Raw genomic sequence first — 72,089 nt, 5'->3', positions numbered from 1 at the left:
CATATTTGGTCCTGCTCCTTGGTTCCTTAAAGTTGGGAAATTGGAACTGGGACTAGTAATCCCCTAGGTAGGTAAATGGGAAGCTTAATGATAGAATATGTGAAATTTCAGATAAGGCAGAGCATTTTAGACTTCCAATATGGTAATTTCTTCCAAGAAATTAGACTTGTTCTCCAGAGAAGCACTCCTTGAATGGAAAACCAACATCACAGACTGTGCCAAATTTCCGAGATCTGTCTAGGAGAAAGTTCAGCCCCACAAGAGTGGGGGCAGAATACTCTGTGAGAAGCCAATAAATTTAGGCTGACTCTAATCCAATCCTGAGTAGAGATGGGCACGAACCGCATTACGAACTTTAAAAACCAACGAAATTGGCGATCACACAATCGCACAATCGCGATCCAGCAGTTCGTGATTGTCCTCATCCAATGAATCAGCGTTCGGAAGAAGCCTAGTTCAGTGCGTTCGGCCGTGGTTCAGGAAGTCAGACAGTCAGGCGCCAGCAATCAATTCCCCTGGAAACGGAGCCGGGGGAATGCCTGAACTCTGTCTGTGCTCCTTCTGTTGCCCTGGAAACCCGAATGGAAGCCCAGCTTACCTTGATCTTCCTTCCAACCACAGAGCTGCAAAGCAGTTACAAGTTGGGAGAAGACACCCAGGGGAGGGAGGGGAAAGGGGGTGTTCTGTAGCCATGGGCATTCCAATATCATCCCTGCAAACCCTGATAGGCAGCCCTGACAGCTAAACACAGACCTCCTGTGTTGCTCAATGGGACCTGTGCTTATAAATAGCCATGGGCTCCCAGGCTGGGTTTCACTTTCAGCGAGCAGTGGAGTGGGACAGAGCTCTTGCTTGCCATTTGCTAGCCTTTGAGGAGAGAGACTGAGAGTATAATTCAGCTTGGATTTGGGGGATAGGGATCTATCTCCTCTGGTTCCAGGGCTGCTGCCAGGCCCTGGGGCCAAGCTTAGTGGGCACCTTGACTGAGGGCTCACAGTATTATCACTGCCTGATCTGGCGGTCAGGCTTCTGGGTGTGCTGCTGGACTAGGGCTCTAGCCTCAGCCTCTGGTCCCAGGGCTGCTGCCAGGCCCTGGGGCTAAGCTCAGTGGGCACCTCGGCTGAGGGCTCACATTAGTGCCTGACCTGTTCAGGTCTGTGGGAGTGGTGGGCTAGGGCTCTAGTCCCTCCCTCCCTCTGGTGCCAGGGCTGCTGCCAGGCCCTGGGGCCAAGCTCAGTGGGCAGCTGGCCTGAGGGCTCAGCAAATGATTGTTATTATTATCACAATCATTATCATTTTAATTCTTATTATTACCATTATTATTCTTAGTCTCTGTGCCTGTTCTGTCCAGGCAGCTTGGTGTGCTGGGCTACAGCTGTAGCCCCAGCCTCTGGTTCCAGTGCTGCTGCCAGGCCCTGGGGCCAAGCTCAGTGGGCACCTCAGCTGAGGGCTCACACAGTATTATTAGTGCCTGATCTGGTCAGGTTTGTGGGAGTGGTGGGCTAAGGCTCTAGTCCCTCCCTCCCTCTGGTGCCAGGGCTGCTGCCAGGCCCTGGGGCCAAGCTCAGTGGGCACCTGCCCTGAGGGCTCAGTGCCTGATCTGGTGGTCAGGCATCTTGGTGTGCTGGGCTAGGGATCTAGCCTCAGCCTCTGGTTCCAGGGCTGCTACCAGGCACTGGGGCCAAGCTCAGTGGGCACTGCGGTGGAGGGCACACAGAGTCATCTCCTTTCCTGTCCTCCTTAATTCTAGTTTGGTGGCACAATGAGTCTTCCTGTTGTGTTGGCTGCCAAGGGTGATTGTGGGGTGAAGTCCTCCTGGTTCAGTTGTGGAAAGCAGTGTTGGGTGTGGCTTGGGGGGCCCAGAGAGTCCTCACGCTCCCCCCAAGTCACATGTGTGGGCTGTGGAGGAGGCCAAAGAGGTCTTTCCTCAGGGGGGAGAGAATCTCTCTCAACATTTTGAGGAGGGGTGGGTGGGCGATGGATCCCTGGAGGAATGGTATGTGTGTTATGAAAGATCCCTCCCATCCCCACCCCAAACTCTCAGTGGTGTCCCCGCATGCAGTCCACCCCTCACCCCGTCATCCGTATCCAGCCCCACAGTGCAGCCTGTAACCGTTCATCCTCCTTCCCCTGGGACAGTTAGCAGTCGAAGTTTCAATGACTCCATAGAGAGGCACGTCCAACCCCTTCCTGATGACCCGCGTGTGGTGCAGTGCCGTTCCTGTGATGTCCTGGTGTGCAGGGGCAAAACCCCAAAGCACCTGTCTTTGACAGCCCTGAAGAAGCACCTGAAGAAGTACCACTCGAGCCTGTCTCCCTTCTCACCCAGTGAAACATTCATTGGGGGGAGAAAGGGGGCAACCAGCTCTTCTGAGCAGGGGTCAGTAGGAGGGTCACTTTGCCTTGAGGGTGATGCTGGTGGGAGCAGAGCGCTCTGGCAGGCCACGCTCGCGGAGTTTGTCCCCTTGGGGTCTGTGACAGCACCACTTAGAACCTTGAGGCTGAGGAGGCGGGCCTTTGCGTCTTGGCAGAGACAATTGCCCTACATGGCTTGCCCCTATCCAGCGTGGACTATGTGGGCTTCTGCAGGCTACTAAAATGTTTCGGCCCTTGGTTCTCCATGCTGTCGCCACGCACCCTTACCTGTCGAATCATGTGGGTATCTTGAATGAGGGCTGGCACGTTTGGGTCAGGTTTAGCCAGGTCCAGTTCCACTGCTAACAGGCTTCTGAGACCTTGATAGGCCTTCCTGGCACAGTCAGATCATCATGACACCTCCTTTCTGCGAAGGCAGGAAAGTGGGTGATGCTGGAGGCAGCCTCCTTTGGGCACTTGCGCAGCAGCTCAGGAACTGTTTCACATATAGTTTAGCTGCATGGTGCCCACATCCGTCGCAAATGCTGAGCCCTCTGAGCAGGGGGGAATGGGCCACTAGACTCATGTCCTTCCTGCAAAGGCAGGAAGATGGTCGATGTCAGCTGCTGCTGTCAGACTGTGGCTAAATAATATCCTTCCTACAGGTTCTCCTCTACAAGCAAACAAGAGTCCATTGTTTGAATAAGGAAACTTTACTGTAGAAATGACCCATTATAGTCCACTGTCCTGAATAGGAGATCCAGGATGGTACAAGAGCATTGTTACCAACGAAGAGCAAAGCATGAGGTACAAAGTAACAGTTCCCAGCTGAGCCAGCCTCCCCCCACAGTTCTCAAAACAACATCTTTCAGTCTTGGGAAGCTGGATTCTGTCAAGGCCAATCTGGGATGGAACGTTGTTAGACAAAACAATCTCGTTCAGTGAGAAGTCTGCTTGGGAACTTGTGCACCTGTGGGGAAAGCACTTAAACACTAGAAGCATTAGAAAATGGAGACAGTACAGCTCATATACCCACTGAACCTGACATTCTGCCCCCCTTAAAATAAATCCCCCCCAGGTTTATATGGATAGCGAGTATGAAAAGCTTTGGTTAATCTAGGAGCATGAACATGTACAGAATTCACCCACTCATCGAACCCAGAGTCAAAGTCCTTCCACCTGATGAGGTAAAACAACTGATTGCGTTTGATTTTAGAGTCCAGAATTTGTTGTACCTCATAGTGTATTTGATCATCTATCAACGTTGGAATGGGTGGAGCTTTGATGTGCCATTTATCATCTGTTGGAGCCTTCTTCAACAGGCTGACATGGAATTTATCATGTACATGGCTCAGTTTTTTGGGTAAATTTACAGCAACAGTCACTTTGTTGATCACTTTGCGCACTGTAAAAGGTCCGAGGAATTTTAAGGCTAGTTTGCGGCTGACTTGTGCTAGTTTTAGATTTTTGGTGGATATATAAACATGATCTCCAGGTTGCAAATCCCATTCGGCCGCACGGTGGCGATCGGCGTATTTTTTGTAATCCTGTTTGGCTTTCTCGAGGTGTTTTTTAATGAGAGTCCATTGTTGGGCTGCCTCCCCCCACCAGGAAGATACATCTGGCGAAGTCGGAGAAAAGGAAGGGGGAGCGTCCAGCGGAAAAGGGTTAAAGTGGGTCCCATACACAACTTTGAAAGGGGCTTCTCCTGTAGAGGCATGTACACTGTTGTTGTATGAAAACTCTGCTAGAGGGAGGAGATCCACCCAATTATCTTGTTGGAAGTTGATGTAGCAATGAAGGAATTGCTCTAAGATCTGATTAGTTTTTTCCGACTGCCCGTCGGTTTGTGGGTGATGACTTGAACTGATTCCTTGTTCAATATTTAACATCTGTAAAAGCTCCCGCCAGAAGTTGGCAACGAATTGTCCGCCGCGATCCGAAATTACCTTGGACGGAAAAGAATGTAATTTTACAACGTGTTTTAAAAATAGATCTGCCAGTTTTCGAGCGGTGGGTATAGTGGTACATGGAATGAAGTGGGCTTGCTTGGAAAACAGATCCACTACCACTAAAATGCAGTTATGTCCCTTGGATATTGGTAAATCAGTGATGAAGTCCATGGATATCATTTCCCACGGTTTGCTGGGCGTTTCCAAGGGTTGCAATAGACCCGGAGGTTTTCCCTTGCGGGTTTTGGCGCTGAGGCAAATGGGGCAGGAGGCGACGTATTGGGAAATGTCTTTGTGCATGCCCGGCCACCAGAACTGCCGTTGTATTAAATGTAGCATTTTCAAGTACCCATAGTGTCCTGCGGTGGGGGCATCATGACACCGCTGTAAGACCTCTTTTCGTAGACTGTCGGGTACATAGAATCTATTTCCCGATAACCAATCCCCCTGCGGGGATTGTTTTAGCTTGGATTTGGGCATCTTATCCCCCTCCTTTTCCACCTCAGCCTTAAGTTTCGATTTCCATTCTTGGCCGTGCTGAAGGGGTTGGATTGCGCGGCTGCGTGTAGTTACCATGCCTCCCAATTGCATAGGTGAGAAGACTGTATCTATAGTCTCCTCCCGTTTACTTCTATGTTGGGGCATGCGCGATAGGGCGTCTGCAAGAAAGTTGGTTTTGCCCGGGAGGTAGTTCAAAGTGAAATTGAATTTGGAGAAAAATTCCGCCCACCGTAATTGCTTGGCATTTAACCGGCGGGGACTTCGGAGGGCCTCCAAGCTTTTATGATCTGTCCAAACCTCGAAGGGGTGGCGTGCCCCCTCCAACCAATGCCGCCAGTTCGTAAGGGCCGCTTTCACTGCAAAGGCTTCCTTCTCCCACACATTCCAATTTCTTTCTGCCTCAGAAAACTTTCTTGATAGGAATGCACAAGGTCGAAGCGTCCCGTCCTCCCCCTTCTGCAATAACACTCCTCCAATTGCAGTATCGCTGGCGTCGACCTGCACTATGAAGGGGTGATTTTCATCGGGGTGGCGGAGAATGGGTTCTGTTACAAATTGCATTTTTAAGCATTCAAAGGCTGTTTGGCAATCAGGTGTCCACAGCAATTTGGAGGAGGGTTTTTTCGCTTGGTCCCCTTTATCTTTGGTTTTTAACAGTTCGGTTAGGGGAAGCGTGATCTGTGCGAAATTTGCAATGAATTCCCTGTAAAAGTTGGCAAATCCCAAGAAAGACTGCAGTTCTCTATGGGTAGTGGGAGTTTGCCATTCTTGGATCGCTTGTATTTTGGTTGGATCCATTTTTAAACCCTGTTGGGATATACAGTAACCCAGGTAAGTGAGTTCAGTTTTATGGAATTCACATTTAGATAGCTTGATGGGCAACTTATTGCTCATTAGAGTGGCTAGAACCTTTTGAACCAGTTGAATGTGGTCCTCCTCTGAGTCTGAGTAGATTAACACATCATCAAGATACACCACCACTCCTTTATATAGAAACTCATGTAGTACTTCATTTATCATGGACATGAATACAGACGGGGCTCCCGTCAATCCAAAAGGCATAACTAAGTATTCATATTGTCCGAGGGGTGTATTAAACGCGGTTTTCCACTCATCTCCCTCCTTGATACGAACGTGGAAGTAAGCATCTTTTAAATCTAATTTTGTAAAGATCTTACCTTGCGCCACGACGTTGAGAAGGTCCCGGACAAGCGGGATGGGATAGGCGTTGTTGGTCGACACAGCATTAAGTCCCCTGAAGTCCGTGCACAGTCGGAGTCCCCCGTCTTTTTTCTTCACGAAGAGTACCGGGGCTGCATGGGGACTATTGGCTGGACGGATGAACCCTCTCTGAAGATTAGTGTCAATGAATTTACGGAGTTCTTCCCGTTCATGGAGACTCATAGGATAGAGTCGGCCTTTGGGTAGTGAGGCTCCTGTTAAGATCTCGACGGCGCAATCAGTTCGTCTGTGCGGGGGTAGAGTATCAGCTTCTTCCTCGGAGAAAGCCTTCAAATAGGGCCAGTAGTATTCGGGTATTTGATTTATTTCTTCTTGGGTGAGAAGAGCCTTTTCGGTGTGAGTTGGATCACTACCCCAATTCTGGTTCCAACGATGGTTTTCACAGTTGGCGTGGGTGAAGGCGATACTTCCTTCTGCCCAATTTATGTAGGGGTTGTGATCGCATAGCCACTTGCTGCCCAGAATTAACGGGTATTTGGCTGTTGTACTGATGACAAACGACCTTTTTTCCCAGTGTTGTCCCATGCCCGTCACCACTGGGACTGTTTCTGTAGTGACGGGGTTCATGTTGGTGCCATCCATTTGTTCGAAAATGACTGGGTTTTGTAATTCCCGGATTGGCAATACTAGTCCATTGACTAGGGCTGGGGCGATGATGTCTCTTGAACAGCCTGAGTCAATGAGGGCTTGTACACGGAGGTGCATCTTTCTTTCGGGGTTTAGCAAAATCACTGGCATGAATAATATGGACCCATGCGGCCGGTCCCTGGTTGGGACGGGTCGGGGGTGGATCTGTCGTTTGGGCCCTTTTATGACAGATCCATTTCATTTCCCGACTGGGGGCTTTCTGGATTCCCCTCTACATTTGGGGTAGCGGGGTCATATTCCATAAGTTCTTCTGCCTCCAATCCCCTGTCTGGGGCAGGTCGCTGGGAGATGCCGCGGCCTCTACCCGATCTGGGAGTTGGTGTTGGGCGTTGCAACGTGGGGAATGGAGCAGGGGTTGGACGCCGTAGTTGGAGCGGAGGTGTTTGCACAGGCCGATATGGGCATTGTGCCGCAAAGTGGCCGGCTTGTCCGCATTGCAAACACAAACCCTGTTGCCATCTAGCATCCCTCGCTCCGCGGGTAGCGTATCCAGCACCTCGTCCTCCCTTCTGCAAAGTTAAGGAGCGTTTTTGTCCCGTTTGTTGTTGTTGTTCAACTAAACGGACTTCCAATATGCGATTTTCAACTTCACATGTGAGTTGAATCCATCCCAACAGAGTAGGAGGATTATCTTGCATGAGGGCTCTATCCAGAAGTCTCGGGTTCAGCCCTTGTTTGAACAGAATTATTTTAGTGGATTCTTCACATCTAGGGCATTTAGCGGCTAGCTGTTGGAACTTTGTAACATAGTCTCTCGCCAACATGCTGCCTTGTCTAATAGCTTGCAATTCTGTTCGGGCTCTGGTTTCTTCTAAGGGGTCTTCGTATTGTGCCTGGATAGCATCCACCAACCCTTGTAAGGTATTGAGTTCTGGGGCCCCAATATTGTATAGTCCTACATACCAGTCTGCCGCTTTGCCTTGTAATCGTGAACCGAGATGTTCAATCTGGCTGGCCTCACTCCCAAAAAGATGTCCCCATCGGTTGAAGAACTGTACTACTTGTACCAGGAAAAATCCCAGTTTCAAGGGATCTCCGTCAAAAGTAGCTTCCAGTTTCACCCAGCCCATTGGAAGGTCTTGCCTTGGGGCTGGTGCGGGGTAATAGTCCATCGGAATAGTTAATGGCGCCTGCGGCGCGGGAGGGGGCTGTTGGGGCCATGGCTGTTGCGGCAGTAATGGTTGCCCGGGGGCCCCCGGCTGCGGTGGTAGATACGGGATGGGGTGTATCGGAGGGGGCCTTACCGGTTGGGCTGGTGGTGGCATCACCGGCTGAGCGGGCGGTGTTGGCAGCGGTTGGGCCGGCGGCGGCAGCACCGGTTGTGCTGGTGGCGGTATCACCGGTAGGGCTGGCGGCGGCAGCACCTGTTGTGCTGGCGGTGGCAGCACCGGTTGTGCTGGTCCTAACGGTTGGGCTGGAGGTGGCCGAACAGGTTGGGCCATGATTGGTCGCTGCGGTGCGGGTCGGTGGGGTCGAAGTGGCATAGGCCATAGTGGTTGATCGGGAGGTGGTAATACCAGTTGCGTTGGAGGTAATCTTACCGGCTGCTGTAGTGGTATTAGCTGTGGTCGAAGCGGGAGGGGCTGCTGCGGCGAAGGCCTGATGGGTGCTGGGCCGCGCGGGCTTGCCCCTCCCGGCGTCGTTGATCTGGGACCTGGAGGTTGTTTTCGTGGTACGACCTGCACTGGTTGATCCTCCCCTGGGATTTGTTGTATGGGGATGATTACTGGAGTTTGGTGTGGCGTTCCCTCCCTTGGGGGAGCTGGAGGCTCTTCTAACTGGTCCAGCCGGACCGTTATAGGGGAAGTTGGAGGGGGTATCACCGGCGACTCTGTCGGGCGGGTTGGTTCCTCTCCACTCCCTCCTGGAACTTCCAGTGGAGTATCCCCGGAATGCGGAACCTCGTCCGGTCTAGGGGTTTCCGTTGGAGTCTCTCCCGTTTCTCCAGGGCAGGGTTCCCCCTCTTCTTCCAATTCGGAAGGCTCGTCAGGGCACTGGCTAGTGGTGCAGGACCCCTCTTCATCTTCCTTCCCTGGGTTATTCGAGGGCGGCGGCTGCATCGGGGCAGGTTCCCTCGGATTGGAAATTACGCTTTGTAGGGTGGCTATTTGTATAGCCCTCTCTTCTGGTGATGGTCTCTCTCCCGCCACCATCAATGAGAGTAGATGTATGGCATGAGCTAGGCTTTCTTCCATATCGACCAACCTAGCTTCCAGCAATTGAATTCTACTGGGACCCGGTTGGTCCGTCGTGGAGCCCCCTGCGACTGCTACCACCGGGGAAATTGGCCCCCAAGGTGGAGGGTCTCCCTGATCGCCTTGCGATCTCGCTGCTAGAATTCCTTTGGCTAGTCCCGTAACTGCCGAAATGCCGGAATCCACAGCAAGGGTGCAATTTTGCATCTGCACCCAACTTTGTTCGGAAGCCTCTGGTTGCTCCGACCACAGAGTGAGTTCCGAATAATCCCAACTTAGGATGCCGCGGCGGGACGTGTCCCATTCTGTTTGCTCGGTCGTCCTATTCCAAAACAGCCATGGTTGGCTACTGTCCAATTCAGGGACTGTCTCTAGGCTTCGACGCCTGTCCATGGGTACTCGCTGGTGCACCCCACTGGTCCTGCGCTCTCTCGTTTCTCGGGGTCTGGGTCCCCACTCCGAAGGTGTAGGTAACGAGAACAAGGGGATGGTGGTGGCCGTCGGCTTGGAGGCCGTCGGCTTTTCCTCCCCACTGCCGAGATTGATGAGAGGCGGGGTAGTAGTTGAAGCTCCGTTCCCTGCTGGTGCAGGTGTTTGAAGTTCTTGGGGTTGCACTTGTGGATTGTCGGGAGACGCATACGGATCAAACAAAGGATCCCTGTCTGGGACTGCTTTGGATTCCGCTGGGCCCGACTGAGACATGATTGGTAACAAAATGTCAGACTGTGGCTAAATAATATCCTTCCTACAGGTTCTCCTCTACAAGCAAACAAGAGTCCATTGTTTGAATAAGGAAACTTTACTGTAGAAATGACCCATTATAGTCCACTGTCCTGAATAGGAGATCCAGGATGGTACAAGAGCATTGTTACCAATGAAGAGCAAAGCATGAGGTACAAAGTAACAGTTCCCAGCTGAGCCAGCCTCCCCCCACAGTTCTCAAAACAACATCTTTCAGTCTTGGGAAGCTGGATTCTGTCAAGGCCAATCTGGGATGGAACGTTGTTAGACAAAACAATCTCGTTCGGTGAGAAGTCTGCTTGGGAACTTGTGCACCTGTGGGGAAAGCACTTAAACACTAGAAGCATTAGAAAATGGAGACAGTACAGCTCATATACCCACTGAACCTGACACTGCTGCTGCTGTCCCGTTTCTGTCTCCCCCTCTCAGGAACCACTCTGACCCATCCAAGCAATGTCTCCTGTCCTTTCCATCCCCTACTTTCTGCAAAGACAGGATGGTGGGTCATGTCAGCCAGTGCTTCATGAGGGACTATCCTGTTACTGCTCTTTCCTTGGTTACACAGCTCAGTTGCTATCACGCAGCTAATTTTATTGTATAGCTATACAGTTGGTTGCACAGTGTGGCGGCTCCCCTGTCAATGGGACTGACTGGACCCCTTTCAGCTGGGTGGGAATGTGTCCTGCAACTCCCGTCCTTTCCATCAAGGCAGGAAGGTGCGTACTGTTGGCTGCCGCCGCACTGTTCCTCAGTGGGACCCTTGGGTGAGGACCCGCAGCTGTTGGGGGATCTTCCCCCTCCCCCTCCTCATGTCGGACAGAACAAGACAGAGAAACAGATAGCAAGATGTATTGAAAAACTAAAACAAAACCATTGGGAAAAGATGGACACACAAGCCTACATATGGATGATGATAGAGAAAGGAATGGAGAAAACAATATAGTTATAGAAAGAGGGGGAAAAGACAGCTAGAGATGGAAAGAAATAATAAAGGGCAGGTATAAGTAGAAAGAGATAGATTCAGATAAATAGCAGTGGAAGCACATAGGAAGAGACGGATTGAGATAGAAAGTTGCAAATAGACAGTGAGAGGGAGAAACAGAGAGATAGAAAGGGGCACACAGATATCAACCATTCTAGAAGTAGAAATAGAATGTGAATGGATCAAGGAGATATAGAATCGAACAGAACACGCCACATCCATGGAGAAAAGGACTGAAAATCAAAAACAGAGAGAGACAAACAGTACAGAATGTATCAGTATAATGAAAAAGAGACTAGAATGTATGCACAAACATTAGATCATGTATGTTAACAGTTAGAGAATGGCATATGGTTGGAGAACTGTATGTAGTGACAGATAGAGATTAAAATAGAAAGAGAGGGGATATCACCCACCCTCTGCACCGGGAATACCAGCATGCTCCTCTTTGGCGGTTACGGGGGGAACTTCCCACTTACCCCCCACGACAGGTCCTCTCCCTTTCCGGCAAGGCAGGAAGGTGGGTACTGTTGGCTGCTGTCGAAATTTTCCTTAGTGGGACCCTGAGGTGAGGACCCGCAGTTGCTGGGGGATCAGGCCCCCATCCGAATGTCATGTCCTCTCCCACATGGGGGGTGCCACCGGCGAGCAGCCAGACCCCCCACCCCCTGAGGGGAGGTGGCTCGCCGCCACCTCCCAGTGCCCACCAGGCCCAGTGGCCACCGGCAGCACCCACCGTTCCTACATTGCTGGGAATACCAGCACGCTCCTCCTTGGCCTGGCGGGCGGGCACATGGGTGGTGCTTCCAGCAAGCGGCCAGACCCCTGATGGGAAGTGGCTCACCGCCACCTCCTCATGCCCGCCAGGCCCGGTGGCTGCCGGCAATACTCACCATTCCTACATTGGCAGGGAATACCAGCGCGCTCCTCTTTGGCCTGGTGGGCAGGCACATGGGGGGTGCCACCAGCGAGTGACCAGACCCCCCGCCCCCTGAGGGGAGGCAGTTCACCACCGCCTCCCCGTGCCTGCCAGGCCTGGCGGCCACCATCCTCACCCACGTTCCTGCCCTCGCTGGGAATACCAGCGCGCTCCTATTTGGCCTGGCGGGCGGGCACATGGGGGGTGCCGCTGGTGAGCAGCCAGACCACCCGCCCCCTGAGGGGAGGCAGCTTGTCACTGCCTCCCCATGCCCTTCAGGCCCAGCGGCCACCGTCAACACCCACCTTCTGTACACTGGGCCAACGTCAACCGGTGGCTCTAATTTTATCGAGTGGGAGTTTCCTGGGGGCCTTGGATTGGAGAGGGTATAACTCCAAGATCCCTTTTGCAATCTTGTCCAAACTTGGGTGATGGCTGTAGGAAAGCCTGCAAAACACTCCCTGGGAATATGTGCTCTCTAAGAGCAGAACCACAAGTGACAAAAGGCACAGATTGGACACTTGTCTGCTTCCGTTGAGTTTTGATGGGAAATGTAGGCGTCCTGGTCTCGCAGCTTCGCTCTCTGATTGCTGTCCAATGGACTTTTCAACTGTCACTTGTCCAACATTCCGCCAAGCTGCCTACATTTCCCATCAAAACTTGAGGGAAGCAGACAAGTGTCCAATCTGTGCCTTTTGTCACTTGTGGTTCTGCTCTAAGTGCCACAGGGGCCATTCCGTGCCCCACAAACCACGAACCAGTTCAGCAACGGAAAATGTTCATTGCGGTTTGCAACCTTGGGAACATTGTGGACACCGAACCACGAACTTTTTTTGGTTCGTGCTCATGTCTAATCCTGAGTAGCTAGTGGTAGTAGACATGGTACTATTTCTGGCCTACCTACTTTCTGCATCAAGGCAAGACTGGGGAATCTTTCTGAGGCCTCACTATCTTGCAGTTATAACTTTTCCCCTGTGAACTGGGATTCATCTTGTTAATGAGACTTTAGTGGCTGAACCTGGAACCAAACTTTATCACAGATGAACTCCATTACAGCCAGGAAGGGCAAAGAATCAACTCACTACTTTTACCAAAGGAATAACAAGTGCCTACCAAAGACATCACATATTGAGACAACTAAAGAAAAAATGTAAATTGCCTGCCATTTTGCTGTTTTCCCTATTATAATCTGAATCAGAACAAATTCAGTAGCATTTTAATCCACATTCAATGGACTGAACATATGCCAAGAAAAGGAAGCTTTTAAAGAGATGTGGGAATTAAGCCAGACCCCACAGGTAAATAATACCTTAGCAATAGCCAATTAGACCAAAGACAACAGCTGAAGTGTGTGCTCTTATTCAGCTGGCAGGAGTTCTTCAGTGCAAGTCTTCAGGAGATAAAGAGAACTACTGACATGCTTGAGGAAAACAACAAAAATTACATAGTCATTCCAGACTCTTTATATATGTGTCACTGTAAACTTACCTTATTTGGCTAGTTTAAAACATTAGTCCAATTTGAGGGTCCCTGTCTGAGTGTGTAGTGTTTCAGTCTGAGGCAATACTTTATCAAAGCTACAGTATCTCCAGGGGCTGCACATGAAAAATGTGCAACTATCTTCATTCTACAGGTATTTCATATCTCACAAAACACAGTGGGTCGACATTAAACGCCAATGGTTTTGATTTGATGAAGTGTCCCTAACATGAAAAAGATTCTTAAAATATTTAAAGCACTGTATCAAAATTAAAGAATGTGAATGCTGAATCAGAGTTCTATAGATCACCTATCTAGTGAAGCTAGCTCCAAATGCAGGGACTTCAATCTAGCTCTATTGTTCACAACTAATCTGATTCCTGAGCAACTAGTACTGGAGATGAGGGTACCCATTGCTACATGCATCCATTCAATTCAGTTGTGCTCAGGTAAATTTTGCAACATGGATGGAGATCCTGGCTTCTGAGAACTATCCTTCTTGCTAGATCAGTATGATCGACACATTGTGTTTTCCTGAACCTTTGTGCCCAGGGTTGCCAATTCTATCATGCTCGATAAGAAATGTTAACTTGTGAAGGTAATCTCTCTAGCACACACTTTCATATTCTGTCACTACAACAATAATATTTAAAAAACTAAGCATATAAACTATCAATACTAAAAACAGCAATAAACAAATAATGAGCTCACCCGGCACATAACAACAGCATAAAGACAAAACTTACCAACATGAAGAAACAAATTTAGCATGCATTATATAATACTATTCATAAAATAGTCCTCAAACTAGAAAACGACCATAAAAGACCATAAAAATCAAAACTAAAAAAGTTAGATAACTCATCAATTAAAAGTCTGGGGAAAAGCAAAGACAGTAAAGTAGGCGCTAGGTGAGCAACATGGGAGAAGGCACCCTTCCCCATCTTGACTGCTAAAATCATGTAAACACCTCATAAATAAGCCCTTGATATCTGTCATAAATCAGTCACTAATTCAGTGCAACTTCTCTCTGCCCTCTAAAAGAAGCAGTTTCCACCTGCTACTAAAAAAAAAACCCTAGATAAAAAAAGATATGGCTAATTATTGCCCAGTCTCTAATCTGCCCTTTCTAGGCACAGTGATTGAGAGAGCTATAGCTGAGTGGTCATCTCCAGGTCTTCTTGGATAACTCTTATCGTCTGAACCCTTTTCAGTCTCTGTTCAGGCCAGGCTATGGGATGGTGCTGGTGGCTTTAGTTGATGACCTCCACCTGAGTATAGACAAAGGCCATGTTTTTGATACAATAAATCATACCGTCCTATTGAGGTATTTGGAGCAGAAGTAGGTATCAGGGGATATTCCTTGGAATGGTTAAACCATTCCTCATGGAACATGGAACAGCAACCCTCAAGGGTTGCTGTTGGAGACCAGCTATCTTCAGTGTGGGAATTATCTTGCAGGGTACCACAAGGCACAATTTTAGCCCCCATGCTTTTCAACCTTTATTTAAAGCCTTTTGGAGAAATCATTTGCAGCTACGGACTCAGTCATCAATATGCAGATGATACTGAGCTCTACATTTCACTACCCAAGTCCCCTGGAGGTGCTGTAGAGGTCTTGAGTCAGTGCTTGACAGATGTGGTCAAACAGATGAAAGCAAACAAATTGAAACAATCCAGACATGACAGAAGTGATGCTAGCTGGGAAGGCAGTGATATTGAAGGATGTTGCGCTTCCCAGTTTTGGTGGGATCCAGTTGACCCTTGCAGACTCTGTTAAGAACCTATTGGATCCAGCACTGTTGCTAGAGAAGCAAGTAGATGCAGCTGCAAAAAAAGGCTTTCTCCCACCTCAGGCTAGCCTGGAAGATGGGCCCTACTTTGATATGGCCAATCTGGCCACCCAGATTAAAGGCATGATAACATCCAGCCTAGACTACTGTAACACACTCTACATGGGTCTCCCTTTCACGTTAATTCAGAGACAGAATTCTAGCATCTTGATTATTATCAGGAGCTAAGTGGAACATGCATATTTCTTCCATTTTGCAGTCACTCCATTGGCTGCCCATCAGTTATTGGGTCAATTCAAGGTTTGGGCTATCACATATAAATGTAACTCCAAATCAGCTGAGCTTTTGTCCTGGAAACAGATTAACTAAATATAACATGAGAAAACAAAATATTATTCTGAAGAGAATCCCTGTGGTTAGCATGAAGAAATGTGATGGATCAATTTAATCATATGGCTCTTCCATATGTCAGACAGAGAAATAGAGTAGGACTAAGAAGGATTTAGGAAGTTTGTCTTCTCAAGGCAGCAGTACAAGGTTTTTCTCTGTTAAATTGTCATTAAGGGAATATCTATGATAGTTGGGCTTTCAACCAAGACACTAAGGTTGCACTCCTAAGAACACTGTTCTGGAAGTAAGCCACACTGAATAAAATTGGACTTGCTTCCAAGTAGACATGTTTAGAATTGCTCCCTAAATAATAACACAGTTTTCTACTCTGGTTCTGATTCCTAGTTTTAGCTGTAAGCAAGAACATCAGAGGGGGGAAATCCCAATATATTAACTAGCCTGTCCGAGGCCCGGCCCGGGGGCCTCGGACTCGGCGGGCCCCCACCCCCCCGGAGCAGCCGCCACCACCCCCGAACACCTACCCGGGGGTCGGCGAGGAGGCCAGGGAAGGGCCGCAGAGGGGACCTCACGGGGCGGCGGGCGGTGGGGTTCTCGCTTGCCGGGGGCGCCGGCTGCCGCTGCCGCCGCCGCGCCACAGACCGGAGCCACAGGTGGGGCGCCGCCGGTCGCGGGGGCCCTGCAGGGCGGCGGGCGGGGCGGCCCCCGCCCCCCGGGGCGCCGGCCGCCACCGCCACGCCGCCCGCAGGCCCCCCCGGCCCGGCCGCCGATGGCTTCCGCGGCACCGCGGCGGCCCCGGCGGCAGCCTGCACGCCGGTGCAGGGAGAAGGACGGGGACGAGCCGCGCCTGGCCGGGGCGGCCGGTTGGACGCTGGAGCCTGCAAGGCTGGCCGGCCTGGGCGCGTCCACCCCACGAGGGGGCGGGGCCAGGGAGAAAGCCGGCCGGAACGAGCTGGAAGCCGGGGCGGAGACAGGCCCGGCCAGGCCGGGCCGGGAGAGGCCCCGCTGGCTGTCAGTTAAGGAGAAGGAGGGCAGCCGAGGGGAAGGGGAGGGAGGCCCTCACAAGGCCCACCAATAGGCTGGGGCCGGGTGGGGCCGGCGGGTGTGGCCACACCTGGCCCAGGTGGTGGGGATGGCCCTGGGTGGGGGTGCTTGGGATAGGGGGTGGAGCTAAGGGGGGAGGAAAAGGGTATTTAAGAGGGCTCCCAAGGCTGGTCGAGGAGGAGTAGTAAGAAGCCGGCTGCCCTGAAGCTAAGGTGCAGCCGCTTGGGTGGAGCCGCGTGCTGCCTGGGCTCTTCCAGAGCAGACAAGGGCCGCCCGTTTCTGAGACCACCGGGGAGGAGTCCCTCACGTCCTGGGCCTGGGGACGGTGACCCGACGCCTGCAGGACGGACCCATCGAAGGAGCCCCCCCTGCGCCGCCGCTAACTCCGCCAGGGGGCGCCCCAGAGCCCGACATTGTGGTGGAGAATGCAGGCACGGATCCTGCCCTGAGGCACCCGCGACCGCACCTCCCGACCCCGCCCAGCTGGACGGGAACTCGAGCTTACCTGTGCCCCACGACCTTTCGACCCTCCACCCCGCCGCCCAGCTACAGCCTGGCGTCGGAGCCCCGCCTGGTAATGGACCAGGCCGCCGCCGGAGCGACGGGTGGGGCCAGCCAGCCCACAGCTCCACCCGCGCCAGACCTCGGCCAGCTAGGCCAGTGGATGGCAGAACAACAAGTGCGACTCCTCCGCGATTTGACCACGCAGCAGCAAGAGGCACAGGCCGCTCTCCTCCCTGGCCTGGCCCAGGCCCTCGGGGCTGGACCAGTGGGGCCTGCCCCCGGACTAGGACGAGGGGCCCCCTTCCAGCTGACCAAGTTGGGCGAGAGCGACGAGATCGACGCCTATTTGGAGGCATTCGAACGAACAGCCGAAGCCGCCCAGTGGCCCCGCGGTCAATGGGCGTTTATCATCGGACCCTACTTAACGAGGGAAGCCCAGGCTGCGCTGAAGGCTCTGCCAAAAGAGGAAAGTGCAGACTACGGGTGCCTGAAGGCCGCCATCCTCGACCGGTATGAAGTGACCCCAGACTCCTACCGGCAGCGGTTCCGGGCCATCCCCTATAAGAAGGTTGAACGGCCCCGAGCCTTGGTCAATGCCCTCCGTGACGCCGCCTACCGCTGGTTGCACCCGGTCACGGAAGGGGAGAAGAAGATTGTGGACCAGGTCATCCTGGAGCAGCTACTCAATATCCTCCCCCCGAAGGCCCGGCATTGGATAGCGTGCAGCTGCCCGGGGAGCCTTAAGGAGGCCACCGTCCTCCTAGAGAATTTTGCCGCCGCGGTGGACCCGCGAGAACCAGCCCGGGACCCGGGGCCAAACAGGCGGACCAGCGGGTCTTCACTGCGGCCCCAGGACACCCCACGCTCGGGACGCGCCAGGTCGGGGAACCAAGAGGGACCAGGCTTGAGAACGGGACCACTCTGACCCCCACCCCCCGGGGCGGGCCAGGAGGGCGGCTGGAATCGGCCCACGCCGACCCCGGGATCGGAGGCGGGACCCCGCATGGGACGGGAGCACGAGGAGAAGGCGCCCTGTTTCAAATGCGGCCAGCGGGGGCATTTCATCCGGGACTGCCCCCTCATGGAGTGCGACGCCAGCTGGGAAGAATCATACCCTGCCACATCCCATCCCCCGTGACCACCCCTGCTGCTGGTGATGGTTGAGGTGGCCGGCCGGCACCTCTCCGCCTTCCTGGATAGCGGCAGTTCAGTGTCGATGATACGCACCCGCCTGCTACCCCCGAACCTGCCAGTGCTACGCTCGACGTCGGTCACCTGTCTCCACGGCCACTTGGAGACGTACCCGGTGGTGAAGGTCCCCCTGACGTGCCGCGGCCAGACCTGGGAGGTGGAGCTAGCCCGGGTGCCGGCCCTACCGTACCCCATACTGTTGGAACGCGACACCCCGAGCTTCCGCCAGCATCTCCAAACCGCCCGGGGCCCCGACGAGGCACTGCCGCTAGAAGCTACGGCCGGGGACGACCCCGCTCTTCCAGGACGTGCCCCTATGCCCCAGGACTGGGCCGCGGACCCGGAGTTCATCGGCCGTCAAGCAGACGACCCGTCCCTCGGAGGCCTTCGGGACACGGTGGCAGTGAGTGAAGGGGTGGTGATGGATGCAAGGCAGGCGGGACGAGTCCCCCGGATCATCCAGGACGGGGGCGTGTGGTTCCGCATCACGACAACAAGGGGTAACGAGGTCCGACAGCTCCTGGCCCCCCAAAGCTATCAACCAGCGATCCTGGCCCACGCCCACGACCATAGCTGGGCCGGCCATCAGGGACCCAGCAACACCCTGGCCCGGGTGCTAACTCGCTTCTTCTGGCCGTTGGTGGCCCAGGACGTGAAAGATTATTGCCGAACCTGTGACGTCTGCCAACGGACTTCCAATCGCCCTCCGCCACGGGCCCCGCTATCCTCCTTGCCGGTAATCCACGTTCCCTTCGAAAGAGTGGCCATGGACTTCATCGGTCCTCTCCCCCGGACTGCCAGGGGGTTCCGGTTCCTGCTGGTCCTGGTCGATTACGCCACCCGGTACCCCGAGGCAGTACCCCTCAGAACCATGCAGGCATCCGGGGTGGCTAGGACCCTGGTGCGGTTCTTTGCCCAGGTGGGCATACCTAGGGAACTAATCACGGACTGCGGCACCCCATTTACGGCCTCCGTCACCCGCCAGCTATGCCGCACCATGGGGGTGCGACAGATCTTTACGTCAATATACCACCCCCAAACTGACGGCTTGGTTGAGCGGTTCAACCAGACCCTCAAACAGATGCTGCGGCGGCTGGCCCACGACCGCCCGACCCAATGGGACCTCTTCGTCGACCCTCTCCTGTTTGCCGTCCGGGAGTCCCCCCAGGCGTCTACCGGCTACACGCCCTTCGAGTTGCTGTACGGGCGCAACCCTTGGGGGATCCTGGGAGTAATGGAAGGCCTGCAGGACACCCAGCCACCCCAACCGGGGCAGGCCGCCCCTGAGTACGTCCGGGACCTGCGGGAGCGCCTGGAAGCAGCCCGTGCCCTGGCTGGCCAAAACCTGGAGAGGGCCCGAGCGGCGCAGAAAACCCGGTACGACAGGGGTACCCGACTGAGGACCTTCCAGGAAGGGGATCGTGTCCTAGCCAGCCGCCGGGTGTTCGGGCCCAACCACCCAGGTGACCCATGGCAGGGCCCCTTTGTCATCAAAAGGGTGCTTGGGCCTCAGTCCTACGAGGTCCAGTGCGGCCCCACCCCCCGGCAGGTCAAGCGCCTGCACGTAAACGACCTCAAGGAGTGGCGGGACCGCCAACAGCGAGAGTGCCAGCTAGCAGACGACCCCTTTGACCCGCCGGCCGGCGACCTCCCCTGGACCGACCGTAAGCCTGAAGAGACCACGCCCGGGCTTGATGAAGCCCTGGAGCCCCAACAGCAGCAGCAGCTACGCGACCTGCTAGCCAGCCAGCCCGGCTGCTTCTCCATGCGGCCGGGGCGCAGAAAACTCATCGAGCACGCCATTCCCACCACCCCGGGCCAGGTAGCGCGGGCGACGTGGAGGCCCCTGCCCCGGAAACAGTGGGAAGCGGTGGCACAAGAGGTGAAGGAAATGCTGAGGCTAGGTGTGATTCAGCCATCCCGCAGCGAGTGGTGGAGCCCCATCGTGCTAGTCCCGAAACTGGACGGCTCCGTACGCTTCTGCGTCGACTACCGGGAGGTGAACAAAGTTGCAAAGTTTGATGCGTACCCAATGCCCCGGGCTGACGTGCTCATCGACCAACTGGGAGCCGCCCACTATCTCTCGGCCCTGGACTTAACCAAGGGCTATTGGCAGGTCCCGATGACCCCCGGGGACCAGGAAAAGACGGCCTTTGCGACACCACAAGGGCTGTTCGAATTCCGCGTTATGCCCTTCGGACTACATGGGGCGGCCGCGACGTTCCAGCGGCTAGTCGACCGGGCCCTCGTGCAGTGCCAGGGGTTCGCTATGGCCTACATAGACAACATCCTCGTCTACAGTCCCGACTGGTTGTCCCATCTTCGTCACCTCCGGCAGGTGTTACAGGCCCTCCGGGATGCGGGGTTGAAGGCTAACCCCGCCAAGAGCCGCCTCGGCTTCCAGGAGCTGAAGTACCTCGGCTTCATGGTGGGGCGGGGGCAGCTACAACCCCTCCCGGACAAGGTGGCCACGCTGGAGGCCTGTCCACTACCAAGGACCAAGAAGCAGTTGCGAGGGTTCCTGGGGCTGGTGGGCTACTACAGCAAGTTCATCGCCCGATACGCCAGCCGAGCCAGCCCCTTGACCGACTGCCTCCGAAAGGACCAGCCCAATCAGATCCAGTGGACCCCGGGGCGGCAGGAGGCCTTCACGGATCTCAAGACGGCCCTGTCCGGGTCCCCGGTGCTCCGCAACCCCGACTTCGACCGACCCTTCATCCTCCAAACGGACGCCTCGGACGCCGGGCTAGGAGCGGTCCTGTCGCAAGAATGAGAAGGGCAGGAGAACCCGATCCTGTTTATCAGCCGCAAGCTCCAGCCGGCAGAGCGTAACTACGCCGTCATCGAGAAGGAAGCCCTCGCCGTCAAATGGGCCGTCGGGGCCCTACAGTATTACCTGGCTAACAACCCCTTCACCCTAGTGACGGACCACGCGCCCCTTGTCTGGATGTCCCGGCTGAAGGACCACAACGCCAGAGTCTTACGGTGGTACCTGTCCCTCCTTCCTTTCAGCTTTTCGATCCGGCACCGCCCAGGGAGGCTGCACGCCAACGCCGGCTTCCTGTCCCGAATGTTCACCGACGAAGGCCAACCCGACGCCCCGGAAAGGGGGGGGTGTCCGAGGCCCGGCCCGGGGGCCTCGGACTCGGCAGGCCCCCACCCCCCCGGAGCAGCTGCCACCACCCCCGAACACCTACCCGGGGGTTGGCGAGGAGGCCAGGGAAGGGCCGCAGAGGGGACCTCACGGGGCGGCGGGCGGCGGGGTTCTCGCTCGCCGGGGGCGCCGGCCGCCGCCGCTGCCGCCGCCGCGCCACAGGCCGGAGCCGCGGGCGGGGTGCCGCCGGTCGCGGGGGCCCTGCGGGGCGGCGGGCGGGGTGGCCCCCGCCCCCCGGGGCGCCGGCCGCTGCCGCCGCACTGCCCACGGGCCCCCCGGCCCGGCCGCCGATGGCTCCCATGGTGCCGCGGTGGCCCTGGCGGCGGCCTGCGCGCCGGTGCAGGGAGAAGGATGGGGACGAGCCGCGCCCGGCCGGGGCGGCCGGTTGGACGCCGGAGCCTGTGCGGCTGGCCGGCCTGGGCACGTCCACCCCACGAGGGGGTGGGGCCAGGGAGAAAGCCGGACGGAACGAGCTGGAAGCCGGGGTGGAGACAGGCCCGGCCAGGCCGGGCCGGGAGAGGCCCCGCCGGCTGTCAGTTAAGGAGAAGGAGGGCAGCCGAGGGGAAGGGGTGGGAGGCCCTCACAAGGCCCACCAATGGGCTGGGGCCGGGTGGGGCCGGCGGGCGTGGCCACACGTGGCCCAGGTGGTGGGGATGGCCCTGGGTGGGGGTGCTTGGGATAGGGGGTGGAGCTAAGGGGGGAGGAAAAGGGTATTTAAGAGGGCTCCCAAGGCTGGTCGAGGAGGAGTAGTAAGAAGCTGGCTGCCCTGAAGCTAAGGTGCAGCCGCTTGGGTGGAGCCGCGTGCTGCCTGGGCTCTTCCAGAGCAGACAAGGGCCGTCCATTTCTGAGACCACCGGGGAGGAGTCCCTCGCGCCCTGGGCCTGGGGACGGTGACCCGACGCCTGCAGGACGGACCCGTCGAAGGAGCCCCCCCCTGCGCCGCCGCTAACTCCGCCAGGGGGTGCCCCAGAGCCCGACATAGCCAGTTTCAACAAAATTCTAATGTGTATCCCAAATTATTACAAGGTTTTTACTTTAAAATCCTGAATTGGACTGAACAAATAACTGAATACCTGAAGATCATTATTGCAAATATCTACTAGAACATCTGCAACATTATATAAAAGATTCAAATCTAGAAATTATGATAAATTAAGATACAATGGCAAATACGTCAATTGCACTAGATTGAAAGCTAACGACATCGTGCTATTAAGTTACTGGCACTCTAGAATATGGGACTTGAGAGGGAGACATAAACTTCCCAGAAACTGGTGTGGCACAGTTGTAAGAGAACAAACTGTGATCCAGAGGTTCTCAGATCAAATTTTACCTCCATCATGAACTCATTGCATGGTCTTAGCTGCAAACCACTTCCTCTCAGCTTCCAGTCTGCAATATGGGGATAATAATAGTTGCTCATCTTAAAGGATTGTTAGAATGTTTGTCTCTGTAAGTGCTATACAAATGTTGAATATTATTGCCTGATATATTACAAGAAGAACACAAGAACTGATACAGATGCTGCAGGTTTCACCATGAACATGCTTGATAATCAAACATACCATGTCTGAAGGTCAGATATGATCTGACATGAAGGTCAGACATGAGCCAATCACTTGGTCTATTCAGTTTGTGCTGAACAGCTGCAAACACCTGCCAAACAGGTTTGCATTGAGTTTTGGCAGAACTGTACAAGTGCAAAGATGCTACTGATTCAAACAAATCATCAATGATTACTATCATTAGGAAATATTTGATGATGGTATATTATTACAACAAATCATGTATTTTATATGATTATATGATTTATATCATTATATGATTTGTGACTGATTTAATATCTCTTTAATATCTCTTTAATATCTCTGCTGAGTAGAGCAGTCATGCAGCAAGGGTGGGGTATAACTTAATTTGGCTGCATAAGAAAGCGCATGCACAAAAAGCCAGTTGTGCTGTACTGTATGGTTAGTATGGAATACAGTGAAGCAACCTTCCAAACAGCTATGAATGGGCAATGAACAATTAAACCAGTCCTCAAACAATTGGCTCCCTCCTCACAACTGGCGAACAAGATGTGAACCAAACTGGCAAGTGTTCAAACATCCCTAATGACTGAACGGCGATTCTGTAAATAACTGGATTTCATTATTACTACTTTTATTTTCATCATCAACATCATCATCAACATCATCATCATCATCATCATCATGGACCAGAACCAACAGGCTGAAATTAAATCCAGAGTTTTTAGCTAAATATTAGGAAGAACTCTGTGGAATAGGCTTCCTTGGGAGGTGGTGGACTCTCCTTTGGAGGTTTTTAAGCAGAGGCTAGATGGTCATCTTACAGCAATGCTTATTCTGTGAACAAAGGCAGATCATGAGAGGGAGGGCAGGAAGAGTTACATCAGTGCTTAGTTCTCGCAGCCCCTTCTGGCATGCCCAGGGTAAGGCCAATCACAACCTTGGAGTCAGATAGCAATTTTCCCCAGGTCAGTTTGGCTAGGGATCCTTATGATGTTTTGCCATCTTCTGGGCATGCAGTAAGGGTTACTGGGTGTGTGTGGGGTGTGTGTGTATGAGATAACTGAATTTCCTGAATTGTGCAAAGGGTTGGACTTGATGAACCTAGTGGTCCCTTCCAATCCTATGATTCTATTATCACCTTTCATTATAATGCCATTTTTACAACTCCTAAGTGTCTTTCTCTCACATTTTTATCCTATCTCCAACAGGTATTGAACAGAACTGGCTGGCCATTATTAGAAGAGAATATTGGGCTAAAGGGATTGTGGGTTGTAGGTTGTGACAGACTTTTCACTCAATCTCACCCAATTTCCCTCCTTACTACACATCTCCCATCACCATTCCTCATGGCTTTTGTAAAAGCAGATTCCATGATCCTGTGCATAGACTTTTTCAGTAGCCAAAGAGGACTCTTCCTTTTTCTCCAGCAAAAAAACCCTGACTGGATTCAACTGGTAAGTCTGATAGGTCGACCAGTATGATTATCTCAGTAGCAAGGTAATTCATCAAGGGCTGCTGGATCTTGGTCACTTTACAAAAACTGATTTTTAAAAACCTTTTTCACAATGGAGCAGAGTTATTTTGAAAATCTGCACTACTGGAAAAATCCCCCAGCTCTCCAACCTTATGCAAAGCACATTTCCTAAAGTTTCCCAACCCTTTCTCTGTGCCAGCATCCTTATAGCGCCACAGGAGAATTCTTTCTTTAAAAATGCATTGAATTCAAAGATCAAAAAGGGGGAAGTCAAAGCAAGTTCTTCAGCAGCCCCACACTAATAATCAGTCATCTTAACTCACCTTGAGCCACTTATAGAGTTGTTGAATCCAAAAACAATAGCCACATAAAACCTTTCATTAAGACCAAACAAAATAACAGAACACTGTCTGCCAACACCATTACCTAATTTAGAGTTGCTGGTTTCTGTATAATCTAACCAGGAACAATAGTTAACTGTGTTAAGCAAATTGTAAAATACAAGTCAAAGGTACACGCCCAAGTCTGCATTTTAAAGTAAAATGCAAGTACAAACATTTTATTTGCTTTTAAAGAGCATTAATAGTTTAACTTTGGTGCTGCAAAAAATGGTCAAAGGCAGACAAATATACAGAAATTTATTTTCTTTCTCCCCATGTGACTATATTAAGTATAAATAAATTTCCAAAATCATTGATAATACACTTGATATTACATTGTGAAACTAAATCTGAGTACAAACAATACACAACGATAGTTCTAGAATAAGAGCCTAAAAACTGCTGGTGAAAAACCCAGACATCTGTATATGCATGCACATGTACTGACAACCCTTACTTCACTTGACAATGTTGTTAGCAGTCTGACCGCTCTGTAAACTGAGAGGGCAGTTTATGGATGGAATATCATAAATCCCTTCCTCCTGTGCCTGAAGTCCAAGGCACTGCCTGGCCCAGAGGAGATGGCAGACAGTGGGAGCCTGGAAAATTACCAGAATATGAGTCAGAGGCAGTTGACTGACTAACAGCACCTCCATGGCCTGGAGGGACACAGAGATAAGCGTTTTCCTAAGAAAACCCTTGTCTAATCAGATTGATGCCCTGCTACACTTACCCTCACCTGGTAGCTTTACCATCTGGTACTTACCAGGTGACCAAGCAATATTTTCACCTATAAACTAGTCACTTCAAGCCCCTCTCAACTTATTTTTCTTCTTCCGTACAAACTATCAAGTTATTGATTTTGGAAGCATGACATCAGCTTGCCCCAGGGAGCATTTTGCCCTATACAGGCCTCCCCGGCCATGTACTGTGTGTGTGTGTGTCTTGGGGCCCACCATATACTCCCAGATCAATTTGGGTTTCTTCTCTTCTCCTCGTGAAATGCTGGACATTTTGCTGCCACCTGCATGATCCATGATCTTCAAGACTGGGAACTATCACCTTGCTTTCTCCTCCGTTCTTCTCTGATTTTCTTAGTTAGCCTTGTATGTATGCTGTGTGTGGTTCTCTGCACGTTTACTTTTTATTCCACTTTTTATTTCTCTTTATTAAAAAAAATCCTTCTGGTTGAACATCTGCTTGACTTATTTGAAAGTTCTCTAAGGGAATAATCCCCATAAACATTGGTTGATATTCCTAGCTATCCCGTCTCGTTTGCCTCCTTAATGCTAATTCCCTCAACAAACTAAAGAGACCCCCCTATTTGGTTAACCATTTCTTCTGACTGGGACTATCTTGAGCAAAAAATAGTTAGATGAACATTAGCACACAATACATTTTACAGAAATTCAACAACAACAACCCCCCCCCCCAAATCTTTACATTAAGGGAAGATTTGCAAGCTTGTTTTGTAGAATAATTGTTGCAATTACATTCTTTTGGCATTGTTCAGGAGCATAAAAAATGCTCCTTAGTTTACACACAAGGACGTTCTTTTTACCTAAATCAAATTATATTGAATCCATCTTGAATTCAGATGTTCCTCATTTTAGAATCCTTGTCATTTTATTTGTCTAATGGGCATGCTCAACGCACTTTATTTTTACATATTTCAAATCTCTTTGCTAGTTAATTTTCTTTCTGACTAGAGATTCTCTTCTTATGCCCTCGATCTTCGCTATTAATGCTTTATGATCTCCAATATCTAAGAACATGTGCAGGAAATTTTTGAATGGTATAATGCCTCCATTCAAAAATGTTGATCACCATTTCTTCAAAAAAGTATACAGAATATGATTAAGTCTGAGCAAATCTCCATCCGAGTAGAATCCACAGTTCTCTTTTGACATTAACTACTATGGCAATGGCATATATTCAGTACGTTATTAACGATGCGGCATCCTCTGACACAAAGACAATGCAAAGGACCTTGGTCTAGCAGAAGAGATGCATTCCACCAGTGGAAACCTTCACCATTAATGAAATAGAACCTTTGAATCCAGCCCCAGAACTTCACGAACAAAGGTAAATAAGAAAATGGGAAGTGAAACGTTTCTGACACTTTGGGAGAGCACAGTTTTCAACAGAACTTTATTATTAAACTGTGATAATGAAGTAAGCATATTTTATCCTAGTCCTGTCCTCTAAGAGGATCAGAAGAATATATAAAGAGGTCTTCCATAGAAGTCTCAGTCAGACACAAAAGTGCTCAATCTGCATATGGACAGGCTGCGTAACAGGGCTTTGAACTGCTCAAACTGCCCCTTTGCTGCTCCTCAGCGGTGGTAGCCAGTAAGTTGGAGTTTCACCTCCATCCTCAATCACACTTCAACAGAAACGTCTGTGTTTTCCATCATTCTATTTTTAGGAAGAATGTTGGCCTCTAGGTCACACATTACAAAGACATGTTTTAGAGTCCCATACCTTCTAGGTACATGCGGCCTGATTGGACTGAGACTGCGGTACACAGAGAAAGGGTGCCATCCCCCACAACATTTTTCTAAGTAAGTTCCCCCAATTGGGCAACAATGGCTTGCAGGGCTCTTTCAAGTTGGGGAAAGGGTAGGGAGGGGAGCTTAAGTACTCTTTCCCTGTGCACCATGATCCCAATCTGTGCCTGAGAGGCATGGAACTACAAAATATCTCTTTGTAATGTATAAATCAGCTTTTTGTTGGGCTATCAGAATTACATAGTCTCTTTATAATTTCAGCAACAGGCATATGGTTGAGGCCAACACTGAGAATGGATCCAAGTGCTGGCCTCAACCATATGCCTGTTGTTGAAATGGATCCAAGTAGCCTCCCTGCCGGTCTCCTACTAGTGTGTGTGTGTGTGTGGGGGGGGGTTATATGGTCCATCTGCCCCTATGTGCCGGGGAGTTAGAGTTTACCAACCCACTCCTCCGCCCTCTTTCCCCCCTGTGTATGGTATGCAGGAAAAGGGGAATGGCACCCCATCTGGGATATTGAAACACATGCTGCTATATAAGATTTGATTTTATTGTTTTACTGTTTTATCTGTTTAACTCTGTAATCTATCTGTTGCTGTAACCCGCGCTGAGCTCACTTGCAGGGAGGGTGGACTATAAATGCAATCAATCTATCAATCATTTCAATATGATGCTGATTCAGTCCTGCTTTCTGGAAATAATAATATTCCAAAGCATTGTATGTATCTAAGCACCAAACTATTCAGGAATTCCATGATTAGGATGCCAGTCATGTGATCTGACCTACAAATGTAGCTGTAGCAGGAACAATATGGAGTGAGGCTATAGCCTAGGGGGAGTGGCAGTTTATTTATTCGAGCCCCTCAAACCACTTCCTTGATAAGAAAGACTTCCCAAACTGCTGGAAGTCACACTATTTCTAATAGAGCAAGTAATATGGGTAGGGAAAAAACTGTAACTCCTTTGCCCTGTGCTATGGTCTCTGATCCTCCCTCCAGCAGGACTACATACTGTGACTCCACTGAGGTTCTTGGTTTAAGTTTTCTACCAGCCCTTTGGAGTAGAAGCATGTTCATCACAAGACCCTGCCACAGCAAGACTGCCTGTCCAGCTTTACTGAGCCCTGATGAAATCAGAACTATCAACTTCAGCATTCTAGAAATACCTGCCTTGCCTCCTCTGGTAAAAATGCACATCATAGAGGAGAACCACAAGTGACAAAAGGCACAGATTGGACACTTGTCAGCTTCCCTCAACTTTTGATGGGAAATGTAGGCATCCTGGTCTCGCAGCTTCGCTCTCTGATTGCTGTCCAATGGACTTTTCAACTGTCATTTGTCCAACATTCCGCCAAGCTGCCTACATTTCCCATCAAAACTTGAGGGAAGCAGACAAGTGTCCAATCTGTGCCTTTTGTCACTTGTGGTTCTGCTCTGAGACATCCCCTCTCCCCTTGATTCCAACTTTTCATAATTCCTGAAACGTAACTGCCTAGGCATTTTCTGAGTCAAAAGTGAAAACAGTATTGATGCATTTGGGATCATTGTTTGAAAGATATGTAAAGACAGAGACTGAAGGCCAAAAATGGGCCTGATCTAGAGTCTGTTGTCCAAAATAACTTCCCTATGTTAATTCATGGTTGATGCTAGCATTGCCCATCAGTTATTCCTTCTGATCTGCTTCCTTCTGTTGCATGATTCTTACCTGCTGCTGGTCCCTGCTAATTTTTCTCTGCCTTATTTCTACTGTTTCATCTCCCCCATGATTTCTAGACTTGTAAAAACCATATCCCAGCTCTGCATTTGCCATAATATATTGAATAAGGTCATCATCTTTATCTAAGGACCTAAAACAGTGGCTTTAGAAAGAAAATAATTCATGTGAAGCTGAACCCATGCTCCAATGCTGACCTCCACTGTTATTTGATTCTGCAAGTAGTTTCAAAATATAAGTTCACCAGCAAGTTTTGTTTTGTTTAAACTGGTTTTTAGAGCACAAAGAGTCCAAGTGCAAAACAAATTCAGCAAACAGAATAATGTATAATTAGCAATAATATTCTCAATTATTTAATGTATTTCTTTTTAACTAATTAAAAAAAGAATGCAATTAAAATATTAATTATTCAACAAATAAAATGATATTAGATTGCAGACTATGCATGAAAAGGCTATAACAAATATTAAAGCATTTAGATTGTGCAGGATAGTTCTGATAGGAAGCTTCCATCAATTACACACATGGTCCTTGAAAGTTCAAATAATATCCGTCTAGGAAAGTGATTCCTTTCTAAGGAGTAAGAGTTAGTTTATAAACTATTTGAAATGTATTAGTGTTCATACAGTGGGACCACATGCAATGATATGAATGGTAGGTTCTGGATTCAAAATTACCAAAATAGAGTACACACTGAAGTTCATTTAGACCAACCAAAACTAATGGGTTTAAGCACACTTTACATCAGGTTGTAGTAAATATGTTTTGTCTTCAGGTGGATCAAGCACACTTAAATCCACTGAAATCTTAGCTTACAACAGGCCTCTATCAGAAGCCAGTGTTAATATCCCCAAGTTACAGGTGAAAGACTGAGGGCCAAGCTACAAGTTACGAATGACACTTAAACAGCAAGTGGATTGAGTGGGGGGCAAGTGAACAGGGAGAAATACACTTCCTGTTCAAAATCAAAAAGAGTCCAGTAGCACCTTTAAGACTAACCAATTTTATTATAGCATAAGCTTTCGAGAATCAAGTTCTCTTCATCAGATGCCTGATCAAAACTGGGCAGATACAGAAGAGGAGGGGGAAAGAGAGAGAAAAGGGAGGGGGCATAAATCACAAGAAGGCAAAATGCAATTAGCATAGAGGCAATCAAAACATTCCTTTGCTTGGAAATGTAAACATCTCCTTTTGGTGTGCAGTCAGTTTGTAGCAGTGAAGGTATCCAATTCCTATGTAGTATAAGCCTTCAGTAACCACAGCTCTCCCTGCCAGTTGCATCTGACAAAGAGAACTGTGGTCCCCGAAAGCCCACACCAGGCGTCACTGGGCTCCCCCAGATCACGCCTCTGTAAAGAGAATCTGTTACCTGTGGTAATGTGATAACCATTCATAGTCTCTATTCAGTCCCCGCTTGACAGAGTCAAATTTGCATATGAATTCCAATTCAGCAGCCTCCCGTTGGATTTTGTTTTTGAAAGGTTTCTGTTGAACCACAGTGACCTTTAAGTCTTTGGTGGAATGTCCTGGTAGATTGAAGTGTTCTCCCACTGGTTTTTGGACGTTTCCATTTCTAATGTCAGATTTGTGTCCATTTATTCTTTTGCGTAGAAGTTGGCTGGTTTGTCCAATGTACAGAACAGAAGGACATTGTTGGCACATGAGGGCATATATCAGATTGGAGGATGAGCAGCTGTAAGAGCCAGAGACAGTGTAGTTGATGCCATTGGGTCCTGTAATTGTATTCCCTGGGTAGATATAGGGGCAGAGCTGGCATCTGGGTCTGTTGCAGGGCCTGGTCCCTGTGCTGGTGACTCTGCTGGCTGATTCATGATTGTAAGTGAGAAGTCGTTTAAGATTGGGGGGCTGTCTGTAGGCAAGGAAAGGTCTTCCACCCAGGGCTTCTGAGAGAGAGGTATCATTTTCCAGGATGGGTTGTAGCTCACTGATGATACGTTGGATGGGTTTGAGCTGGGAGCTATAGGTGACAACCAGTGGTGTTCTGTTGTTAGTTCCTTTAGGTTTTTCCTGGAGCAGACTGTTTCTGGGTACTAGTCTGGCCCTGTTAATTTGTTTCTTCACGTCATTTGGTGGGTACTGTAGTCCCAAAAATGCTTGTTGTAAATCTCTTAAGTGTGAGTCTCGGTCGAGAGCATTGGAGCAGATACGGTTGTAACGTAAGGCTTGGCTGTAGACAATAGACCGAGTGGTATGTTTAGGGTGGAAGCTGGAGGCATGTAGATATGAGTATCGGTCTGTTGGTTTCCGGTATAAGGTGGTATTTATTCGTCCATTATGTAGTTGTACAGTGGTGTCCAGGAAGTGTACCTGTTGTGTAGAGTGGTCCAGGCTTAGGTTGATAGTAGGGTGAAAGTTATTGAAGTCCTGATGAAATCTCTCAAGGGCTTCCTTCCCATGGGTCCAAATGATGAAGATGTCATCCAGGAATCTTAAGTATAGTAGTGGTTCCAGTGGATGGGAGCTGAGGAAGCGTTGCTCTAAGTCCGCCATGAATATGTTAGCATATTGTGGTGCCATGCGTGTGCCCATGGCTGTGCCATTAACCTGTAGATATAAGTTGTCACCAAATTCGAAGTAATTGTGAGTGAGTACGAAGTGACAAAGTTCAGTGGCAAGGTTTGCTGTGGTTTTGTCTGGGATAATATTCCGTATGGCTTGCAGTCCATCTGCATGTGGGATATTGGTGTACAAGGCCTCCACATCCATGGTTGCTAGGATGGTGTCATCTGGTAGGTTGTCAATGGATTGTATTTTCCTGAGGAAGTCAGTGGTGTCTCGTAAATAGCTGGGTGTGCTGGTGGCATAGGGCCTGAGGGTAGGGTCCATGTATCCCGAGACTCCTACTGTGATGGTGCATTTTCCTGCAACAATTGGGTGTCCTGGGTTACCCGCTTTGTGGATTTTGGGTAGTAGGTAGAATCTTCCTGGTCGTGGTTCCTGGGGTGTGTCCGTATGGATGCATTCTTGTATGTCCATGGGGAGTGTTTTTAATATTTTATTGAGTTCCCTTTTGTATTGTTCAGTGGGGTCAGAAGGTAGTATTTTATAGAATGTTGTGTTGGAGAGTCATTCGTCACTTGTAGCTTGGCCCTCAGACTAATTTTTAAAAAAAATTAAAGTGGCTTACCTAGTTAAAGTGAATTTGAACCTGGGATTTTTCTGGCCACTGCTCTTAGCAACTGCAGCACACTACCTCAGCTATGTAGAGTGAAGTGATGGACTGAGAATGACAGGGTCACCTTGGGGTTACAGCAGTCACTGTGTTTTTTAAGGTCTTCCAAGTAATTGGCCATTTTCACGCTGTCTATAAATCGCGCAAGACTCATGGAAGGCTGTCGGCTTCCTCTCGCGATTTTTAGCACCATCCGATTACAAAACGCTGTAACTCACTGTTTGTGGCGTTTTGCAAACAGATGGCGTCAAAAATCGCGGGAGAAAGCCGGCAGCCTTCCCTGAGTTTCGCAATTTATAGACAGTGTGAAAACGGCCAATGAATCAGTTGCAGAAGATGGACAGCTCTTTCTCTAATAATTACTTCATCAAAAGGAACAAACTGTAGTTCAGGTCAGTTTTGCAGTACTTGCATCCCATTTTAATATCCAATCAAACAACCATAACAACAATTCTGTGATTAACCTTGATGGAGGAGAGCCAATGTCCTTCCCTCTCCCCTCTTTGGACTATGAGTGTGCTGCTAAATGAAACCAATGACAGCATTTCAAATGTTAAAACTGGGCTGGAGATATTCTGCCTCAGTTTTTAACATCTCTCCAGAGAGAACACCAGTAGCTCTTTGAAACAGTAAATAAACCTCACACTTTTAAGTGTTCAAAGGAAGAGATGACTTATCTCAGAGCATTTTTTCCCTGACACAAACCTCCAAATGGTTGCTTCTTGGCAAGTTCATGCTTCTCCTCAGGCAAGACCTGGGTATTCCCTGCTGTGAAATTGCACATTTCTTCCCTTCTTCCCTCTGTGGAAAGTAAATCTCTTTTCTAGCCATGCTAACCTTTGGCTCTGTCTAGAACATAGCAGTATTCTCTTTTGAAAGGTTCCTTGAGGACTTCTTCCTATAGAGCAGGGAATTGCCTTAATTGGGCCAGAAAGGATGATTGTCATCTTCCTTACAGTCCTTTTTACAAGCCTTCCCTTCTCCCTCCTTTCCTCTGGGTGTTGGATTTTGTTAAATGTTAGATTAAAGTAAATTAGCAGCAACAGTAAGAGGTTAACACCATTTCAAGATTGCAGCTATTGTTATTGCAACAGCTGTCTCCTTGCCGTGGCCCCGTCACACATCCATCATGCCGTCATGTATCCATTCAGTGCTCAATTGGCAGGGAACAAGATGGAAATAGTCCATCAATCTAATGTCACAGCTGTAATAAAAATCTACAGAAAACCTATAAACAATGGTTATACCCTCAGTTACAGCTCCAATGTGCTGACTGGTGTAAAAGTGTTCTACATAGTTAGAAAGAAGAAATTCATGGAAGGAGGGGGGCAGTCTCTGCCACTGAAGTCATTTTGTAAGTACTAAATATTGTAGATTACAGCCTTGCAAAAGGAGAAGAAAGGAGACAAAACTAAAAATATTGTTGACGTTCAGGCACGCAAAAAGCAAATAACTCAGCAGCTGCTGTAGCATCTGCCTTGCAGTTTTTTGTTGTAAAAACCTTGTCTGGCACACAAATACCCAGAAACTAGAACCCAATTGTTAGGATTATAAAGCTCTCAGATAAATAGTCAAAGAATTTTAGGAAGTACAATCCCCAACCTTGCCCATAAATGGTGTGTGTGCGTTTCTCCTATGCACTGCCCCACAAACTACACTTAGGAAAGCCAAGGGTCACCCTAGTCTTAAAAAAAATAGTTTGTATATTTTTAGAAAAATAATGTGAAGCAACCCCAAGTGTAGAAAAAGTAAACAAGTCTTGCAAAGTTTCATAGCAATGGATTTGGTGCCATGCTGCTAAAGTTTGTTTACATCTACTCATCAAGTTCAATATACAGTATTGCAATAATGTAGAAACATCAGCGCTAGAAGGTACTCCCAAGGGCCATCTAGTCCAACCCCCTGCACAATGCAAGAAAATCACAGCTACCTCCCTTCCCTCAGTGACCCCTGCTCCTGAATCCATTCATTTCAGAGACTATATATCCAGGAAATATGAAACACAAAATATGCTTTTGCTCCATAGTGAAGAGTTTGTTTTCCCATGGGAAATTAAAGGACATCTCATACAAATTCAGTGGTGGAAGCAGCCAGTGCCAGTTATGACTCCTGGTGGTCAGAGACATCAAACACTAAAAATATGCAAAAATGGCTAAGGATGAAATTTAAACATATGTAAGCCACCTTGGACTGGACAGAAATACTTTGAAGAAGGGAAAGAACGCAGGTACAAACACCAATTCAGGAGAGAAAAAGGATCTACAAAGTTCCTTAATTCTCAAATTGACAGCAAATGTCTTGCTTTTGGGGACCTTGAAGTCCACATCACTGTGTTATTGTCTTACACAGTCCACAGGGCTTCAGACCCTGGGTTGAATCCCAACTCCATGAATAGAAGCATTTTGTAAAAACTGGTTGTCTCCACCTTCCCATTTCCCCAGCACCCCTCTGTGTTACCCCCCAAAAGTCAAATTTTCTGAACAGCATGCCAGAGAGTGTAGACAGCTACAGCAAAGATGAAGGACTGCCATCTCTTTGCTGTTTCTTGTTTGGAGGAAATGCCATGAGAGCAGCCAAGAAGCAATCTGGGCTGATTCTCCAGTCTTCTTGACCCCACTCCACCACATGCTGTGGGGTGCTGTCTTCAGGAGAGTCTCTAACAAGTGCTTGAAAGCTTATACCAGAATATCTTATTGGTCTCTAAGGTGCCACCAGACTAAAATTCTGCTGTTCTAAAGGCCCATGCTGGTTTTCTCAGAGAGTGCAGAGGACGGCTGTGGAAACCAAAAGGGACCAGTTCAACAAACTCCTTCTGTTTGTGTTAGCTTGGATCCAATACATTCATTTCCAGAGAACTGGGGCTGACTACAGTGCACAGTTGAATGCACAGTGGGGACAAACCCAGCTACCTTGCTGCGCTATGTATATTAAAAAGGCACTTTGTCTCCAGGAAAGCAGTGGAGCCTAAGCTCCATTCTCTGAAGTATACATTTAGAAATGTATCTTGATCAGCTGCATTATTTAATGGCTGTAATACTTCAGCAGAAGAAAGAACTGCTTTTTAGATTGTTTTGTTCTTAATGACCCCTAAGGATTTGGTGTTTTTTGAGTTGCTTAATTCACCAAGGGAGGCAAAAATGGTTTGCATTGCACCAGAACGTCTTTTGTTTAATTCAGCTATCTTCGTGCTCTTCTCTTGCCCGCTCAAAGATTTGTCAAAGAACTTTGGAGAAATGTTTCTGTTTATGAAATCATAATCAAATACTTGTGGGATGACTTGGCAGAGTGGTTGTTGACAGATGTGTCTCAGGCCTTTGTGTTGCAAAATAATGGTTTGAGTTAACAAAAATTGTTTTGGTGAGGTCATGGATCTCTCTAGCATCAAACACAAGAGTGCAATCTGTGTAATGAAGAGCAGCAGGAACAGCAATATGAGATGATGTGAAGAAAAGAGGTTTTTTAAAATGTTTGTGACTTTAGCAGGGCTAAGCATTTAGCTGTTTTAGGAAATGAACAGGCTTTTGCATACTGACTTAGCTTAAATAGCCCAATTCTCATCAATATGTTTCAACCATTCAGAATTTGGAATAGTGTGCTCTACAGTAAAAGTCTAAGAAATGTCAAGTGCATATTATAGGATTTTAAATAATTATCTACCCAGAAGTACAACAGTCCTGCTTACATTATTCAATACATATAATAAAAGCACGATCTCTCTTTTTCTCTGGCATGTGAAACAATCGAAACCATTACAAATTAGCCAGCGTTATCTTTCCCGGTCTCATCCAAACCCATTGGATCACTTCACTGCAGTGCATTTGAGCTATTGCCATGTTCCTAGAAGCCATAACTTTCAGAAAGTAACTCATTCTCAGTCCTGTGTGGCTCCTTTTATATGCTTTATTTTTTTCCCAGCATTTTGGAGAGTTGCCTTTTTTTAAGTGTTAGCTGTTGCCACATGTTGACCATGTCTCAGGGAGGGACAAAGATGGAGCACAAAAATGCACTGGCTTGGTAATTACAAGCTACTGAAACAATTTCTAGTGAAACAGGACCAGCCACCCAGCTAGCTTGAGGCTTCAAGAATAACATAAGAAGTTCAGCAGCAGCTTTGAGTGGGCTGCCAAGAGTAGCATTCAAGACTTATTTCCAAAAAGTCATCTTGAATGTTTACAAGCTCAGCCATATTCTCGTATTGTTCTTAAGAAGAAGACTGATTATGTGAGGACGGTGATTGCATGAAAGAAGCAATCAAACATCCACGCATTCTGCACGTGCAGACTTCCCTCTGAAATAATAAAAAATGAGGCTACACTTTGGCACAGATTCAAGTCTTATGTTATAGGTACATTTTAAAACTGAGCTTTTAGTGTTAACTCCGTTGACGGGAAGGGGATAAGCGTGACATGCATGAGTGCATATTTTCAGCACTTCCTGGCCATTGGTATTGAATGGCTTGTAGGAATCAAAAGTTTGCTTTGCACCAAGGAAGGGAGCAGCAGATGGCATGGTGCCATTGCACCAGCATCATCTTCACCATCTGAACTTTAACACACAATGCAAGGAAAGGCCAGCCCAGCAACATCCATGCAGGCATGCACACATAGGTTGAGTAGGCAGGGGTCTCCTGCAGCCTCTGAGTGACCAGCTGTCTCAAAAGATCATGTTATGCAGATTAGGGTGAAAATTGGGTGGGGGAAGCAATTATTAAAGGAAAACCAGGAGGTCCCTGGCATGTGGAGCTGGTTCATGCCCATCCAGTAGCCTTCAGCTGCTGCTGTCCTTCACTTAAATGTCATGGTACCAAGGCTCACTGTGACTTAAAAAGTCCTCCAAAGGTAGTGGGTCGAGGAGCACCAGGAGGAATTTAATCTTGCTTAGAAATCCTTCTGGCTTTAGGAGCTTTTCTGATTAAAACTGTTAATTTACAAATACCAGATTTGTTTGGGCCTCGTTCAGACATTCCATCAAATGCTCAAAATGTCCACAATTGCTCAAAACTAATTCATTCAGGATTGCTTAGATCTTTTCCAATCTGGTTTTAGATCTGGTTATGGAATGAAACAGCCTTGATCACACTGGTGGATGACCTGAGCTGGGAGCTGGACTGGAGGACTGTGACTCTATTCTCCTGGACCTCTCAATGGATTTCAATACCATTGATAATGGTATCATTCCAGACTGCATTTCTTGGCTATGATTGGGAGGCACTGTTTTGAGGTAGGTTTCAGAAGGTGGTGTTAGGAGACTGCTGTTCAGTCCCTTGACCTTTGGCTTGTGGAGTCCTGCAAGGCTCCATCTTCTCCCCTATGCTCTTTTACATCTACATAAAACTGCTGGGTTAGGTCGCCTGGAGATTTGGGCTGTATTGTCACCAATATATTCATTACACTCAGTTCTGTCTTGTGCTTTAAGCTGATGCTAGGAAAGCTGTTGAAATGATGAACCAGTGCCTGGAAGGAGTTGTGGAGTGGCTGTGAGCTACTGAAAGGAAGCTTATCCCTGACAAGACAGAAAGTCTGAGCCAGGATATCACCTGTTCTGGATGGGTTCTTGAAGGAACAGGTCCATAGTCCTGAAATGCTCTTGGATACAACCTACTGCTACATAAGCAGGTGGCAGTTGTGAGCTGTGACCAGGAGTGCCTTTTACAAGCTTCAGATGGTTTAGCCAGCTGTAGCCTTTCATAGGCGGAAGAAGATTGGGCCATTCTGGTGCAAGCCCTGGTTATATCTAGATAAGATTACTGCAATGAACTCTTTGTGGAGCTGCCCTTGAAAACTGTTCAGAAACTTCAATTGGAGCAGAATGCTGCAGCCTGGAGTGGGTCATTGGGACCATAACATACCTGACTTGGCCTGGTTATACTGGCTGCTGGTCAGTTTCCAGGCGCAATTCAAGGTGCTAGTGTTGATCTTTAAAACCCTATTTGGTTTGGGATCACCATACCTGATGGACCCTTATAAACCTACTCATCCCCTTCTGCTATTTTCCACCAAACAGTGACAACTTTTTTGTTCCATTTGGCATTCCCTCAGGACCCTGCCTTCCTACCCAATGTTTTAATTGTTATTTTTATATTTTTGTATGTGCATTTTAGCTCTATTTTAACTGTTTAATGATGTAGATTGTGTTTGTTTTAAGAGTTTTAAGATGTAATTTTATTATATGTGTTTTAATTTTTTGGCTGCATTTCTGGTCCTTATGAAGGTGGAAAGGCAGAATATACATTTTGTAAAATAAAGTATAATTTTTTTTAAAAAAATCTACTTCTGTCTTCTTTATCTTACTGAACTAGCTCCCCTGCTACAGCCTTTTTGTGTGCACATCTCTGTCTGTGTAGATGGGTCTCTTGGATAGAGACAGAGTCAGTTTTCACATTCACCTCACATTATATTTAGTGTTCACATGTATCAACACCCTCTGATATGGCTGTTTATTTGCATGGTTTGTTTCTTTCCTGGTCCTTTCTCTTCTCCTGTCAGTCAGCATCTGCTTCCACTTTTCTCTTTCCTGGATTCACACATTCTCTCTTCTTTTATTTGTTAATGTACATCATTTATAGTCAACCTTTCTCACTGAGACTCAAAGTAGATTACACATTGTGAGTTAGTACAGTCAATTTCAAAGACATTTCAATAAACAATGTAATCTTATAGACAGACTAAAGGAAGCTGTGTTCCCAAAAATTCAACTGGAACCTTGTAGGTAAACAATGCATGCACATACTGTGTATTCAATCCCTTGCACAAATCCTGTCCCAATGAGGGTACTCTGAGGAAAAGGTAGAGATGTGTGGATATTTCAACCTTAGTTTTAATACTTGTACGTGGCAAAGCATTTACACAAACACTCTTACCATGTGAAAATGGACAGTTTCACAAATTAATCTGAATGTATACAGTGGCTTCTAGTATTTTATTTTCTTAGTCCACACGTGTACCTTACGACTGAAGTACAGATGGATTACCTTACCCCAGTGTGACTCCTGTCCATTCTCTAAACTGTGAAAATATAGTGTGAAAAAATACATCTTTGACAACTGTTGAGACTAGCTACAGGGACCATTAAGAACAGTTAGACATGAGAATGGTGAAAATGGTGGCAATAGCCTCCAAAGAAACTGAGGATCGTCCCTGCCAATCAGTTCTTGTACTTTCAACATTATGGTTATTTCAAAAATTACTAGAACTCAAAACAACCCTTTCACTCTACACAACACAATGAGAAAAATAGTACTTCATTTCTACTCTTGCAAAAGCAAAACAACTGTACTTAATAATTTCTTATATATAAAGCCTTCTTCTCAGACTTCAGCCCATTTCTGTAATCACTTTCACCAATCACCATTTGGCAAACACTATCTTCTGGTTGGAAAATTCATTGTAGAAGAAGATCCTTTACTATCACACTTTATTATCATTAAAGGATTGAGATGAAAGCATCTGAGAATTAATGATGGTGGTACAATTGACACATCAACTGGGACACAATAAATAAGTAAAAGTTTAACATAAAGCAGTTTCTTTTCAAAAATATAAATCTAGAAGAGATGCAAATCAACAAGTACTACCTACATATGCTATTTTAAAGTTATTAGAGGGGCTCTTTCAGTAATATTTTTTTCATTTCAATTTCATGATGATTGATTTAGTAGCGGCAGCTAAATAGTATCAAAGTTATTCAATATTACTTCAACTCGCTTATGTTTTTCTATGGTCCTGTCATCTTATACTATGTTTAAATTACTATTCCCTTCATCTTTTTCCCTACTCAACACCAGATATAAAACTTTAGCAGAAAGTGGGATGTGCAAAGGTTTGCTTGCGAACATGTAGGAGGGTGTTAATTGTGGAAATATTATCAACATGATTTTAACATTAAGAGCATGGAACATTATAATTTCAAGTCCCGAAAGAGCTTCAGCTCAGACTCTGAATACTATATTCACTTTGCTGGTGCTAAAATGAGTGAAATATGTTGTTACTCGGTGTACAGATGGTCTCTTGTTTCTACGCTAAATTAGTGATAGTTTTTCTCCACCCTTTAATGTCTGCCCTGAGTTTATAAATTGTTGCATAGTAGATAACTTCCTTACTTGGAGTAAACGACAATGTATAAGGTGAAAGCCAGAGAAAATTCATTTTCTAAATTGTACAACTCATGAACATCTGGTATAAAATTGTTTACTACCTCAAGACAGACATATACTGGAATAATAATGAAGGCAATGACCAAAACCCACACTACAACACAAAACAACAAGACCAGTCTACAGTACAGTTTTCCATTCACCAGGAAGATGTACATACCACACTCAAAAAGAGTCCAGTAGCACCTTTAAGACTAACCAATTTTATTATAGCATAAGCTTTCGAGAATCAAGTTCTCTTCATCAGATGCCTGATCAAAACTGGGCAGATACAGAAGAGGAGGGGGAAAGAGAGAGAAAAGGGAGGGGTCATAAATCACAAGAAGGCAGAATGCAATTAGCATAGAGGCAATCAAAACATTCCTTTGCTTGGAAATGTAAACATCTCCTTTTGGTGTGCAGTCAGTTTGTAGCAGTGAAGGTGTCCAATTCCTATGTAGTATAAGCCTTCAGTAACCACAGCTCAATTGCATTCTGCCTTCTTGTGATTTATGACCCCTCCCTTTTCTCTCTCTTTCCCCCTCCTCTTCTGTATCTGCCCAGTTTTGATCAGGCATCTGATGAAGAGAACTTGATTCTCGAAAGCTTATGCTATAATAAAATTGGTTAGTCTTAAAGGTGCTACTGGACTCTTTTTGATTTTGCTACTACAGACTAACACGGCTAACTCCTCTGGATCTATACCACACTCAGTCCCTTAAGATTTGACACGAGGCTTGGTTAAAATAATGTACAACATCAAAGGAATGGTTACTAAGGCAAAGATTAATAAAAATATCATGATGAAGATGTAAGTGAAGATAAGAATGTTGACTGCACATATTCCATAAACTGCTGTAGCACCGTGGTTAAGTGGCTAGGCCGCAAACCAGCACTCTGCTGGTTTGAATCCCACTACTACCTTGAGCTCAGTAGGTTTCCTTGGGTAAGCTCCCTTTCTCAGCCCCAGCTCCCCGTCTTCTGTCTAGAAGAGCAGTATATAAGCGCAGTTGTTATTATAAGCTAGATTAGGTAGTTTCCCCCCACATACTAAACACATGAGCTTAGATCCCTATTCAGGCAATGTATAAATGTGGGAGCAAAATAAGACCATATGACCAGCCCTGGCGAGATGACATTTGGGAGGTCTTCCTCCACTGTTCTTGCCGGTCATAATCCAGATATGGTAATGCACAGTGAAAAGGAAAATTGTGCATCACAGGTGCCAGGAAGGAAGAGAGAACAACAGAAGCTGTTAGGTCACACACACAGTTACCTAGACATACAGTTCCACTAAAGGTGGTTAAAATTTACATACATAATTGCAGTAGAAGGTGAATCAATAGTGAAGGTAGGCAGACAAGGCAGATAAATTCAGAAGAGAAGGATGGAGAACAAGTTCAAACAGGCATAAAGGAGAGGGTGCACAAAGGAACGAAAGAACAATCAGGCTTTGGGCATCCCAGATGGTGAAACCAGAAAAACCTGATCCTAAAGAACAGAAAAGAAAGAAGCTGACAGGCCCCAAAGGGACAGGTAACAAACAGTTAGTATAGTATCCAACAGGACTGACCCAAGAAAAACAAAGGAACATTCTTTTTGGTTATCTTTTTACCTTTACAGTTAATGTGCCATGTAAATAAGGCTAATTAATATAGATATGGTGTGCATGCCTATTTTCCTATTGGGTGCTTTTACTTAATTCAGAGCACGATTGTATATAGCCATATTTAATATGTAGTGTGAAAGTTCAGAAGTTATGATTTAGGAGGCCTCCTGTTCCACTGGAGATGAAGAGTTGGTGTGCATAGTGTAAGGTGTTTAAGTTCCTTATTTGTAATATCTAATATCACTGAACTGTTGAAAGGATGCCATCAACCCAACCCCCTTTTTAAATGCAGGATCTCCATCCTGATTTCTCTGGGACAAAGAGAAGGATTTGACCGGAAGCATGCATACATCAGTGTCCTTTTGTGATATTACTGGAGTGGCCTCTAATATCTACCATTACAGTTTGACATGCAGAATAGCATCACCTGCCAGCATTTCCTCTCAGTAGGACTCAGGAAAAATCAAAGGTGGTGACAGAGCATGATGAATCTTGATGTCTAAAATCAAAGCAGAGTTCATGGTTCACTTTAAACGTAGTGAGATGAAGACCCTTTTAACATCTCTAGGAAAATAAGATACCTAGCTACTAAGACTGCCAGATTAATCTTTGTGCTCTCATGTGAAATTTGACTTCTATGACAAGATGGAGAAGATGTAGCTCCAGTGCATGGCTGCATCACTGTACAGACTTCTTTCCTGTCTTGGAAGCAGAAGTAGGTGGAGGTTCAAGTGGTTTCCCTTTCCCTTCTCTGTTGCCTCTTGGGCTGATGTTCCTCTGTGGATCTTTGCGGTCCATTCTGGGTGTGTGTGGAGGGTAGGGCACATGCTTTATTTTCCCTTCTTCCTTGCACATGTGGTAGAACTACACCCTTTGATTGTCATCTGTGGAAACAAACATTATAAATATCATTTGGGCTTGAGAGCAAAAAAGAGCAAATAAAATGGCAGATATGATATCACAGATGGGTGTACCATGAGGGGCTCCTGAAAAGAGGCAGGGGCAAATAATCATCCCCCCCAATGGAGTCTTATAAAACATTAGCTAAGGAGGCACATCCAAAGAGACAAAGGACTCTTCAGGCCACACTGTAATTTGAGCTTAGGTTATAGGAGCAATTCACTGGGGCAGCTTTCAATTTAAGTACTTGAAGTGGTACAGCCACAACAAGAGGTATGCTTTAACAGGACCTAGACATCAATCAATCTAATCCCTCTGAAGTAGACATCCCTGGGAAAGGGGAATCTATAGCAGTCTTTCTATAAGTTGCAAGAACAACAGTAGGAAACTGAGACAGAAACCCAGTGGCATCCCTGACAATGTTTATTCCAACACAAAATTCGTGAGTCAGATGCCTAAAGTATATATCCATCACAGTTAATTATGCATAAAGTTACAAACAACAAAAAGGTAGAAATGGGGAGATGTTACAAAGAGAGGCCAGTTTGAAATAATAACCAATCAAAAAGAAATCAATCCATTCATAGTAGGTTGAAGCCCACTTCTAACTGTGGAAGACGGGCAGAATAGGATTAACATAAAATCAGATCTACTGAAGATAGGTGCATTGTAGGGTTGCCAACTGTGGGTTAGGAAATTACTGGATATTTTGAAAATAAGCCCAAGGAGGGAACTCTGGAGGTATAATGCCCTACAGTCCACCCTCTGAAGCAGCAATTTTCTCCAAGGGAACACATTTCTGTAGTTTGGAAATCAGTTGTAATTCTAGGATATCTCCAGCCCTCATCTGGAGGTTGGCAACCCTAATTTTGAAATGGATAAGAAGAAAATTGTAACCTTTAGATCAACAATAGTATGCCCTCGATGATTAAAATATTCCCCCTTTGGTTGCTGAAGACTTATGTCAGATTTGCATCTATTTTTTTCTTTTGCACAGGGACTGTTCTTTTGTCAATGTAAATTTGATCCTTCACCCAGAAGGATGGGGGAATGCAGTAGGCTGGAAGAAGGAAAACACTGCTCTAAGCAAAAACATTTTCCTGGTTCTTTGTTTCTGAAATATTTTAAAAGACACAGGGAATAGTGATTTTGAAAGACTGGTAAAGATGCTGCTATAGTATTTGGGTGTCTATCAAGGTGCACATCTATTGTGCTCTTTCATTATTCTTCTATTTCAGGACCCAATAAAATAGATTATGTTGCTACAGCAACAGCTTGCCTTCAGTAGAACAAAGCCTTCAATGGATGTGGAAGTGTGATTTAACTTAAAGGATGACATTCACCTTAATGCAGAGGAACTGCCTACATAAGGCCTGTGATAGAACAACATCAGAAAAAGAGACTTCTTCTCCTGAATTGTACAGTGAGATTATGACAGTGCTGCAAGCTCCTTTGTTCAAAGCTCAGGAGATTCTAGAGCATGGCTCATTAGTAACCTCAAAAACTATGAAGGTGTGTCATCAGAAGTAATGCCCATGATGCTAAAGGTAAAACTAAGGGGAATGGAGTGGGGAATTATACATCCCTCAAGGTTACCTAGCCAACAGATTTTGTACAATTTCTCTAGAGATCTCTTATCCCTTCTACACACCAAGAAATAGCGTATCTGTGTATACACTGATTTGGTTTTTGGTTTTAGATGAAATTTAATGGCAACTCTATTGTTTTAATAAGAAGTAGAACAGATATGCTGTTTTTGTTTCTTTTTGCTCACATATGTTTCACTGTGAATGATTTGGTCTGCCCATTTTGTATCAACAAATGTTGTTTACAAAAAATTTACTCAAATTACAATTGCAATAAATGTCATGTGCATGTGTATTAGTACACTGAAAAATACATATCGCAAAAATGTTCAGTGCAAGGAAACAGAAAATTGTTTCAAAATAAAAATTTGCACTAGGCATATATCAAAATGGGGACATTAAAAATGAATCATTAAGCTTGTGAAATTCTATAGTATCATCAACCTCAGCTCTTTTGTGAATGTGCTGAATGTGGTTCCTATACCACTGGATGCTGTAGATATTTTTCCACTAATGGTGGTACTTTCTAGGGATACTCAAACTCCTGAGAATTTGCATTAATTCGTGATCATCAGGTGTGGATATGTCATTGATTTACTGAACATGAAACTGTTCATCAAGCCCCTAGACTGAATTTGCTGAGAAGAGGTCGCACAATAGTGGTTGCATTGAGCTGTCGGGCATGCCTGTTGTCTGTTACATCCTGATGGCACTACTGCACAAACACAATTATTAAATAAAATTATATAATAGAATTTTAAAATAAAATCTAATATTTTAGATAAAAGTATTATCTGCAACTGAGTTTAAATCTGTCATAAAAAATGAATTTGTTTTAAAGTAAAGGTAAAGGTAAAGGTAGTCCCCTGTGCAAGCACTGAGTCATTACTGACCCACAGGGGGACGTCGCATCACGTTTTCTTGGCAAACTTTTTACAGGGTTGCCATTGCCTTCCTCAGTCATCTACACTTTACCCCCAGGAACCTGGGTACTCATTTTACCGACATCGGAAGGACGGAAGGCTGGGTCAACCTTGAGCCGGCTACCTGAACCTGGCTTCTGCCAGGATCGAACTCAGGTCGCGAGCAGAGCTTGGACTGCAGTACTGCCGCTTACCACTCTGCGCCACAGGGCTCTTCCAGTTTTAAAGTAGATGCCACCTTTTGTTGTTCTTATTTTGAGTATAGCAGGCCTCATGGTTTTACTGCTTAAAACTTAATTGTTTTGCAAAGGAGCTCAGCATAAATGGTACAGTTACCCAAGCAAGCAGGAATGGGTTTCGAAGAATAGGTGTATGGGCTAGTAGAAAGGGGCTGGTTCCTTCATCTGTGTAGACCAGCTAAAGATGGACTGGGAGGCCAAAACACCCCTGGAAAGGGTTGCCAAAACTCCTTCCGAGGCCAAAACACCCCCCACAGACACACACCCTGCCACAATCCCATCTCCTTGATTAGGCGAAAGTGACAGGACACCAACCTTCCAGCTATTAGGTCATAGCACCTAGTTGTTAGCCTTCTCTCTCAATTTTGTATTTCTCTTTTCTACACATAATATTAATACACTTTGCCAATAAAAACTGCACACTGCAAATCTATGTGTGCTTTATGGTTGCCAGGTCCCTTTATCCTCCCAGCAGGAGCGGGGAGAACCTGGTACTTACCTTGTGCCAGCAGCATGTCTCCTGTCACACATGCACAAAGCATGCACACACTCTCAGCACATGCATGATGACATCATTTTCGGGGGTGCCATCATCATACTGTATGTGTGAGCACTCCTATGCTCTGCGCAGGGCCAATTCGGCCCCAAACGAAGCCCAGGAGAGTTCACGTGGCTGGCACGATGACAGCACTCCCAGAAGCGCCCCCCCCCAGAGCATGCACACCATGCATGTTCCTAAGGAGCCTGTCAGTGGTGGGCAACCTCTGGGCAGGCTGGCCATCTTCCGCCAATCACTGGGGGTTCGGACAGCAAGGAGTCAAATCCCTGGGAGTTTGTCCACCACTGGTGGGTACCTGGGAACCCTAGTGTGCTTACTTGAGCATAATTTCCAAGAAAAGCATGGAAATAAGTCTAATTTGGTTTCTGCAAGTAGAATGAGGATGTAATCCCTCCTAGGAGTAAGCTCATTGAATAAAAGGGAACTTGCAACTCAGTAGACCATCTTAGGAGTTATTTGAGAGGACAAAACAGGACTGGAAAAGCACTCATATGAATCTCAGAGACTGTTATTGAAGTATGGGGGTGCCGTTATAGACCTTGGGGACTGAGAGTGCACTCCTAAACTGGATGACTCAGAAATAAGTCCTGTTTTACTCAATGAGGAGTGCACCTCATTCTCCTTTCAGGTAGTGTTTGACCCATTCTCTTGGATTTTGTGATCCATTCCTGATTTTATTGGCAACTTTGCAAAAAGAGGGAGAAGGACAATTGTCTTCAGCTGGAGCTGTAAGTGCTGCTTGCCAGCAGCAAGTTCACAAGGAGATTAGGAGTTTGCTGTACTAATTAATTAATCCTGATATCAGTTTACCAAACTGGTTTCCTTCCATGATGGTAATTTCTCCAGACAAATTAGTGAAGATCATGGCATCCCTAGTGATTTCCTCCTATACAAAGAGCCTTCCTTTCAGGCAAAAGGCTTTCCCACCATTTGCAGAATAAACCTGCATGATCTAAACCATTGTCTGAGATATTCTGAAATTCTAAAATCTGTACTTGGTTACATGGCACATTGCTATCTGTCTGTCTTCAGAACTGGATCTCACAATTTTACAGGTATATTACTAAACTTTGACATTCCTAAAATCTTAGCCCCTCAGTTTCTGTAAAACAGGTGTATATTTGCCAGAGAGAAATACTGATGTGTGTGATATCAGGCTACAGTAAAGGAAGGGCTTTAGAACTGAAAATTGTCTTTCATTTCTCCAGAAAATAAATCAGCAAAACCTACACTTTCAGAGTAGTGTGCACAGCGAACCAATCTTCATTACTGGCTGGCTGGGGAGGAACTGTAAGGTTTGAAATTAGAAAAGCCACTCAAGAAACAAAGACTTCTGTGCATGTGATAATTGAACTGGTTATGAAGAGAACTGTGAAGAGACCTCACAGGAGAAATGGAGAATGCACTACTCAACAGAACGGGAGCAACCAGAGGAAAGGAGCAGGGCATTTCTAGGCCAATGAGACACTGAGGGGGATAGAAAGCCGGCTAATGAGGAATGAATGCAAGAGAGAATTAGAGAACTGCTTTTCACTGACAACGGTTTTAAATGTGTACAGAAACAAATTGTGACAACAAAATGCTTTACCTTGGGAATGTTGTCTTTGTATAAAGGAGGCTTATTTTATTATAACTTAATTTAACATTTAGAGGACAGAATTTTGGCAGGGGTAGATTGGCCTGCAGTGGTCAGAACAGTACAAAAACATTTCCATGCTGACAATGGACTATTTATTTCCCCCCAAATCCATCTGTCTGCAAGATCCAGGACAAATGTAGTTAACATAATGCTACAGCTGTTTTCAGAGGTTATGTTTTGGGGTGTCCAACTATCAGTGTTTGTGACGGCTGCTAGCTGCATAGGCGGACTGCCCTGGGGAACCCCGCATGCAAGTCCTTCCCTCACTGTTGTATGGCTGAGGCATTAGGAGCTTGAAAGGGGGGAATCCAGATTTGCTTGGCCGGCTGGATCCCAGCCATACACATGGATGGCTCACACCCAGGGCTTCAGGGCTCACCCAGACAGGTCAAGGTGGAGGTCCAGGGGTGACCCCGTGGCTTGACCTGTACTGCTAGTTGGCCCTTGCCGTATTAATGGTTGATGTTATGTTTAATAAAGTGGCCCTTTAGTTCCATGCCTTGTGTCTGTCTCATTATTCCAACTAGGGTGGCAATATGGCCCTCCCAGGCAGCAGCTTCCACTGATGGGGGGGGGGGCGTTCTTTGCCTCTCTGGAAGGAGGAGGAACCAGAGCATTTCCATGGTATCTCGGTCTCAGGCCAGGGGGGTGGAGACAGGAGCCTTATGAGGCAGCTCCACCCAGCCTGCTGGCAGTTACTCTGTGTGCTCGGCCCACCCACCTCACCTTGTAGTAGTACAGGATTAGCCAGCTGCTGTTGACAGAGCCAGGTAGGAATTTTTTTCCCCTTTTCCCTAATTGGCATGGGGAAGAGGTGGCATTTTGCCTACCTTGTACTGCTTGCAGAGGTTTGAGGTAATTGACAAGGTGGAGCCATCTTAGGATGGTCACTGGCAGGATAGAGTTTGGGGATAGGGAGTGGGCCAGTGAGCACCCTTGGCGTTTCCCCATTGGTAGGGAAATGGGGGTCTGCCAGGAGCAGCTGGTACTGCTTGTGACAGCTGCCAGCTGCATAAGCGGACTACCCTGGGGAACCCTGCGTGCAAGTCCTTCCCTCACTGCTGTATGGCTGAGGCATTAGGAGCCTGAAAGGAGGGACCCATATTTGCCTGGCCGGCTGGGTCCCAGCCATACATATGGATGGCAAGCACCCAGGGCTTCGGGTCTTGTCCAGACAGATCAAGGTGGAGGTCCAGGGGTGACCCCGTGGCTTGACCTGTACTGCTAGTTGGCCCTTGCCATATTAATGGTTGATGTTATGTTTAATAAAGTGGCCCTTTAGTTCCAAGCCTTGCATTTGTCTCATTATTCCAACTAGGATGACAAAGGAGGCAGACTAGTTCCTATAAGTTTACAGACAGTTTACAGATGAAAAATCATTTTCAGCAAGACAGAAATTACTTACAGAAAAAAAACCTGAGGTGTTTGTTCCTAAAACTTATGGATAAAAACAGAGTTGAGAGCTGGCTCATATTTTATTAATGAGAGTGCAGTTCAGATGTTTTCTGGGTGGTAGCAGACTTTATACGGTAGAGGAGCAGGAGCAAAAAGAGGGGATGGATTGACATCGTGCGACATTGCAATTTCACTTTCAGTTGTACCATGAAGTGCCATCACAACACTATGAAAATTCTCCAACCTCTAAGGTAGAGATCTGGGGAAATCCTAGAGCATCATGATTTGACTTCTGTGTACAGCTGAACGTTACTTCACACTCCCCACAAGCAAAAAGCAGTGGCAGAGCTGAGGACAGTGTTGAAAGTTTGCCCAGGAGATAGTAATGTGCACTGAAGCAGATACTTGCGGTTACCCACTGTCTTTCTACCCTTTTTTGAGAGAAGAGTTATGCAAAATGGACAGCCATGGACAGACCCTGCATGGAATAGAGTTGCCAGGTCCCCAAGGGGACAAAGCAGGGGAGGGAATGGCCTTGGGGTCAGGGGGCTGTGGAGTACTTACCTCTTGCACATGCCTATTCTGTGGCAATTTATGACGATTCTGGCTTCAGTGTACCTGCAGCTCTTCCATTATGCTGGAATACAATGTTATTCTCCAGTGTGACAGAAGAGTGCTGGAGTATACATGTGAGCTTCTCCCCCTGTGCCCTTCCCCTCTGCGGGCCAAGTGAGAGGGGCCAGTGGGCAGCAGGAGGGCTGTGGAAGCCCAGATGGGAGTGCTGGCAAGCCCAGCATGGAAAACCTTCTGTGTTGAAGAGTTTCAAAGGATGATAAACTTAAGAAAGGGTTAATGTTTAGATGAGAGGCCAGCCGCCTCCTTCTGGTATCTGAGGAAAAGAAGATGTTGTTGTTGCTGCTGTTTACTGGTGAAGTGGTTGCAGTTAAGGCCTTTAGGTCCAAACTGAATAAATCTATTGACTTCCTTCATAAGTGGCTGAGATCAGTTCTTTGGGGAACCTGGAGGATCTTCCTAAATTCCTGTTATAATACCCTCATCATAAATTGCCCTGGAAAGCTTATGAACTGAGGGGTCTGCCTCAATGCCCAGCACTTTAAAAACTACATGTATTAGGTAATAAGTGCTGACTTCCTCTTTGGGAAATGTCCAGTCCGAAAACGAAGCTTACTCTTGTTCATTTTCTTACTTCTTCAGATCCAGCCTGATATTGCCCCCCTAGTCGAAATAAAAGGCAGACACAAAGCTTGGGTATAAAATTGGGCCACTTTATTTATTTTAACATAAGCTGTCAATACGGCAAGGGATCTAACTAACTAGCGGTACAGGTCAAGCCCTGGGGTCACCCATGACCTCCGCCTTGACCTGTCTGGGCGAGCCCCCACTGCCGCGGGGGTGAGCCATACAACGCATGGCTGTGACCCGACCGGCCAGGCAAATGTTTCCCCTCCAAGCCTGCAGCACCTTGCCATACAGCAGAAGGGCCTTACTTGTACAGGGGAGCCACGTGGCAGTCTGCCCTCGCAACTGGCTGCCGTGGAGCCACACCAGTCGCTCCTGACAGACCCCAATTCCCCACCAATGGGGATGTGCCAAGGGGGTCACCGGCCCGCTCATTTTCCCATCCTAACCTGCCAGTGGCCAAAATATTTACAGCTCCACCAAACCAATTACTAGGACTCCATCCTGCAGTACAAGGTAGGCAAAAAACACCTCTCCTTATGCCAATTGGAAGAGGAGAAAAAATTCCTACCTGGCCCTGATAAACAGCAACCGGCTAATCCTGCACTGCTATAGGGAGGGTGGGTGGGTCGAGCAACAAAGACAACTGTGTGCTGGAGAAGGGCAGAGCAGGCAAATATGTCTTTGGCTCCGCCCATCTAGCAAAGCCCTTGGATGCCTAAGAAATGCCCAACTGCCTTTCCTTCTTCCAGGGCTGCAAACACGGCCCCTGTCCAAGCTGCAGTGCTGCCATCCAGGTGGGCCGAATTGCCCCCCTAGTCGAAATAAAAGGCAGACACAAAGCTTGGGTATAAAATTGGGCCACTTTATTTATTTTAACATAAGCTGTCAATACGGCAAGGGATCTAACTAACTAGCGGTACAGGTCAAGCCCTGGGGTCACCCATGACCTCCGCCTTGACCTGTCTGGGCGAGCCCCCACTGCCGCGGGGGTGAGCCATACAACGCATGGCTGTGACCCGACCGGCCAGGCAAATGTTTCCCCTCCAAGCCTGCAGCACCTTGCCATACAGCAGAAGGGCCTTACTTGTACAGGGGAGCCACGTGGCAGTCTGCCCTCGCAACTGGCTGCCGTGGAGCCACACCAGTCGCTCCTGACAGACCCCAATTCCCCACCAATGGGGATGTGCCAAGGGGGTCACCGGCCCGCTCATTTTCCCATCCTAACCTGCCACCGCTAGGGCCAAGCCTCTGCTTAGGCCCTTGCGCCCCACAGGTGGCTTATGGCCAACCTGAGCCCTTGCCGTAAATCATCCAGGAATATGTCACAGCCAGTAACCGATAGGTAGACCCCATCACCTCATAGAGGTTGGTGAATTCAGTGGGTATAAATAAGGGCCACTTTATTAACTCAACCTTAACAATAAACCTGTAATTGCGGCAAGGGTTCTAACTGCGGTACAGGTCAAGCCCTGGGGTCCCACAGGACCTCCGCCTTGACCTGTCTGGGCGAACCCCCACTGCCCCGGGGGTGTTCCATCCTATGGATGGCTGGGACCCGGCAGCCAGGCAAGTGGTTCTCCCTGAAAAGCTCCAACCCCCACAGCCGTGGAGCCTGGGGGTGGCCTTGTCCAGGGTCCCCACCAGGCAGTCTGCCCTCACAGCTGGCAGCCGTACAGCCTCACCAACTGCTCAAGACAGACCCCAATTCCCACCTAGTGGGAATGTGCCAAAGGGGGTCACCGGCCCGCACCCTTGAGCCAAAGTCATTCCCATAAAGGTGAATGATCATAACAGGAGGCGGAGGATTGCACCTCCCCTCAAAGCATCAGGCCACTACTTGCCCGGGCGGTGCAAGCCTGTGTGAGCCTGTAAGGAAAGGGCCAAGCCCTGTAATTCAAGGTCAACACCCTCCAGGTTAATGACCAGTACGTGAGGCAGAAGTCTGCACCTCCCCTCAAAGCATCAGGCCACTACTTGCCTGGGCGGTGCAAGCCTGTGTGAGCCTGTAAGGAAAGGACCGTGCCCTGTAATTCAAGGTCAACACCCTCCAGGAGAATGACCAGTACGTGAGGCGGAAGTCCGCACCTCCCCTCAAAGCATCAGGCCACTACTTGCCTGGGCGCTGCAAGCCTGTGTGAGCCTGTAAGGAAAGGGCCATGCCCTGCGAGACAAGGTCAACACCACGCGGCGAATGACCAACATGTGAGGCAGAGGTCCGCACCTCCCCTCCAGTCATCAGGCCACTACTTGCCTGGGCGCTGCAAGCCTGTGTGAGCCTGTAAGGAAAGGGCCATGCCCTGCAAGACAAGGTCAACACCACGCGGCGAATGACCAACATGTGAGGCAGAGGTCCGCACCTCCCCTCCAGTCATCAGGCCACTACTTGCCTGGGCGCTGCAAGCCTGTGTGAGCCTGTAAGGAAAGGGCCATGCCCTGCGAGACAAGGTCAACACCACGCGGCGAATGACCAACATGTGAGGCGGAGGTCCGCACCTCCCCTCAAAGCATCAGGCCACTACTTGCCTGGGCGGTGCAAGCCTGTGTGAGCCTGTAAGGAAAGAGCCATGCCCTGTAATTCAAGGTCAACACCCTTCAGGCGAATGACCAGTACGTGAGGCGGAAGTCCGCACCTCCCCTCAAAGCATCAGGCCACTACTTGCCTGGGCGGTGCAAGCCTGTGTGAGCCTGTAAGGAAAGAGCCATGCCCTGAAAGTCAAGGTCAACACCCTCCAGGCGAATGACCAGTACGTGAGGCGGAAGGCCGCACCTCCCCTCAAAGCATCAGGCCACTACTTGCCTGGGCGGTGCAAGCCTGTGTGAGCCTATAAGGAAAGAGCCGAGCCCTGTAATTCAAGGTCAACACCCTCCAGGCGAATGACCAGTACGTGAGGCGGAAGTCCGCACCTCCCCTCAAAGCATCAGGCCACTACTTGCCTGGGCGGTGCAAGCCTGTGTGAGCCTGTAAGGAAAGAGCCATGCCCTGTAATTCAAGGCCAACATCCTTCAGGCGAATGACCAGTACGTGAGGCGGAAGTCCGCACCTCCCCTCAAAGCATCAGGCCACTACTTGCCTGGGCGGTGCAAGCCTGTGTGAGCCTGTAAGGAAAGAGCCATGCCCTGAAAGTCAAGGTCAACACCCTCCAGGCGAATGACCAGTACGTGAGGCCGAAGACCGCACCTCTCCTCAAAGCATTAGGCCACTACTTGCCTGGGGAGTGCAAGCCGGTATGACCTAAAAGGAAAGGGCCATGTCCTGTGAGCCGAAGTCATCATCCCCCTGGGGAATAACCAGGATGTGAGGCAAGGAGAGGGCTATGCTCTGTGAGCCTAGATCATCCCTCCCCCACCCCGGTGAATGACAGGGATGTGAGGCAGAGGTCCACACCTCCTCTTGGAACATCAAGCCACTACTTTCCTGGGTGGTGCAAGCCTCCATGAGTCTGTAATGTAAGTGAGCCACGGTCATCACCCCAGGTGAATGACCAGGATGTGAGGCGAAGGTCCGCACCTACCCTCTAGGCATCAGGCCACTACGTGCCTGGGTGGTGCAAGCCTGCATGAGCCTGTAGGGAAAGGGGGCATGCCCTCTGAGACGATGTTAGGTGAAGGACCACAGCTCCCCATGAGTCATTAAACTCACTACCGGCTGGAGAGCAGCAAGTCTGTGTAAGCCAATAGTAAATGGGCATGCCATGACCCTGAGGTCACCCAGGTGACCCCCCCTTGCCACCTAAACTGCAGCACTGAAGCATAAATGGTCTCCATAACTCTTTGGGGGGGGTGACATGAGAACATGGACTGCCCCTTGAATTGTCACACCAAAAGTGACAGCGTGGCAGACAAACTCCCTCACCACAAAACACCATCACTAAGATTTAGAGACCAAGAAACATCAGAGCTAACCTGAAAATTCTGCCTCTAAGAGCAGGTCCCCCTTCAAAAAAGCAATCCCATTAAAGCAGTTGGACAACTTAACTCATCCGACACTGCCAAATCTTCCCTGATACCCCTACAAAACTTAAGCATGTGATAAAGAACCTATGGCCTCAAGTAAGGGTCCCAAGAAACTCTCTAGCAGGTGCCATAACTCTATAGGCAAAATTAACCCTCGCAATGGCCAGAACCTGCAGAGCTCTCACGTGCCACAAAAGCTGGAGTGCTCAAAGGCCACTAAAAGACAGAGCACTCCCTTAGAAGAGCCTTGACTGTAAGATTACCCGTATGATATTGCCCTAAGGGAAACCCAATAACATAAAATCTTTGAGATGGTGAGTGAACGGCAGGCCCAATCACATTTCGCCATTTAATTGCAGACCCCACATCACCAAGCCACTTTGACTGCTGGCTAAAGGACCTATATGCGGAAAAATAGGGGCATCCAAAAAACAAAGGGGGGGGGGCAGCACCCTGCTCTCAGCACACTCCCTTGCTATTTTGTACCAGGACCCTGAACAGGAATCCAACATCCATGTGAAACCCACTAGCAAATAAAGGGGGGATCCTGGTGCCTGGAATTTGCAGCCAGCACCACCGAACAAAAAGGGGAGGGCAGCAAGGAAACCATTGAGCCCATTAATGCCAAACCCTTGACTCATTGTCACAGTGACTAAAGCCGACCATGTGTGTGGACCAGCAACTTGCCTGCTTCATGGCTGTGGCCATGAAGACCACTGTCCTGACTAGCTCAGGCCCTGAGACATGCTAGCCTGGGATCTGCCTGACTGTAAAGCACCAAAGGTGTAGGAACAGAGGCTGAACCCAGGGGCCCACAGCCATGCATATGCCCACTCTTTGAGTGTGTTTATCATCACACTCTAGGGCAGGCCTCTACAGGCCAGCATGGATGATCTGAAGCCACATACGCATCAGTACCATCTGCCACCAGGGCTATGACCTCACCACTTTCACTTCTGAAACTCATCCAGCATACATCCTCCTTCTGCTGGCTCCACAGCAAGCATCTGGGTCAATCACAGCACATTCCACCTTTGGCATGACCGTCTCCTCATGCTCGCCTATAGCAGAAGGTCCTGCTAGAGCAGAAAATCTTGTTAACACTTCCCACAGAAGACAGAGCTGATTCCAGCCTCTTGGACAGACCTGATCCTGGCCTCGAGACCCTTTTGGACTGTACATGGGCTGCAATGCAATCCAGTATATCATGTCTACTAGATAGGGTTGCCAGCTTCAAATTATGCAATTCCTGGAAACTTTGGGGGGGAGGGGGGAGAGGGTGTGGCCCTAGGTGGGGAGAGACCTCAGCAGGGAACGATGCCACAGAGTTCACCCTCCAAAGCAGCCATTCTCCCCAGGGAAAGTGAGCACAGCAGCTGGGAGATCAGTTACAATTCCGGGAGATCTCCAGCCACCACCTGGAGTTGGCAACTCTACTACTAAAGGACCTCCTATCAGAGGAGGGCAGCACTGGCACAGTACTTTCAGGGGCTTACCTCTTTGCTGGCCGTGTGCTTTTGGTCTTTCTTTGGCCTTTCTTAGGTGGCATGGTTAAACCCGGTAAAGTGAAATGGCCACCTATGGGGTGACCCACAAAATGGCTGCTGCTCAATAAGATGCCCTAAACAAAGATGGCTGCTGCAGCATCACATAATGGACACTGATAACCACACCTCTGTAGTAGCCCTAATAAAAGATGGCTACCAGCCCAAACTACCAGTTCTAGCCTCCCTCAAGTAACAAGGCCTGCTAAGGCCGGAAGGCCTGCCATCCTATCTGCATGACCCTACCCCAAGCCCCCAAGGTGTAAACTGGGTGGTGGGGAGGGAAAAACCCCAGACCGGGAGGGGAGGCCACCAGCATCTACCCTGTTAAGCCCATGGCAACAGTATATGAAGCAATCCCCCCCCTCTCAGATGGCTGCAATTCACCCCTGTGGCCTGCAGCAAAGCCTATTGCTGCTGCTACTGGAAGAACTCCCTGCCAACAGAGTGGGGGGGGAAGGGGGGGCTAGTAGGCCAGAGGCCTGCAGGGGCTGGGCCTAACCCTGCTTTAGCCCTCCTGACTGATAGACAACAAGCCCCAAATGAAAATAAGAAAGAGAAAAATAAAATAAAATAAAATAAAACATCTTTGCCAGACCCCTGAGCCCGGCGCTGGGCCCTGGCTCTCCTCCTGGAGTTGAAGGTAGCAAGCCGGGGAATAGCACAGCTTCTCCAATGCAGCTACTGCTGCCTAGCCCTGAGGACCTTTGATACAACCAGCTTCAGAGGAACTCAGCTTGAAGTATGCTCTGCTCAGGCCGAGCAACAAAGACAACTGTGTGCTGGAGAAGGGCAGAGCAGGCAAATATGTCTTTGGCTCCGCCCATCTAGCAAAGCCCTTGGATGCCTAAGAAATGCCCAACTGCCTTTCCTTCTTCCAGGGCTGCAAACACGGCCCCTGTCCAAGCTGCAGTGCTGCCATCCAGGTGGGCCGAAATCTGACTGAAAGCTGCACAAACTTGAAAAAATGCACAAATTCACAGTGACCCCAAAAGGTCACTAGAAAAATAAACATTATTTTCAAAGTATTAGCAGATGACTTCTTCCACAGGGAGCAAAACAGCAGTTGGCAACTCCATCAAATATCCCATGGTGCTGTATCTTTATCCATTATTCAATAACATGATTTCTTTCTCATTTAAATCTGTGGTTTCAAAGCACAGTTCTCTCACTGAATCTGCTTATACTCGCGTCTTTTTTGCTATTTCAACTCAAACCTTGGAGTCACATCAGTAATTTCCTTCCTCCCACCACATCTTTATCTACGAGTCTGGTTCTGTACATAAGATAAAGATATCATTATAAATTTCAGGAAAAAATGTGGCTCCCTAAAGTGCATCTTCAGATTTTGTTTGCAGCATTTGTCCCCCTCCCCCAAGTTTTCCAAAATAAGCAATTTGTCTGAAAATAGTTGCAGAAGGATTTGGCCTACACATTATCACTCTATTCTACGAAATTTCTGGAGTCAATAACACTGCCCTTCCCTTTTTCATCATCCCGAATGTATATGAAAACTGAATACAAAAATGGCTCTGCTACCACCTGTGGTATTTTAGTAAGCTATCTCTAATCTGCTGCCCTCTGAAACTGGGTCATGCAGTACGACTCTTCTGACAAGTCAATTTTTACTAAGTTCTACACTTTCAACTTCTTTACAGCTACTATTTTGAACTCTTCTTTTCACAAGACTGTTCAAACTTGTCTATGTCTCAAATCCAGCAACAGATAAGGGAATTTAACAAACTGTGGAGCTACTATACCCAAAATAAATCTAATTTTGCATTGGGAATTGGAATCAAATTTAAAATATAATGTTCTCCAATTATTTGGGAATAGATAACACCATGTCTTGTTTGTATTTGAATTTGTTATTGTTTTATTACTATTATTTTTTACTGAAGGTCACTCACAGCCCATTAGCATTGTCAGCACTAGGCTGGCAACCAGCGGAACACTTGCCTCCTGAAACAAGGCCTCGCTTCCGTTCATAACTATGGTTAAACCATAAAGCATCACCAGCAATGTGCTGCCATTATTTCTGGTTGTATTATAATTTAGTGACATCAGTATGTTGGGACACTGGCATCCACCTTCTATTTCTCCCCATTTTAATAACATAATAATAATAATATTTGATTTATATGCTGCCCCTTTTTCCTGACACCCAGCTAAGCAGCAGCAAGAAGGACCCACTGGAAGTGGGAGCTCTCCCACCCCAACAGGCATATGACAACCTTGTAGTTCACTGAGATATACAACACCCATTATGAATTAAGGCTACAGCAACTCATATCAATGGGGCATGCACAGGAAAATTCCCAATGAATTGAACATGAAATCATTCCAAATGGCAATATTATGTGTCTGCTACAATAGCCTATGCAGAAAGATTGTACAAACCCAGTCCTACAAAATCTTTTAATCTGAAAACAAGAATTAAATTTTTGGTTCCAGAATTGTATACAGTTTTGTACTATATTTCAGTTGTTAATAAGAATTTCTAACCAACATTAGTATGCATGGACATCAAAGGAAAAAAATGGCTGAGTCTGGCACATTTTCCTTCTAACCAGGGAAACAGTTGTATGCAACTGATCATAGTTCAAACAACTTCAAAAATAATGTTTAATATTTAAAGAAAAAATACTAGTCAGAGGTTCCATAACTTCAGTGGATTTTTGTCATGTATTATTTACCTTTGGAGGCATAAAGATCTTCACTCAAACAAAAATGTAAAGATGGGTGTCAAAGTAGACCCTAACTTTCACAAAACTTGTGACATCTTAATAAAGGATAAAACCCATTAAACTAAAAAAGGGGGGGGGGATATTAACTGTAGGTATCTAGAAGAATCTTGTGGTTTTTAAAAACTTTTATGTATGAAGTCCACTTTTATAATAACAGAGGGCACAGATTATTTATGGAAATATATTGTAAGGCCTAAATATATTATATATTGTATATAATATTGTAAGGCCTAAATTTTGTCAATCGGAGACTCTTGTTCCAAAATATGATTGAGTGGGGAAAAAAATCACAATTTTATTTTTTCCTTTCTCCGCACACTTTAAAACAGATTAATAAATATTTTTTTAAAAAAGGCTATCCGGAAAAAAAATCAATTAATTTTTTTTTAAAAAAAGAACTCCTAAATAAATAATTAACTTATATCCAGGTCAGAAAGAAAGAGGGTTAATTTTTCCACCACAAGGGAAGAATCAATTTTTTTTTAAAGACTTCCTCAAGAAATCTTTTTCTGGGCTCTGTATCCAAAGGGCAGAACAAATGATAATGGGGAAGGTCTTCAGAGATTGAAACTCCACAAATATAGAAATGGGCATCAATTAGTATTTGTGTGTAAAGACCATCTATAGCGGCTGAGTAAGAGCCCCATGGCACAGAGTGGTAAGCGGCAGTACTACAGCCCAAGCTCTGCTCACAAACTGAGTTTGATCCTGGTGGAAGCTGGATTCAGGTAGCTGGCTCAAGGTTGACTCAGCCTCCCATCCTTCTGAGGTTGGTAAAATGAGTTCTCAGTTTCCTGGGGGTAAAGTGTAGATGACTCAGGAAGGCAATGGCAAACCACCCCATAAAAAGTCTGCCAAGAAAACATTGTGATGCGATGTTCCCCATGGGTCAGTAATGACTCGGTGCTTGTGCAGGGGACTACATGTACCTTAATGGCTGAGGGCATGGTTTGAAATCTCAGAGAAGTCAAAGCCATTCTAAGATTAGGAAAGGAGATTTTGGTTCAATAAGAGACTCTGCCATGGTCCTTCTTGAAAAACTTGGACCAGGAGAAAATCTGGAATAGAGAATTGTACTTCTGTCCAATGCAGCATCCATCTTAAAGATATAGTCTCGTATATTGAGACTGAGCAAAAGGATATGCTGAAAGTCATCCACCAGGGAATAACAATGGGGGATATTGTTAAAGCTAGCAGAGAAAACAATATCTGAATGCAGCAGTGCATTGCTTTGTCTTAAGAGCCGGCTCACAGAGACATTCCTTTGCTTTCTCCAGAATCTAAATAAGGCCAAGTGCAAATGGTCTCTGATAGAAGGTAACCTAAGTTTAGCCTGCACTAAAGCTGCTGGAGTGCCATGAATTCTCTTTAAAAAGAGGTTTTGAATTGGTTCTAGAGTTAAGGTCAATCGTTTATTCCAACTCTAGATCTCTGCACCATATAGGTGCATGGCCTTACACTGGAACAGTTTCAAAGCCTACTCAATTAAATATCCTTAAATTTAAAGATAGCCCCAGTAGTTTTCAAAACTGAGGCTTTTGTTACGGTTAGGAGGGCTTTTCATGAGAGGTTCAATGGGATTGCCATCTATTGATAATTTAAATCATCAAAGTCTCTTCCCAATATAAGGGTGCTAGGCAACTCTCAAAAGACTTCTGCCACAAACCCACGCCAAACTCAGGCTCGGGCAGACCTTCCCCTACCCTGAGGTAAAACTTCTCCTCTGTAAAGCTGTATACTGGGCTGGGAAGCCTCTGGTAGCATGGTTGATGTGTAGCTTCAACTTTCTTTCTTGTCCCACCGTTAAGGAATATTAAAAATAGAATGGTTACTCAGCCAAGACTTAGTAGGAGACAGATCAGGGGTTTGCGCTTCCTTTAAGCAGAAACTGGAACGCAAGACTTGGGGAGGTTCCAAATGTAACAGAAGGTTTATTTACAATAGGTGAAGTCAGGAGGCAGGTACGCAGGTCTTTGAACTGAAGTAACAGAAAGGTTTTTGTACAGAAACTTAACTGGTGTGAGGCACAAAACACTTGGTTTCTTTGAGAGGTTGGCACTCCTTCACAAATGTTTCACTTTTTACACACAAACACAGCATAACTTCCCCTCCTCTCCAGACTTTAGGATTAGACATGGGCACGAACACGAAAAAAACGAACATGCTGTTCATGGTTCGTTGCTGTCCACGAACAATGAACATTGCCGAACATGATGCTGTTACGAACGTGTTCATTGTTCGTTGTTCATGGGGGCCTGCTCTGTTATGCTGAGCAGTGGCATGGAAAGGGACATTTAAACTCCTCTTTGATTCTGGGTTTCCAAGGCAACAGCAGGAGTTCAGACAATCCCTGCCTGAGTTGCCATGGGAATTGATTGCAGGTGCCAGACTGTCTGGCTTGATGAACAGCAACAAACAGCAATGAATGAGGCTTCTGACAACCAGTTGTTCATTTGGAATGAGGTCTCATGAACAGCCTGTTTGCAAACAACCGAATAGGCTGTTCGTGGGCTTTTTTGCATTCGTAATGCTGTTCATGCTCATGTCTACTTAGGATGCTACTAGATTCTGGGCAGGCGTTATAGTTATGAGCTATAACCCTTTTCCTGGTGCTGAAGGGGATACTCCTTTCTACCCACTTCCTTGGCCCACTGTAATTCCCAGATCTTTCAAGTCTAAGGAGGAGTTAGTGCTGGTTTTTCTGACTTTAGTCTAAAGACTAAAAGTGCTTCATAAACATTACTTCCTCTCACAGAGGATTCTCTGGCTGATGGTCTCTGGTCAAAAGACAAGCTCACACTCCCTTTTTCTCTGCAGTTTTCTCTCTAACTGTCAGCCCCCTCAACGTTCCATCCCCAACTGCCATTTCAGGCTAGCCACTGTGGGGGGGGGGCACACATGTCAATCATACTCTTACAGTCTGGCAATCTCAGCATCTGAAGCTGAATCCGTCACAACTTCACTTCAGGAGTTAAAGTTCTTTATTGATAAGATGCTCATATACCATCCTTGCTAGGCTGCAGACAAGCCTAAAGCAGATAAGGGTTCCCCTTGGCTACTCCTAACAGTCTCCAAACTCTGCAAGCAGGAAAACAGGCTGTGGGATTCATAGACTTCTCAAGACCAGGCAAGTTCCCAGACAAGGGAGAGATTACAGCAGGAATCAACAACCACTTCCCATTCTTAGTTTCTTACCCCTGTGACAGAATCACAGACAGAATCACTACAACAGCATCCACTTCAACTGCAGGGGCATGACCAATGATCCTGAAACCTGACACCCAAAGACCATTACTTTGATTTTGGCAAAATTGATGTTTAAAGCTTCACTCTTACAGAAATTGCCCAGTTTGTTTAGCATCTTCCTTAAACGTCAGGAACTACAATGCCAAGACCATGGCAATACAGCCTGGAAAACCCACAACAACCATCGTTCTCCGGCCGTGAAAGCCTTCAACAATACATCTTCCTTAAACCTATACAAGTTAGAGACACCAACACCATGTCATCTTCATATAGGAGAATCAATACTTTGTGACCCCCCCCCCTCAAACATGGTAGAAATAACTCATGGCCTGTCAAGCTTAGAACCATGTCATGTAATAGAGACTGAAGAACAAGGGGGCCAAAACACACCCATTTGACCCCCTGAGTAATTGGAGTTTCCTCTGTTAAAGAGCCTGTGGGGCCTACCTTAACTATAGCAGATATTTTGGAATGAAATTCCCAAATCAGGAACAATAGGCGTTTATTAATATTGGTGCCTGCTAGTTTTGCCCACAGTTGGTTCCGATCTACTGAGTCATATGCAGCAGTCAGATCCACAAACACTGTGAACATGATGGGGCCCTTAATACTATGTTGAGTCAGCTTGTAAAGAGCCTGACAGGGATCAACAATGCCTACCCCTTTCCTAAACCCTGATTGCTCAGGTTGGATAATGTTATTAGAGGCCTCCCAGTCTTCCAGTTTGTGCAGTAAAAATTTGATGTACAACTTGAAGGCTATGTCAAGCAGGCTAATTGGATGATAATTTGGGGGAACCGATTTGCAGCCCTTTTTTAAATACTGGGACTAAAATGCTTTGTTTCTGCCCTAAGGGGAAAATGCCATTTTGATTGATCTGGGCAAATAACTTTGCAATGATGGGCACCCACCAGGATTTAAACAACTTGGGAGTGATCAGGCCCTTGCCAGGGGACATATCAGAGAAGAGAGAGGAAATGAGGGCTCTTATTTCAGATGGTGCAACTGGAGGCCATTGTGGTGAGGTGGACAGATCTAAAAGTAGTGTCTGCCCCACTGCCTTATTCTTCAAAATTGGGGGAGGGGCTAAATACCTGGCTGTAGCAAGCATGCTAGTATTTTACTGAGATCTGAGCCTCCAATAGAGGGGGGGATCTGCCTAAAACAAAGGAAATAAGTTATTAGAACTGAGACTCCCTCTATTCTTGGGCTGCCAGACTTAGTTCCTGCCATTGCAATTTAGCAAAGTCAAGCTTCTTCTGCCTAAAGGCTGACCTTAAGGCGATGTGATGACTGATGGATGTTCCTTTCTTTTGATGACGAATCTGTCGAGAATAGTGTACTAGCTCTTTCTTGGCAGTTCAACATTCCTGATCAAACCACCTTCTGCCAAAATGAGTTGAGATTTTAGGGGGTCTGTTAATAGAAAGCAGAGGTTTGAGGAGCCAGCTATGCCTTCAAAACACTTGATGGCATCAGAAGTGAACCACCCTGGGACTTCCGGTTTGGGATCATGGTGGTCTGACACAGCTCAGGAGCGGAGCTGTCCAAGCCACTGTTTGTGAGGGCTAGTGGGGTGCTAGATCGCCCGCGCCCCCCTGTTCTCAGGCAGAGAACAGGCGTGAATGCTCAGGATCCAGAGGGTGCATTGATCTCGGCTGTGGGGGGAGATCTGCGCAACAATCGCCCACCCAGCCTTGAGGTCCCACTCTATGAAGGATGGCAAAGATCTCTGCAGTGGCTTTGGAGTCATTGAATTGACATAAGATCATCGTACCCAAGCTTCAGCAATTAATTTGGACTAATTTGGAACATTTTGAGTACTGAAACAGCTATTACAACCCGCAAGTAGAACTGTTAAGGTAAAGATTGCTATCTCTCTTTTCGAGAAGAATTTTGATAAGAGGGACTGAATTAATTCGGAAGATAAAGATTGCTAAGTTTTAAAAACTTATTGGCTATGTTCCGGCAAAGTGGAGAAGGATAAGGGCAGAAGCTTCGACTCAAAACCATAGAGAAAAGACGCCCACCATTTTGGACACCGGAATTTTTTAATTGGAGAAGAATTTGTTTAAAATAGAGGATTTAATTTTGAAAATAATAAATTATTTTTGCCACGGAGTTGCGGAAGAGAGCGGACTCGTGGGAGCAAGGTAAAGCTATCCCCACAATGTCAAAGAAGGAGTGGCAGTCGGCGTTGGAGAGCCTTGATAAGAAAGTGGCGGATGGAAATAAAGAGATTAAGGATATGATAAGGGATATGGCGAAAGACTTTAAAGAGACACTTAAATCGGAGGTGGCAGAAGTAGCCAAGAGTATTGATGAGGTCAAGAAGGAATTACAAATGACGCAGTTGAAAGTTAAAGTAATGGAAGATGAAGTTGATAAATTGCTTCTTTTAAGGTAGAAACCAAGGGTTTGCAAGGAAGAATGGCCATGATGGAATGTAAACACATGGAAAGACAACTCAGATTTTGTGGAGTCCCAGAAGTAGAGGGGAAATCAGCACAAGAGCAGATATCAGAAATACTTGCAGAATTTTTGGACAAGGAAGTGGAAGAAGTTGCAGATCTTCTGGATGTGGCTTACAGAATTAATTCAAAATATGCAGCTCAAAAAAATCTACCAAGAGATATGATAGTGCAATTTACAACAAAAAGAACAAGAGAAGATATTGTGAGTAAGCAGTTTCAAAACCCTTTGGAAATTGCTGGAAAAAGAGTGCGAATAATGAAAGAGCTACCTAGGGGAGTCTTGTTGGAAAGGAAGAAATACAGAGAATTGGTTCAAATGCTGAAGGATTTGAATATTAGATATAGAAGGGAGATACCAGAGGGTTTGAGTTTTGAATACCAAACAGTCAAGAAAACGATCAGGTCCAGTCATGAGATGGAGAGGTTTTTTATGGACAATGAAAAAGACTTACCTAAAAGATCCAGAATTTGATTATGGAATGCAAAATCATATCTTGGAATATAAATGGACTGAACTCACCTTCTAAACGTAAAACTATGTATTGTCGAAGGCTTTCACGGCCGGAGAACGATGGTTGTTGTGGGTTTTCCGGGCTGTATTGCCGTGGTCTTGGCATTGTAGTTCCTGACGTTTTGCCAGCAGCTGTGGCTGGCATCTTCAGAGGTGTAGCACCAAAAGACAGAGATCTCTCAGTGTCACAGTGTGGAAAAGATGTGGGTCATTTGTATCTACTCAGGAGGGGTGGGGTTGAGCTGAGTCATCCTGTGAGAGTTTCCCAGGGTGTGGAATGCTAATGGCGGGAGGCTTCACTGTATCCTGAGGAGGTTCTTTTGCATATGGATTGGTACTTGATGTGCTAATCTTCTCTGCAGGGCTATTGTCAGGGATATAATGTTTTGTTAGCCTGGTGTTTTTCAGAACTGGAAACCATGCTCTGTTCATTCTTAAGGTTTCTTCTTTCCTGTTGAAGTTTTGCTTATGCTTGTGAATTTCAATGGCTTCCCTGTGCAGTCTGACAAAGTAGTTGGAAGTGTTGTCCAGTATTTTGGTGTCCTGGAATAAGATACTGTGCCCTGTTTGAGTTAGGCTATGTTCAGCCACTGCTGATTTTTCAGGTTGTCCAAGTCTGCAGTGTCTTTCATGTTCTTTTATTCTTGTCTGGATGCTACGCTTTGTGGTCCTGCTGTAAACTTGTCCACAGCTGCAGGGTATACGGTATACTCCTGCAGAGGTGAGGGGGTCTCTACTGTCTTTTGCTGATCGTAGCATCTGTTGTATTTTTAGGGTGGGTCTGAATACTGCTTGAAGGTTATGCTTTTTCATAAGCTTTCCCATCTGATCAGTAATTCCTTTGATATATGGCAAAAAACACTTTTCCTGTAGGAGACTGTTTTTCCTTGGTTGTTTGATTCATCCTGGGTTTGATTGCTCTTCAGATTTCATTTCTGGAGTAGCCATTTGCCTGAAGTGCGTGGTTTAGATGGTTAATTTCCTCATTGAGAAAGTGCGGCACACATATCCGTCTTGCACGATCCACTAATGTATTCATTATGCCTCTTTTCTGTCGGGGGTGGTGATTGGAGTTTTTGTGTAAGTACCGATCAGTGTGAGTTGGTTTCCTGTAGACCTTGTGACCTAACTGAAAGTTTGCTTTGTGGATGACCAAGGTATCCAGGAATGGGAGTTTTCCCTCGATTTCTTTCTCCATTGTGAATTGTATGTTCAGGTGGATGTTGTTGAGATGATTCAAAAACCCCATACCGGAACCACACCCCACAAACCTAGTGTATGGTTCCGGTTTGTGGATGATACATTTATCATTTGGAGCCATGGGGAGGAAGAATTGATGGGGTTTTCCTGGATACCTTGGTCATCCGCAAAGCAAACTTTATTTCTGTAACTGCTTTAGGTTACACAGTAGGAAGGCACAACAGAGCAGGAAAGCAGTGTACTACACAAAAATAACACAACTCACTTCACATCAGAGAATCACACAAACACAATTGCTGTCAAAAACGGTGAAGTGGGTTGTATTATTTTTTGTAGTACATTGCTATCATGCCCTGTTGTGCCCTCCTACTGTGTAACCTAAAGCTGTTCAAGAAATAAAGTGTTTTTGCCAGGAATTGTGTTTTTGTGATTCTCTGATGTTAAGTGAGTTGTGTTATTTTTGTGTAAGATAGTGCTGCCATGCCCTTTGGTGTTCCCCCCTGCTGTGTAACCTAAAGCTGTTCAAGAAATAGTGTTTTTGACAGGAATCATGCTTTTGTGATTCTCTGATGTTAAGTGAGTTGTGTTATTTTTGTGTAAGATAGTGCTGCCATGCCCTTTGGTGTTCCCCCCTGCTGTGTAACCTAAAGCTGTTCAAGAAATAAAGTGTTTTTGACAGGAATCGTGCTTTGTGATTCTCTGATGTTAAGTGAGTTGTGTTATTTTTCTGTGTGGGGGACTGCTGGTGTAATGTGTCATAATGCTTTGCCTACTTGTACTTTGGAAGGGAGAAAATAATTTTTTAAAAACTTTATTTTGTGTTGTTCTTGTTTTATTCTTTGTTGTGCAGTTGGTTCCCATCATAGGGAACAATGGGGCTGGCTGGCCAGCCATCTCTGTAGGTGGTGGGGGAATTTGAGGGAGGGTGTCTGTGGTTCAGGTGCTCTTTCACAGGGACCAGCTGGCACTCAGAAGTGTGCCCACCATTGTGGCACCCCTGGGCTGTGCAGAATTGCCCAGGGAAAGAGAGTTTAGAAGTTCCCAGCATAGGGAACAAAGGGAGAGGGCTGGCCTTTGCCAGCCTGTTCCTGGGGTTATGGGTGTGGGGCAGGTGGGGGTGGATTTGGGTCTGTGAGGGGCTAATGTGGGGATTTGGGTCTGTGTGTGGCAGCTGGGGGGGAATTGGGTTTGTGTGGGGCTGTAAGGGGTGGACTTTAGGGGCTGAGAGGACCTACTTGGGGAGGCCATGAAATGCCCCCCCCAAGTGGGAGCAGTCTGAGCCTTGGTGGGGGGTGGGAGGAAGGGTGGGAGAAGGGCCCCAGAGGGTTGGGGGGCATTTTGCATGCAAAATGCCACCCCTGGCAAGACAAGCCTCCCCCAGCTGTCAGTGGTAGAGATGAGAGCAGAGCACCTACTTGGGGAGGCCATGAAATGGCCCCCCCAAGTGGGAGCAGGCTGAGCCTTGGTGGGGGGTGGGAGGAGGGGTGGGAGAAGGGCCCCTGAGGGTGAGGGGGCATTTTGCATGCAAAATGCCACCCCTGGCAAAGGAAGCCTGCTTCTTCATTTTTCCCCATAGGAAATAATGAAGAAGATGTGCAGCAGCATGCTAACAATATGCTGCTCCTTCGCTTTCTTATGGGAGGATAGGGGGACCTGCTTTGGGGGGCCATAACATGGCCCCCCAAAGTCCAATCGGTCTGAAACTTGGATGGTTTGTAGAGAGGGGTTAGAGGAAGGTCCCCATCAATTTTGGGCTGATTCGGTGGGAAAATGCCTCCCCCAGACGTCCGGGAAGACCCCGGAGGCATTTTCCCATTGAAAAAGCCGAAAGCCGAAAGCCAAAAGTAAGCCGAAAGCCGAAAGCCGAAACGGCTGGCCGTTTCGGCTTTCGGCTTATATGAAAGAGAATCCTCTTTCAGCTTTCTGCTTTCGGCTTTAGCCGAAAATTTTTGGCTTGCACACCCCTACTGCTTTATGGCTACAACTACCCCTGAGTTGGGTCTGGGGAACCCAACTTGGCCCTATACATGCAGATTTTTAAAAAGTTGGGTCTGGGTTTTTTCCCTGCTTTTTCTGCTCCACTTGGGGTATTATGTGCATGTGGAGCAGTAAAAATGGGAGGGGACTCCTCCATGCTATTGTGACAGGGGGAAATGGCTTGAGGGGGGAGGCTTCCCCCCCCACACACACACACAGAGGCATTCTGAACCTGTTTGGACTTTATTTTTTAACAGCTATTCCCCAAAACCACCCCTGGATAATAAGAAGTCTTCCCTATGACAGTCTTACAGATGTGATTATGTGTTCCTCCAGCTTTCTGATAGGCATAATTCAAATGGTTTATGATAATTATCAATTTCCTCAAAGTTTCAGTAGGAATATTAAACACTCTGTGTGTGTGTGTGAGAGAGAGAGAGAGAGAGAGAGACAGACAGACAGACAGACAGACAGACAGACAGACAGACAGACAGACAGACAGACAGACAGACAGACAGACAGACAGACAGACAGGTAGACGGAGAGACAGAGAACATGCACACCCATCAGTAGGTGAAAGAGTGAATGCTAATCTCTACCAGCTTTTATATCCTACCATCTACAGGCTTTCTCAAGATGATGATAAACTATAGCAAATGTGTTCCCTGAAAAGTAGCAGAATCTGAGTACAATTTATTAAATACATAGCATTAGACAATGCAAGCTGACGGACTGGTAGTATTTCATGTGGAAAATTCAATGCCGAGATATGCTAATGTGGTGCTTAGTGCAATTTTATGTTAATTATGCTATTTTGTACATTTTTCATGCTAATTGTGAACATTTCAAATGTTTTCCAACTATTTAAAAAACCGGAGCTAAAAGATTTTATTTCATTTGTACAGAATAAAGCTTTGCACTTACACATGAAAAGCAAGAAATGATGATACAGCATTAGGGGCATGTTGGAAAAAAAGCAGAGGTACATCATTTGTTTCTAATTTGTGTCTGGATTCTCTAACACTGGGACTTAAGTTACTCATTCTAGAAAATCAATCAAATTGTAAGATTCATTAGTTTCAATAGGAAAAAATATATTGCCAAGTGTCATTTTCTTACAGACCCATGCAACTGGTTTGAATTCTCAAGGATTGTATCACTTATGCAAGGGATCCTCACCCAATAGACTTTCCATATTTCAGGCACATAGGAAAACATGTCTCAGATAGTGCAGAGCCAAGAAGAGTTATACCCTTCTAATACCTTGACTTGGATGGATTTAGAAAAGTGTAACTCTGTTTAGGGCAGCAGTATAAAAGAAGTTTAGGTAGGAATATGTGTGTTTGTGTGTTCACAACCATAAACCATAAACAGTGATGCCTCTGCTAAACTTGTTTTAGTTCCCTTAAAAACTATTGTTGGTTTCCAGCTGTAATTTCATTTGATTTTCCCCACTGCCTTTTTTCAAGTTTGCTGGTTCAATCTGAATATCTCCATTTCAATTTCATTTCTTCCTTGTAAGAAACAAACCTGTTATTTTCTGCTTCTTCACACTGAATTTTCCTGAAATGAAAGAATTGTCAGCAACAGCAATGGAAATGAAGTGGTCTAAAACCACTGGTGACAACAACATAGAAAATCAAAAAGAAATGAAAAGGCCATATCAATTCATCCCTTGTTGCCTTATGCTTCTCAAGTTCATGCATCCATTACCAGATTCTATACTAAGAGCCAAATTCCACATCACATTCTGTATCATAAGTGATACCTGAGTGATATCTTTCTTGCCTCTGAACAAATAATTGTATGGAGAATAGTGTGACCATTGTCTGTCTCATTCAGAAGTAGACAGCATGTGGAATTCATTGTGCAGCATGCATGGATGCATACACACCACTCATCCCAGAGCTTTGCATGCTCCAAGAGTACATAACATGTTCAGGCTTCCACATTCATCACATCATAAGAGGTACCCTGCTGGATTAGATCTATGGTCCATCCAGTCGAGCATCCTATTTCACACGGTGACCAACAAGTTACCCAAAGGCATTCCCCTGATGCTGATCTACTTGCACTGTTGTTCAAATGTTTACTGCCTCTGGATGTGAGGGTTGCTGTTAGTCATCTTGGCTAGTAGTAACCATTGATTGGCTAGCCTAAATTCTCCTAGTGAGCTTCAGAGCCAAGTTAGAATTTGAACCCAGGTCTCCCTAATCCATATCTGCCGTATTTTACCATACTAGCTTTCTCTTTAATAGTTGTGTTGAAGTAAGAGCTTTAATATATGCAGCTTATGAGGCATGGATAATTTGCACCTGCTGCAGTTTTCTCTTCTACAGAGTTAGTGAAAGTAAAGGGACTAATTTTTTCCCCATTGCTGTACTTTCTTTTTTCTTCCTTGATTAACAGAATTTTCTCTTTTTTTCTGCTTTCTACTTCTATTTATTAATGCAATCTAATCAAACAAAACAAAATGGTGATTGAATTTTAGGTGACCCTCCGCGGAACAGGGTACAACCAGCTGGAATACAGTTAGACGAAAGAGCAGACATGATTTATAAAATATATTATCTTGAATTCTTACTTATAATCAGCTTTGGTGGTGGATAGTAAGTCATAGCCAACTTATGGTAGCTCCTGCTGGGGTTTTTCAAAGCAAGGGACTAACAGAGATGCTTTGTCATTGCCTGCCTCTACATTGCAACCCTGTTTTTCCTTGGTGGTCTCCCATCCAATTACTAACCAAGGCTGATCATGCTTAGCTTCTGAGATGAGATAGAGCTTGCCTAGGCTATCCAGATAATTATTAATATTACTGTGATTTTTTAAAAAAACATGTGCAATGTTATTAGCAAAATGTTCTTGGTTTAGTCATTGCTTTAACACATGTCAACATTGTCCATACATCCCAGTGCACAAAGTATCCGATTTCACTATTCAAAATGTATGAATAAACTCTGAGGTTTTGTTAAGAACCAACAATGTGGCAACCCACAGAATAAACACAAGACAATAATGGAAACCAGGTGATATGCATTAAAGGCAAAAGATCATATACTGAAGTCAGCAGTCAATTGTTCTCCAGATGCAACGTTACCTGGCACACTAGAAAAAGGACTGAATAAAACAGCTTGGAGTCTGAGAGTTGGCTTACTGCTGGGTGTGGAACCTTTTGTCATTAACTCAGAAATTCCATCAGAAAACATGATGTGATTTTATTAGCAGAAATTCTTTCACATTTCCCTAGTTTGTCAAATGTCATTTTCCTGATAGAGACAAGCTTTACACATTACCGGCTACTCTATCAAATTACAAGAACAAATATATCAACTCAACATACTATTCCTCCATATAATGAAAAATTGATTTCAAGTGAAGAATTGCATACTGTGCTAGAGCAGTAAATTGCTTCCTCTGTGACTTTTTACATTGCCTATGAATATAATTGAATGTCACTCATTTACGTTTGCAGATATGGTCACATTGACATTACACAAGGGATGCTGAATATTCTTTCTACATGCAGAAGTTTGCTGAATGGCTTGCGTACAGGATACAGCACCCAAAGCATCTCAGAGTTCTCTTGATACATATTACAACATGATCATTCATGTCTAGTATGATGAACTGCATATTTTAAAAAGCCTGGAAGTACTGTACACAAAGCTGCATTTCTATTAAGGGTTAATCCCATACAGACACAGAGTTTTGATGACAGGCTACTCCAAATAATTTGATTGGATAGCATGAGCTGGAAAAAGGCGGGTCTATTTTCAATCCTAGCGGAGAGAGGCATCCAGTGTTAAGATTTGGGAGACAGAGTCCTAATGGAGAGTACTTTTAACTCAGGCAGGAGAACTGGGGAAAGTTGGCAAGGAGATTTGGGAACTAAGTGCAGACTCCCAAGTGGGCCAAAGAAAGGGGATTGATAGGGGAGAGGAGATTTTCCCTACCCAGTCAAGCAAGGAGGTAGCTCTGGAGAGTGAAGAGATCCCTGGTTGGAAGAGATCCCTGGTTGGTTGGAAATTGCCAGTGGAGTCTTTCAGTTTTAGTTAACAACTGAAGGAAAGCATTGGTGTGTGAAGAGAACCCAAAGCATCACAGAGTTCTCTTGGTGAGAGCCAGTTTGGTGTAGTGGTTAAGAGTGTAGGACTCTAATCTGGAGAACCAGATTTGATTCCCCACTCCTCCACTTGAAGCCAGCTGGGTAACTTTGGCTCAGTCGCAGCTTCTAGGAGCTCTCTCAGCACCACCCACATCACAGTAGGCTTGGGGAAAAACAAGGGAAGCAAAGTCTCAAACAAGAAGCCTTTTAGGTATCTGGGAAGAGCATAATAACTGAAATCTGTGCATGTTCAGATTTTACCTCAGAGAGAGAGAGAGAGAGAGAATGTTGAATTTCCCT

This window comes from Eublepharis macularius, chromosome 5 (assembly GCF_028583425.1).
Source record: "Eublepharis macularius isolate TG4126 chromosome 5, MPM_Emac_v1.0, whole genome shotgun sequence".
Taxonomy (NCBI): Eukaryota; Metazoa; Chordata; class Lepidosauria; order Squamata; family Eublepharidae; genus Eublepharis; species Eublepharis macularius.
This window is presented reverse-complemented; position numbering follows the sequence as displayed.